Source organism: Eublepharis macularius, chromosome 10 (genome assembly GCF_028583425.1).
Source record: "Eublepharis macularius isolate TG4126 chromosome 10, MPM_Emac_v1.0, whole genome shotgun sequence".
Taxonomy (NCBI): Eukaryota; Metazoa; Chordata; class Lepidosauria; order Squamata; family Eublepharidae; genus Eublepharis; species Eublepharis macularius.
Genome location: NC_072799.1, coordinates 16,000,340 through 16,072,428, shown reverse-complemented (window position 1 = coordinate 16,072,428; position 72,089 = coordinate 16,000,340). Strand labels below are relative to the sequence as shown.

Here is a 72,089-nt window from a genome sequence, read left to right as displayed (position 1 = left end):
TTTTTCTGTGTGGGGGACTGCTGGTGTAATGTGTCATAATGCTTTGCCTACTTGTACTTTGGAAGGGAGAAAATAATTTTTTTAAAACTTTATTTTGTGTTGTTCTTGTTTTATTCTTTGTTGTGCAGTTGGTTCCCATCATAGGGAACAATGGGGCTGGCTGGCCAGCCATCTCTGTAGGTGGTGGGGGAATTTGAGGGAGGGTGTCTGTGGTTCAGGTGCTCTTTCACAGGGACCAGCTGGCACTCAGAAGTGTGCCCACCATTGTGGCACCCCTGGGCTGTGCAGAATTGCCCAGGGAAAGAGAGTTTAGAAGTTCCCAGCATAGGGAACAAAGGGAGAGGGCTGGCCTTTGCCAGCCTGTTCCTGGGGTTATGGGTGTGGGGCAGGTGGGGGTGGATTTGGGTCTGTGAGGGGCTAATGTGGGGATTTGGGTCTGTGTGTGGCAGCTGGGGGGGAATTGGGTTTGTGTGGGGCTGTAAGGGGTGGACTTTAGGGGCTGAGAGGACCTACTTGGGGATGCCATGAAATGGCCCCCCCAAGTGGGAGCAGTCTGAGCCTTGGTGGGGGGTGGGAGGAAGGGTTGGAGAAGGGCCCCAGAGGGCTGGGGGGCATTTTGCATGCAAAATGCCACCCCTGGCAACACAAGCCTCCCCCAGCTGTCAGTGGTAGAGATGAGAGCAGAGCACCTACTTGGGGAGGCCATGAAATGCCCCCCCCAAGTGGGAGCAGGCTGAGCCTTGGTGGGGGGTGGGAGGAGGGGTGGGAGAAGGGCCCCAGAGGGTTGGGGGGCATTTTGCATGCAAAATGCCACCCCTGGCAACACAAGCCTCCCCCAGCTGTCAGTGGTAGAGATTAGAGCACCTACTTGGGGAGGCCATGAAATGCCCCCCCCCCAAGTGGGAGCAGGCTGAGCCTTGGTGGGGGGTGGGAGGAGGGGTGGGAGAAGGGCCCCTGAGGGCTGGGGGGCATTTTGCATGCAAAATGCCACCCCTGGCAAAGGAAGCCTGCCTCTTCATTTTTTCCCCATAGGAAATAATGAAGAAAGATCAGCAGCAGCATGCTAACAATATGCTGCTCCTTCGCTTTCTTATGGGAGGATGGGGGGACCTGCTTTGGGGGGCCATAACATGGCCCCCCAAAGTCCAATCTGTCTGAAACTTGGGCGGTTGTTAGAGAAGGGTTAGAGGAAGGTCCCCACCAATTTTGGGCTTATTCGGTGGGAAAATGCCTCCTCCAGGCGTCCTGGAAGACGGAGGCATTTTCCCATAGAAAAAAGCCGAAAGAATGCCGAAATAATGCCGAAAGAATCCCGAAAGTCGAAAGCCGAAAGAGATTCTTGTTTCGGCTTTCGGCTTTAACGATAGAGAATCTTCTTTCGGCTTTCTACTTTCGGCTATAGCCGAAAATTTTTGGCTTGCACACCCCTAATCCCCACAAAGACACCTTGCACGTTGGCGACCTTATAACATACAATAAATAACTGTATGAATTATTTATTGTATGTTATAAGGTCGCCAAGGTGTCTTTGTGGGGATTGCTGCTGTTTTGTAGTTTGTATTTATGATGAGAGTACGTTGTAGTAAGATTGCACGATTGAAGCACTACGCACTTTGATATAATAGATGAGTTTATTTAGCATTTCTTGCAATTGTTTGTGTGTCCCATGCTCTCTATATGGGGCTGCCCTTGAAAAGTGTTCAGGAACTTCAATTGGTGCAGAATGCTGCAGCCAGGATGTTCTGGAGCAGATGGTAGGGCCACATCCCTCCAGGCTTGGTTCACTTACAATGGCTGCCAAACTCTTTCCAGGCACAAATCAAGATGGTGGTGTTGACTAGAGATGGGCACAAACAGAAAGAAACCCAAACATCATGTTCATTGTTCATTGCCATCCACGAACAGGGACTCGTGAACAACCACGAACATGGCCCTGTTCATGAACATGTTCGTGGTTGGCTGTTCATGGGGGCCAGCAGGCTCTCCTCCAGCCATCAAGTCAAGAACGCTACTGCACCACTCCCAGAAATCTTACCTGAGCAGGCCGCAGGAAAGGTACCAATAATAAATAATAGCTTGGCCCAGAGTCTGGTAGCAGCACTGGAACTTAAAGGGGTAGATCCCTATCCCACCACAGAAAGAAAATTCAAGCTCCAATGCACTCTCTCTATCAAAATGTCAACAGCAACTGTCTCTCCACTGCCTGCAAAGTCAGAGCTAGAAGCCCCCTCCCCCCTGGTCTTTGCTCCCTTGTAACAAATTTGGAGCTCCACACTTGAAAGGAAGACCTGCCTATCAAGCTAAATTGGACTTAGATGGGTGTTTCCAGGGCAACAACAGGAGGTCAGACAATCCCAGGCTAAATTGCCAAGGGAATTGATTGCAGGTGCCAAACTGTCTGGCTTGATGAACAGCAATGAACGAGGTTTGCAACGACCACCTGTTCGTTTAGAATGGAGCCTTATGAACAGCTTGTTCGATGAACAGTAGATTGGGCTGTTTGTTGCTTGTTTTTTGTTTGTATTGTTGTTCGTGTCCATCTCTAGTGTTGACATTTAAAGCCCTATATGATTCAAGACCAACACAGGACCACATATTACCTTATGAACCCACCTGATCACTGCAGTCATCTTCCAAGGTCCTGCTTTGAGTGCCCCCGCCTTCTGAGATTAGGCAACTTAGGCGAGGGCCTTCTTGCTCTGTGGAGTGAGTCACTTGTTATGATCTTTACTTTCTTTAGGGTGGATTTTGTTTTAATTTTTCCCTTCACAACCTCTGGGTAGTTAGCTGCCACCAGGAATATTAAATTCCAATATATTTTATTTAAGTTTTCCCTTTGGTAACGTGTTTAAGCGTCAGGCTCCTTCGTGGTTCTATGTGTCCCCGAGGATAAGAATGGGATAAAACTCTGACAGCTACTCTGGGAGATAACAAAATAAAATAAATGTTTATTTTTCAAGAAGCATATTGGTTTCATAAAAGTAGTTCTTAGTTCTTAAAGTTACTTCATTCACTCTCATTCACACATCTCTTGTAAGGCTTCACACACAGTTAGCCTCTTTCTCTAGGCTCTATATTTCTCTCAGAAAACGCTTAAACTCCTCAGGCAGCACACAGCTAGCCTCTCTGACTCTTATTCACAGATTATATTTCTCTCATAAAACACTTCAACATATTTAGGCAGCACACAGCTAGCCTGCTTTCTTCTCACTCTCCAAAACCTTCTCTCCCTCTCTCAGTCTCCAACTGCCTTCACTCCGCCCACTCTCTGTCATCAACCAATCATATCACTCACTCATCTCTCTCTTTCACCCCCACTCTTCACCTATCTCACCAAACATTTAAAGACACACGCACCCTTTTCTTGAAATCATTACAGTCACTGGCCATGTTCACACTGCTTACCGGCCAAGGAACATTGTGCCAAGCTGCCGGAACAACAGCATCTTCCTGGCACGATTTCGCATGGGAACTGCAGTGAGAACTGCGAGAAATCGCACCAGGAAGATGCTGTCGTTCCAGAAGCTTGGTGAGATGTTTCGTGGCCAGTAAGCAGTGTGAAAACGGCCACTATTGTGTCCTCCCACCTCATTCTCTAATAGTGCTTCAAAGAAGAAGAGCAACCATTTGGATTCATCAGAGCCTTACGATTCGGGGGGTGGGATTTGTCTTCTTAAAAAGATGCACTTGGCAGAAAAGCCATCATTAAATCACTAAATATTATCCTGCTCTTTCTGGAATGTTGTCTGGGCAGAGGTAGGAGCCAATGAGAGAGAAGCATCAGACAAAGGGAGAAGTTCTGGAATGTGTAAAAGGGCAGGACAGTCGAAGCCACTGGAGGGAGAGCTAACGGCAGGAAGAAACTGAGGCCGACAGGAGAGAAACTGACTAAGGTGCCAAAGTTTCCAGAAGGGAAATGCTGGGAGAGGTTAGTCAAGAAATGTTACTGGGCTGAAAACCTATTAAATAAGGCAATGAAATTTGATCTTTTGGTTCAAGAAATGGGCCATATCTTTAGTGATCCTTAAAATATATTCAATAAGCCAATGTTCTTCTCCTGTATCCAGTCTTAGCTGTTTTTAAACTGACTTGCAAATGGTTTTATATGTACTGATGGCAAATTGTAATAATAAACTTGAACTTGATATTCAATAAGCTAGAAATAAGTCTACCTCCCAACCTGCTTTTAATTAACTTTGTTTTTATGTTTCTTGGCGGCCCTAAACTGTGTTTTAGAATTTGTTTTATTCATTTTTATAGTGGTTATTTTATTTATATTGTAAGCTACCTTGAGTTCCTACAAGGCAGAAAGGCAGCGAAGAAATGTTTTAAATAAAAAATTAAAGAACTAAACCCCCAATATAGTATAGGACAACTTGCAATACCTGTTTCCCTGCCCTGCCACACATCTGGGTGACCTGACCTGTCACAACTCAGAACACTTAAGATAATTGTTCCTGTTGCCACAGAGTCCCGCAATAAAATATACTGAGTATGGCCTCCCTCCTCTAGAGTCACTTACGTTTGAGTGAATGAGGCAATTAGGTGTCCCAAGAAAATTTCTGCCCATCGTGAACAGCTAATCTAAGGAAGCTCACTTTCACCTTCAAGGGCTCTCAATAATCAATATCTCCTTCTTCCATCCCATGTTCATGTTAACTGTGACATATTTAGACTGTAACCTAATTAGAGAATTATGAACCAGTGTAGTGGTTAGAGTACTGAGCTAGGATCTGGGTGACTCAGGTTCGAATTCCTACTCTGCCATGGCAGGTTGCTGGGATACCTTGGGCCAATCACATACTCTGAGCCTAACATGCCTTACAGGATTGTTGTAAGAATAAAATGGAGGACAGTACAAGTGCTTTGGGTCCCTACTGGGGAAAAAAGGGGGGTATAAAATTATAAATATATATATAAAAAAACTTTCCTCCCTCTTTTAAGCTTTAACCTCTCCTAAAGTCTGTGCGGTGCAGAATAACTCCCTCCCCAGTCTGAAGCCAGTATGAGTCATGGAGGTGAGAGAAATTCACACAGACTCTATCGCAAAGAGTCTCCAAAATTGTTGCCATTGTGGACGCTTTCTGAACAGGCAGTCTGTGTCACAACAAAATGGCTGCCATGGAGGAACAACACTGATCATAAAATGGATCCCACGCAGGCTGGCTCTACAAGGTGCAGCAGACTGAACCTGTGACTAACAGTGCAATCCTATGGAGAGTTACTCCAGTCTAAGCTCATTGACTTCAATGGGCTTAGACTGGAGTAACTCTCCATTGGATTGCACTGTAAAAGGACCTTGGGAAGGTCCTGCCTGAAGCTGGCCTGGAACCTGGTTGAAGCAGGTGGAGGTTTATAATGCTGGAGCAGGACTGTTAACGACACGAGTTGGCTGGCACATGTGATGACAGAGGCATTAATGTGACATTGCTGCACTTCCTGCTTGTTGGGCTGTCTGTGCTGGAAAAGTTGGAAGAATGAGAGTGGTCCCTGACTGTGGGGCGCTTACATTACCGTATATAAATATTTTTCTCTTTCATTTCCGTAAGAGTTATTTATTAAATAGTATTTACCAGTTTGCAGGATCTGAGCAAGATGTTTTGGAGGTCTTTCATTCATAGGATCGCCATAGGTCGGAGATGACTTGATGTCACGTAACTCACACACATTTGTAATTTAATTACTTATTTGCTAGTTATTATTCTTTAATATAGATAGATAGATAGATAGATAGATAGATAGATAGATAGATAGATAGATAGATAGATAGATAGATAGATAGATAGATAGATAGATAGATAGATAGATAGATAGATAGATAGATAGATAGATAGATAGATAGATAGATAGATAGATAGATAGATATGCAAAAATGGTTGAATATAATGGTTATATACATCAATATTTATCTATCTATCCATCTACCAATCTATATTATTTATTTATTTATTATATTTATATTCTGCTCTCACTGCAGAGCAGGTTCGGAGTGGATTACATCACAGTATAAAAACAGGTATCATCATAAAACCGGATTCAATTTATAAAATTCAGCAGCACTCCCATTGTCTTTCCCTCACTAAAACCCATGGGGCGGGTGGCAAACTGACAGATGTTATACAAACTGGGGGGCAATGTCCCCCCTGGAAGGAGGCCAGTCAAAGAAGAGGGGTCCTTCCACCTCAACCACCATATGCCTGATGGAATAGTAAGTTGGTTTGCCAAACGAAGGGCCCTCCAGAGAACATATGGTGAGAGGCAATCCCGTAGGTATGCCTTTCTCACTGCCTTTGTCACTGAAACCCAAGGCAGATTACATAGTGTAAGTCAAGACAATATAATCAACAGCTAGGACATTTACTGAGCAAAATACAATATGATTGACAGCTAGGACTGTCAATGAATGGATACAATAGGTATGTTTGCAGAAAATTTGAAAACAAGAATAAATCCAAACTCAGAGATGAAATCTTTCGGAAACAAAGCGTAACTAATGAATATGGCATCTTTAACAACATGGAAACTACTCGTTAGGAGCATATCTATATCTAACAGCAGACTGTACCCAGTAGCATAGTCTGTAGTCCCTGTCCCTTACCAAGGAATCCTCCTGAGCCGTTTCTTATGTTGTTATATAGCAATGTTACATTATATACCACAAAGGCATACCATTTCATCTAATTAATTCTCAAATCCTGCATTCAGGTATTCTAATTAATTTGTTTTCCAGTCGTGGGCTTTTGGGGGGGTACTTGAAATATATTGAAAATTCTTATAATTACAGGAGAAAAATTTGGCCCAGTTCTGCCTTGGGGGTTAACTCACACAGGGGCAGAGCAAGCAGGTGTTGACCCCTGGCATTGAATTTGTTTGAAAGGCGTGCTGAGGCCGTTCCCAAGGGCCAGGAAATTTCATACTTGAAAATCAAGGCTGGTGCAGGATATGAGAGCGTTCCAATCCTTACCCTGACTTCACTATAGTTGGAGAACCCACAACTACTCATTAAATGTTGCGTTCATCTGAATGCATATTACTTGTTGAGAAGGAGAAGGAGATGAGATGCTAATTGGAACAAGAAAAAGGCATGGCTCCGAAAAAAGGTAAGTTGCTTCCACTTCTGTTTTTGTCTGTTGACACCATCTCTATCCTTAGTTAGTTCTTAAAGGGAGGGGGAGTTGCTTTGATTTTTGCTCCTGCTTTGTCAAGCGTGTATGGGACAGGACAGAGAGTTAAGCCTAGGATGACGATGACGACTGTCAGGGCTTGCAGCGGCCACTGCTGGGCGGGACACTGGGCGGTCTGCTCCTGACATCAAAGGGGGGCCAGGGATTCTGCAGGACCCTGCTCAGTGGAAGGAGGGGCGGTATACATCACCCAGACTCCCTCTCAATCCACTCGCTGGCCTGCTCAACCTGTGCCACTCACCCTCTTTGGCCTCTGCCATCTCCTCCTCCTTCATACACTCGCCTCCTTGCCTCTGCTCTGCTCTCACTCCACGCCATCACTCCTTACTCACACTCACCACCTCAGAGCTCTTCCAAGCCACCTTATATAGGGTTTCCTTTCCCCACCCCGTCCTCCTTCTAGGATTGTTCCCTCTCCTGTCTTGGTCCAGCTGTGGCTTCCCTCAGGTGTTTCCCTCCTACCACTAATCCCTTCTTGGCTTCCTTGCCTTGCTGGCAGGGTGGGGTTGAATGCAAGCCATCCCCAGCTGAGGCCTCCTTGGCCTTGCTCATGAGGAGCTGCCCCAGTAGGCCTTTGAACTGCTGAGCTTGCCTGGCCTTGCTCACAAGTAACTGCCCCAGCTGGCTTCTGTGTTGCTGAGCATGCCTGGCCTTGCTCGTGAGGAGCTGCCCCAGCCGGCTTCTGCGCTGCTGAGCTTGCCTGGCCTTGCTCGCGAGGAACTGCCCTGGCCAGCTTCTGGGCTGCCTGCTCATTGATGCTGGGCGGGGCTGCCCATCTCCTCCCCCAGAATGCCTGTGGCAGCTCCACCTGGAGGGGCTTGGCTCCTAGCAACTCCTGAGCCAGGCTACTGTCCTCTAGCCGGGGTGTGGCTCTGGGCTGTAGTGGCTGCTTCTCCTCCTTGGCTGGTAAGGGCTCTGTTTGGGCTGCTGCTGGGTCCCTATTCCCCCTGCCTTGACCCTTTCCCTCTGTCCTGCTTAGCCCCCTCTCTTCCCCCTGGAGGGTGGGACTGGCTGGTGTCACCCTGCTCCCTCCAGCCCTCTGAGGCTTTGGCCTTTTGCCTCTTCCCCCTGGAGTGGGCAGGTTCTGGACCTGGTTGCTGGCTGGGGTGGTAGGGCCACTGCCTCCCGGATGCCTCCCACTGCTCCCTTCTGGCAAGTCTGGGGGCTGGGACTCAGACCCCGGACACCCCCCCGCTTAGCTTTGAATTGTAGGGGTCAGGGTCAGTCTCGAACATGCGGTACATGAAGTCCGTGTCCACATGCTGTGCCCCCTTGCGGTACTTGATTGTGAACCGGAAGGGGAGGAGGGAGACGTACCACTGTAGCACACGGGGGTTGTGCGCCTTCATGCAGTGGAGCCACTGCAGGGGCGCATGGTCCATTAGCAGGACAAAGGGATTATTGGCCAGGTAGTACTGCAGGGCCCCCACAGCCCACTTGACCGCTAGGGCCTCCCACTCCATGGTTGCGTAGCGCTTCTCTGTGGGCTGCAACTTCTGACTCAGAAGAGAATGGGGACGTCCGCTCCGTCCCGTTCCTGAGTCAGGACAGCCCCAAGGCCGGTGTCAGAAGCATCTGTGGCCAACGTGAAGGGTCGGTCAAAGTCCAGGTTCCACAGGGCCGTGGTGTTAGAGAGGGCTGCCCGCAGGTCCTTGTAAGCTTCTTCTAGCGCTGGGGTCCACCGGACTTGGTTGGGCAGCCCCTTCCTTAAGCAGTCCGTCAGGGGGGCCGCTCGGGAGATGAAGTGGGGGATGAACCGCCCATAATACCCCAGCAGTCCCAGGAAACGTCGGACCTGCTTCTTGGTCCATGGCTGTGGGGCATTGGCTATCGAGGCCACCTTGTCTGGTGGTGGGCGACCCGGCCTCCCCCGACCACAAAACCCAGGTACTGGAGTTCCTGGAACCCCAGGTGGCTCTTCTTTGGGTTAGCCCGTAGTCTGGCTCGCTGGAGGGCCTTTAAGACAGCTTCCAAGTGTTGGAGGTGGGTGGGCCAGTCCGGGCTGAAGATGATGATGTCACTATGTACATCATTGCATACACCCAGCACTCTCCCAGCACTTGGTTCACCAGCCGTTGAAATGTGGCAGCCGCCCCATGGAGACCAAGCGGCATCTTCTTGAACTGGAAGAGGCTTCATGGGGTGGCAAAGGCTGTGTTCTCCCGATCTTCTGGCCGTACGGGCACTTGCCAGTAGCTCGTTGTCAAGTCTAGGGCTGACAAGTAGCAGGCGGACCCTAGGTGGTCTACCAGCACATCTGCTCGGGGCATGGGATATGCATTGAACTGGGCCACCTTATTCAGCTCGTGATAGTTGATGCAAAATCGGGTGGTCCCATCTGGCTTGGGCACCAAGACTATTGGGCTCCTCCAAGCGCTTCTCGAGGGTTCGATTACCCCAAGCCTGAGCATTTCGTCGGTCTCCTTCTCCACTGCCTCCCACCACTTCCTGGGGATGGGGCGCCAGGTAGCCCGGGCTGTCTGCCCCGGGTCCGTCGGGATGGCATGTTGGATCAGGCTCGTGCTGCCCAGCCTGCGGGAGAAGACCCCGGGAACCTGGGCCCAGAGGTCTTGTAGCTGGGCCCTCTGAGCTGGGTCGAGCTGGGGGTCCATCTTGGGCTCCTTGAACTCCGGGGCGTCGGTGGTCCATGGCAGCACACTGTCAGGAAGCTCTAACTGGTCCTTGGCCACCCTGCACTCCTCTCCCGGGCGCTCGTGCCACTGCTTTAGAAGGTTCACATGCAGGGTCTTCCGCCGACGCCGGCCAACCCCACACTGGACTTCGTAGGTGGTGGGGCCCAGCACCCTTCGAATCTGGTAGAGACCCTTCCACGGGTCCCCTTTCTCTCTTGGGAACACTGAGTGGTGCACAAGGACCTTCTCTCCAGTCTGGAAAGTCCTCATCCGCGCACCCCGGTCATAGGCGGCCTTTTGCTTTGACTGGGTGCAAGTCAGTCTGCGATTTGCCTCTGCTTGAGACTGTTGCACCCGGTCACAGAGCTGGCTCACGTACTCCTGTATGGGGGGCGCGGGGCTGCTGGCCCGGGGCCCCCAGCGTTCTGTCAGCTGGGAGAGCATCCCCCGTGGCTTGCGCCCATATAGCAGCTCGAATGGGCTGAAGCCAATGGAGGCCTGCGTGGTCTCCCGGAGGGCGAACATGAGCAGGTTGATGTACAGGTCCCACTGGTGAGGCTTGTCCCGCATCATCTTCTTCAGGGCCTCCTTGACGGTCTGGTTCAGCCGTTCTGCCAAACCATCTGTTTGAGGGTGGTAAGCCGAGGTGAACCCCTGCCGGATCCCCAAATTCTGGCAGAGTTGGCGCATGGCTGTGGCACGGAATGGGCCCCCCCCCGATCCATCAAAATTTCACCCGGCAGCCCCACCATCGCGAAAAACTTGGACAGGGCCTGGACCATCCCTGGGGTCTGCATGGTCTTCAGTGGGATGACCTCGGGGAACCGCGTGGCATAGTCCACAATCACCAGGGCAAAGCGGTGGCCCGGGGGTGTGCGTGGCAGCGGTCCGATGAAGTCCATTGCGATGCGTTGGAAGGACGTCTCCATGACGGGCAGTGGGGAGAGGGGGGCCTTCGGCGGGCGGCGGGCTGCCACCCGCTGACAGGTGGGACACGAGCGGCAGTGGGCCTTCACGTCTGCATTCACGGAGGGCCAGAAGAACTGCTCAAGGACCTTCCTCAGGGTCTTGTGGTGCCCAGGTACCCGGCCCAAGCGTGCTCATGGGCCGTGTGGAGGACTTCCGCCCAATAGGCTGCTGGCACAAGTAGTTGGCAGACCTCTCCCTGGCCATTCGGGGCACGGGCCAGGCGGACCCACACATCCCCTTGCTTCTCGATGCGAGGAAGCCGATGAGACCTCCGCTCATCCTGCACTAGCTCCTCCTCACAGGCTGCTGTCTCTTGCAAGCGCTGCAAGGACTCATCTGTCCCTTGGGCATCGCGGAATGGGCGGTCTGCCGGGGGTCCAGCTGGGTCTTCCGCCCGTGGTTCTGCCCCTGGTCTGACAGAGGGACCCTCATCTGGGTCAGCGGCCTCCTCGACTTGCAGAACTGGGGCGACTTGTGGGTTTGCCAACCCCTCCGCTGCCTCCCTGAGTAGCCTGTAGAACTCCGGGGCATCTCTTCTCAGCAGCATTGGGTGGGGCAAGTGGGCTACCTTGACGACCTCTATGCGGCAGCACACCCCCAGGTATTCCACCGTGACCCATACCACAGGATACGGCAGGGTGTGGCCCATCACATCTGTCACTGGGATCCAGCGGTGCACTGGGGTGGCGTCTGGGACGAGTTGGGTGTGGATTGCCGAGACTGCGCTCCCTGAGTCCAACAGGGCCTGTAGGTTCTGCCGGCCTATCTTCACAGTGGTACATAAACTCTGCATCCCCCTGCCAGCTGAGTCAGCTGGCGGGTTGATTTCCCAAGCCAACGCACATACCACTGGCGAGGAGGCTGTGGGGGCACAGGCTTGCATCTGCTGCTCCACTGCCTGCGCTAGCTCCGCCTGAGCTGCTTGGAAGGCCACCTCCAGTTTCCTCCACATTCTGTCCAGGTGTTCCTCCAGCCACAGTCTGAGCCATGCTGAGGCTGCGGCATTGGGATACATCCCTTCTACTGCTGCCTGCATCGGAACAACCTTCCCCATACGGGGCACCAACTTGTCAGGGCTCGCAGCGGCTGCCACTGGGCGGGGCACTGGGCGGTCTGCTCCTGACATCAAAGGGGGGCCAGGGATTCTGCAGGACCCTGCTCTGTGGAAGGAGGGGCAGTATACATCACCCAGACTCCCTCTCAATCCACTCACTGGCCTGCTCAACCTGTGCCACTCACCCTCTTTGGCCTCTGCCATCTCCTCCTCCTTCATCCGCTCTGCTCTGCTCTGCTCTGCTCTGCTCTGCTCTGCTCTGCTCTGCTCTGCTCTGCTCTGCTCTGCTCTGCTCTGCTCTGCTCTGCTCTGCTCTGCTCTGCTCTGCTCGCCATCACTCCTTACTCACACCCACCACCTCAGAGCTCTTCCTAGCCACATTATATAGGGTTTCCTTTCCCCGCCCCACCCTCCTTCTAGGCTTGTTCCCTCTCCTGACTTGGTCCAGCTGTGCCTTCCCTCAGGTGTTTCCCTCCTACCACTAATCCCTTCTTGGCTTCCTTGCCTTGCTGGCAGGGTGGGGTTGAATGCGAGCCATCCCCAGCTGAGTTCTCCTTGGCCTTGCTCATGAGGAGCTGCCCCAGTAGGCCTTTGAACTGCTGAGCTTGCCTGGCCTTGCTCACGAGGAACTGCCCCAGCCAGCTTCTGTGTTGCTGAGCATGCCTGGCCTTGCTCGCAAGGAGCTGCCCTGGCCAGCTTCTGGGCTGCCTGCTCATTGATGGTGGGCGGGGCTTCCCATCTCCTCCTCCAGAATGCCTGTGGCAGCTTCACCTGGAGGGGCTTGGCTCCTAGCATCTCCTGAGCCAGGCTGCTGTCCTCTAGCCGGGGTGTGGCTCTGGGCTGTAGTGGCTGCTTCTCCTCCTTGGCTGGTAAGGACTCTGTTTGGGCTGCTGCTGGGTCCCTATTCCCCCTGCCTTGGACCTTTTCCTCTGTCTTGCTTAGCCCCCTCTCTTCCCCCTGGAGGGTGGGACTGGCTGGTGTCACCCTGCTCCCTCCAGCCCTCTGAGGCTTTGGCCTTTCGCCTTTTCCCCTTGGAGTGGGCAGGTTCTGGACCTGGTTGCTGGCTGGGGTGGTAGGGCCACTGCCTCCCAGTTGCCTCCCACTGCTCCCTCCTGGCAAGTCTGGGGGCTGGGACTCAGACCCAGGACAATGACGACATCATCATCATCAATTCAACTTTTAGCCCTCCCTCCCTGTGAACGGGCTCAGGGTAGGTTACATCAGACATTAATACAATTTAAAATCAGAGTAAAAAATATAGTCATATCCAGGGGTTTTTTTTCTGGGAAAAGAGGTGGCGGAACTCTCAAGAGGGAAATAGGGAAGAAATACACGGGATTCTTTGAAATAATATTATTTTCACACGCTATTGCTGAGTATTTGCAAGAGGTGCCGGAACTCCGTTCCATTGCATTCCTGCAAAAAAAAAAGCCCTAGTAATAATACATATAAAATTTACCATTTGCAGTTTGTAATCCCCAAGATGGTGGTCTTTGTCCTTAAACATCCTCCCCTGCTGATAGTACATGGGGAGGGGTGGAGGAAGGGAAGGGAAAGGAAAGGAAGGTGGGAGCAACATTCGAGTCCGATTGAGTCGTATGTGGGGCCACGATGACAGCTGTAATTCCACCTTGGTCTCCTTCCCCATTTTCCCATTTCTGAACTGCATTCTACCGGGCACAGCATCCAGCTCTGCTGCTTAAGTTGCCCAGCACAATTTTAGCGAATCTGAAAGACTTCTCCTGGACTGTGCCTCTCAGCAGGCCGAGCCACCTTGACTCTCTTCAGATGCTTTAACTGAGCAGTTCTGACCTTTTTTAAAACTTGGGCACCATGTACTGCCATGGGGATCTACGGGGTTCCATTCCTTTTACTGTCCTACTCAACATCTATAGTCCTAAACACTTTAATGTGAAGTTATGTGTCTGCCCCAGGTCTTGTCTCTCTAGGCTCCTGTCATTCCAAGTTTTAAATTGATTTTCCATGTGTGTGGGGATCCCATTAAGACTGGGACCCACCAATCCAGGAAAGTTTTCCCAGCAGGCAGATACTGACTCCGCAGTGCTTTTTCAGGTCAGGTTTTTCTTATGCGGATTTTAAGTTGTTTCATGACTTAATATTGTGATTTAGTTGTTCCACTCAGTAGGTGGAAGTGGTGTGAAGGCAAAGGGGATGGAAAGTGATGACAGCAGGGCTTTTTTCCCGGAAAAAGAGGTGGTGGAACTCAGTAGGTTGCCCTCGGAGAAAATGGTCACATGGCTGGTGGCCCCTCCCCCTGATCTCCAGACAGAGGGATGTTGAGATTGCCCGCCATGCCGCCGAGTGATGCAGAGGGCAATCTAAATACCCCTCTCTCTGGAGATCAGGGGGCGGGGCCACCAGCCATGTGACCATTTTCAAGAGATTTTGGAACTCCGTTCCACCATGTTCCATCTGAAAAAAATCCCTGGATGACAGAGAGGAGGAAGCTGAGATAAGTGCAGTGGGTGGAGTATCCACTCCGCAGTTATTCCCACAGTGGTCTCCGCTTATAAATGGACAATACCTGTCAGAGGAGTAGGCAGTGCTCCAGTGCCCCAGTTGTGGAACTGGGGCAACGTATCAATGTAAAACAATGTCACTATAGTTAATATACAACATGAATTGAAAATACTACCCATGTTATTATAATAATAATAATGATGATGATGATGATGATGATGATGATGATGATGATGATGATGATATATACCGCTGTTCAGGACAACTTAACACCCACTCAGAGTGTTTTACAAAGTGTGTTCTTATTATCCTCACAACAATCACCTTGTGAGGTGGGTGCAGCTGAGAGAGCTCTGAGAAGCTGTGACTGACCCAAGGTCACCCAGCTGGCTTCAAGTGGAGGAGTGGGGACTCAAGCCCGGTTCTCCAGATTAGAGTCCCGCACTCTTAACCACTACACCAAACTGACCTATTATGTCTATACAATGAAATACTTCCTAAACATATAGGCAAGAGACTTAAAGTTAAGCCCTTTTAAATAGGGATGATTGAATATTTTCAATAAATCTATCTGCTAATTGTCCTGATCTAGATGATCCAGGTTAGCCCAATCTTGTAAGATTTTGGAAACTGAGCAGGGTTAACCTGGTTAATCCATGGATGGAAGACCATCAAGGAACTAGGGTTGCCAGGCAGAGGCAGGCAATGGCAAACCACCTCTGAGGGCCAAGCTAGAAGTAACAAATTACACTTGAATGGCAAGTGAACAGACTCAATGGTATTCCTCCCTGTTCACTTGCACTCCACTCAATCATGTAGAGCCAAGCTACAAGTGACTCCTGACACAGGTTGGACACTTGTCAGCTTCCCTCAAGTTTTGATTGGAAATGTAGGCATCCTGGTCTTGCAGCTACAATGGAGAGCCAAGCTGTAAAACCAGGATGCCTACATTTCCCATCAAAACTTGAGGGAAGCGGACAAGAGTCCAACCTGTGTACGGTGTCACTGGAGTCTGTTCATTTGCCATTCAAGTGTAATTTCTCACTCTAGCTTGGCCCTGAATGTCTCTTACCTTGAAAATCCTAAGAGGTACTGGAAGTCACCTGTGACTTGACAGGAAAAAAAATCTGATCATTAAATTTACTGTGTCAACAGTGATTGTTTACTACTGAGCCAAACACCTCTCCAGGCTCAGAGACAAGAGGAAGTCTAGAGGTTTCCCTAAAGTCATCTGGCAGCTTTAAAAACTTCTCAGTGGCTAAAGCCAAGTACGAGAGCTCCCCACTGCCTTTTCAGGACTACTGAGGAAGACAGGAGAATGTTATCTTTCTTAATCTAAATTTGATGACCCGTGTATTCCCGGACCGGCGGGGACCCCTGTCTGATGGCTCTTAGTTCAGTACGAGCACGCTCACCCTCCAGGGGGTCCTCATACTGCACATGCAGGGCCCCTATAAATGCCTGTAAGTCCCACAATTCCGGGGGCCCCATATCGTAAAGTGTTACATACCATTTCGCTGCGATCCCCTCCAAGCAGGACGCGAGGTGTGCCACTTTATACTGCTCTGACTGGAACAGGTGTCCCAACTCATTAAAAAATTGCAGGGCTTAGACAACAAAGAATCCGAGTTTCCTGGGCTCTCCGTTGAAGGTAGCTTCCAGTTTAATCCAGCCCATTGACATATCTGCCCCTGACCTCCCGCCGGGGCTGGCGCTTGGCGTGGCAAGGGTTGTTGCCCAAACATCTCAGGTGTGGCTCTCCACTGCCTCTGTGGGACTGGAAGTCCTCTGCCCCCAGGCCAGGGCACTGCTCCTGCCAGCTGGGGGGCCGGATGGCCTCTTGGAGGTTGAGCGGGTGGCGCCTGCCTAGGTGGTGGTCCTTGGGGCCCCTGCATCACTGGGACTAGTGGGCCCGCACCCCCCAGCTGCGCTGGAGGAGGGTGAATGACCACTGCTGGGGGCACCGGCGTGGCGGGTGCTGTCGGAGCAGGGGCCATGGGGACTTGCACCGGAGCGGGCACGGGGAGAAGAGGGGGAGCTGGGATGGCCACAGGGTGAGGGATTGGAGATGGTGCAATCGGAGCTGGAGCGGTGACTGGCAAGGGCACTGATGGTGCTACAGTTGTGGTGGCCACCGGTGTTGCCAACACTGGCTGAGTCGTAGCCAGCGGCCCAGGAGACACTTGTCCAGGTTGCGCCGGAGACCCTGCCGTTCCATGTACCATCAATCTCATTAGGTAGGCCATCTGCTCCAAATTTCCCCTCATGGCCTCCACACGCGCCTCCAAGTTTGCATAGCGTGCTGTGTCGTCTCTCCTGGCCGCCTCCGCAGCTTGCCTTTCTGCCTCACGGCGCAAACCCTCTTCCCACACTTGTTGCCTCCTCACGGCCTTTTCCACCCCTCCTTCCTCAAATCTGACGCCTTTAGTATCCGGGGTCGATGCCGGGAGTACATCCAGGGGTGGCTGCTCCCTGACCACATGGTAGCTGAACGTCAATGAGGCGGAATCATGATCTGGAATCTCCATCAGGGTTAAAGGCTGGGCCATTTCTGAGGCACTCGCAGTCCAGCCTTTGGTAAACCCCATTACATGCACTTGCTCCGCAAGCATACTCCACCGGTCCCCGGAGGGCTGGCCAGTCTCTCCACCCCAGGCTCCAACACCTCCAACATCTGTGTTGTCCCAGCTTAGTTGCTCTACCCGGGGTGGGGGCCAGTCTTGGGCTGCAAACTCCTCCAGCATAACGTAATACACCTCAATGCAGCTGGCCTCTTCATTCCACCTAAACTGGGGAATTACACTGGTCCTCACAGTGGTTGTCTTGGGGTCAGCACTGCCTCCCAGCTCGAGCCCCCCTGGTTCGCTTTGTGGCCCCGGACTCCCGACGTGTGTGGGAACATGGCACCCGGATGACATTCCCGTCTCTCCCTGGGCCGAGGTCCCCACTGCCGAGGAGTAGGTAGCGAAATCACTGGCTGGATGCCTTGTCCGATACTGCTCCGTGGACGGGCTCCAAGGGTGCTCCATGAGACTCCTCCAAGTGAGACCCCTTCTCCAGACAAACTAGGAATAGTCTCTCCACCCTCCGTTCCAGGCTCAGGAGGTTCAATCGGATTATCTCTGGGATCCATCCTTCCCAGGTGGGGTTAGGGAGACCAGATAGGATTCTCAACAAAATGTCAGTTTATGGAATTCAAGTTACTCTGAATTCATCTCCCAACCCCTTGCTGCAAGAAATCCACGGTCTTGAGTCAAAAGGTTCTTTATTGAAAGATTACATTCATAGCACAAGTGTCCATAATTAATCCAAAGGCACCAAAACTTCTGGCTGACAGGGAAGCTTTGTTGAGACTGACTTGATAGATACCAAAAGCAGTATATCACACAGTCCCTCAGAATCCCCCCCCCCCATTGTCCAGCCACAGTTGAAGCCTGGGAACGTGAGGGAGAACTTCTTCCAAGGACAGGGCTTAGACTAGGAGATAAGGTGCCTTCCTGTTTCCCTGGGAACGCAGCTGGATGTCTGCAACCTGTGGACAGAAAGGCACTGGAACCTTACAGCATGAGAAAGCATCTGAATACAACATGGAGTCACAATGGATACAGGCTCTGACACAGGTATTTGTCTACAAGCAGGGAAGATTTCACATATGTAGATGCTTTTCATTAGTTTGTAGATGAAGGTGGATTGCTGATATACAAATCAGCTCAGAGCTATCTGGATTATTATTAGAGGGTGTGATCATAGTTACCTGTTTGCTTTCCAACAGAAAATAAACCTGCTCAATCAACTAAGAAGCTGTCAAAAGGTCAGTGAAGTAAAATATACTCCACCATATGGTTTTATCATAGAATTTCTGGTGATTCCTAGAGCTATGTCAGCCTCCGCCCCCTCCGTCTTTTTTTACTGGATGTAATATGATGGAGCATGCAGTGCTGTGAGGATTTAAAATTGTTCTCCCATGCCGCTCTGAGCAGTGGCAAGCAACAGAGGCAGGGATGGGGGGTACTCCAGTGGGGAAAATGAGACTCCTGACGGTTCAACTGTTCCTAAGTAACACAAAACACATTGACTTGTATCCCGTGAATAAGTTGTGTGTGAGCTATGTAGCCTCTGCTGCAGAGTGTGTTTCCTGCTAAAGTGTCCTTTTGTGCAACATCAGTGGTTTCCAATGTGCCTTTGCCCAAAGGAACGTTTTAGTGGCGAAGCAAGTGTGTTCTGTGGCAGAAACTCATTCATAGATGAAAGCTGCAGACGAGAGAAGGCAGGGGTGGGTCCTCAGCAGGGTATAATGCCATAGAGTCCACCCTCCAAGGGGAACTGATCTCTGTGGGCTGGAGGTCAGTTGTAATTCCAGGAGATCTCCAGCTACCACCTGGATACTGGCAAACCCTAATCAATAGAGGAGTTTCTCTCACTTGGTGAGGCTTGGAAAGCAAGAGAGACATCTTTAGATAGATTTAGAGATGGGTAAGGACCTCTTTTCCCCTCCCACTCCTTCACTTTGGCTGTAGACAATGAGCCTTCAGCCTAACTGCCATGACAAGTATGGGGGCTTTCCTTGCATGCATGCACGTGCGGGTTTCTTTCTTTTCATTTTGGGGCATTATGCCCCTCTCTTGGAGAGTAAAAAGGGAGCAAAGTATTTGTCTACAAACGTGGAAGATTTCACAAGTATGTGGAATGTTTTCCTCTAGTTTATAGATGATGGATAGCTTAGCTCAGAGATATCTAAATTATTATAAGAGGGCGTGATCATAATTATCTGTTTGCCTTCCACAGAAAAGAAGCCTTCTGAATCAGCTGAGGATGCAGAGCCAGAAGGTCTGTGAAGCAGCTTACACTCCACCATATGGTTTAACCACAGAGTTTCCAGTGATTCCTAGAAGCATGCTGTGTTGGTCCCCATTTTTTACTGCACGTTACATGACACCACATGCAGTGCTGTGGGATTTTTAAAATTTTTCTCGCATGATAAAGGAGTTTGTATCTCACTTGGTGAGGTTTGGAAAGCAAGAGAGACATCTTTAGACAGATTTAGAGATGGGTAGGGACTAGAGATGGGCATGAACAGCAATACAAACAAAAAAAGCCACAAACACCCCAATCTGCTGATCACGAACAAGCTCTTCATGAGGCCCCATTCTAAACGGACAGGTGGTCATTGCAAGCCTCGTTCATTGCTGTTCGTCAAGCCAGACAGTCTGGTACCTGCAATCAATTGCCTTGGCAACTTAGGCAGGAATTGTCTGAACTCTGTCTGAACTCCTGCTGTTGCCCTGGAAACCCCAATCTAAGCCTAATTTAGCTTGATAGGCAGGTCTTCCTTTAAGTGTGGAGCTCCAAATTTGTTACAAGGAAGCAAAGAGCAGGGGGGAGGGGATCTCCCAAGTCTGACTTTGCAGACAGTGGAGAGACAATGGTTGTTGTGGGTTTTCCGGGCTGTATTGCCGTGGTCTTGGCATTGTAGTTCCTGACGTTTCGCCAGCAGCTGTGGCTGGCATCTTCAGAGGTGTAGCACCAAAAGATAGAGATCTCTCAGTGTCACAGTGTGGAAAAGATGTGGCAGGTCATTTATATCTACTCAGGAGGGGTGGGACTGAGCTGAGTCATCCTGTAAGAGTTTCCCAGGGTGTGGAATGCTTCCCTGTACAGTTGAAATTGAAATTCACAAGCATAAGGAAAACTTCAACAGGAAAGAAGAAACCTTAAGAATGAACAGAGCATGGTTTCCAGTTCTGAAAAACACCAGGCTAACAAAACACTCCACACCCGACAATAGCCCTGCAGAGAAGATTAGCACATCAAGCACCAATCCATATGCAAAAGAACCTCCTCAGAATACAGTGAAGACTCCCGCCATTAGCATTCCACACCCTGGGAAACTCTTACAGGATGACTCAGCTCAGTCCCACCCCTCCTGAGTAGATATAAATGACCTGCCACATCTTTTCCACACTGTGACACTGAGAGATCTCTATCTTTTGGTGCTACACCTCTGAAGATGCCAGCCACAGCTGCTGGCGAAACGTCAGGAACTACAATGCCAAGACCACGGCAATACAGCCCGGAAAACCCACAACAACCATCGTTCTTCGGCCGTGAAAGCCTTCGACAATACAGTGGAGAGACAGTTGCTGTTGGCATTTTGATAGACAGAGTACATTGGAGCTTGAATTTGCTTTGTGTGTGGTGGGATAGGGATCTACCCCTTCAAGTTCCAGGGCTGATGCCAGGCTCTGGGGCCAAGCTATTATTTATTATTGGTACTTTTCCTGGTGCCTGCTCAGATCAGGTTTCTGGGAGTGGTGCAGTAGGGAACTTGACCAAACTTGGATGATGGCTGGAGGAGAGCCTGCTGTCCCCCACGAATAGCCAACCATGAACATGTTCGTGAACAGGGCCATGTTCATGGTTGTTTGTGAGTCCGTGTTCGTGGATGGAAACGAACATCATGTTCCTCCCCCCCCCCTGTTCATGCCCATCTTAATTATGGACCTCAGTTTTCCACCCGTTTCAGGATATAAACAAACAGCCTTCAGTCAACAGCCCTGAGGAACAAGGATTTGTCCTGTCCTCGACATTGTTAAGAGCCTGGTATTTTTTTCTTCCTTGGATGTTTCTCTCTTGGAAGTTTCCCTAGGTATACTGAAATCTGCCTCCTAGTTTATAGCTTGCTGATATCCATACCAGCACAGAAATATTTCACTTATTATTAGAGTGTTTGATTATAGTTATATTTTTACCTCACAGAAGAAGAGGAGCAGCCTTTGGAAGAAGACCAAGGTCTGTAAAGTGTGCACACACCACAAATGGCTCATGCTACACAGGAGGAATGGAAAAAATGGGACACTTAATGGAAGAACGGGAAGCGGGAGGAAACTATTTGATTGGTGGATGGATTGGAGTAAGGGGGGAAAGAGCCCTTAGAGCTCTTTGAAGTGTGGAGATTATGAAAACTAAATATAGGAAACAATGACTCTGTGGGGGTCCTCCTGACTTTAAGCAGCTGAGTGCTGGAGGTGGCTGTGGACTCCTCAGGAGAAGCTGCTGTAGTGTTGTAGTTAAGTGGTTGGGTTGCGAGTCAGCACTACTGGTTCGGATCCCACTACTGCCATGAGCTTAGGAGGTGGTCTTGGGTAAGCCACTCCTCTCAGCCCCAGCTCCCCTGTGGGGATAACAAAAACACTGACTTTGTTCGCCACTTGGAGTGGGCACTAATCTGTCCAGAAGGGCAGTATATAAGCACATTGTTATTATTATTATGTCTGCCCTTCAGGGCAGCATTGAGGTTTAGGTCACAGTTTGAAGTTTCCTATGTCCAAACTGGCAGATTAATCAGGGACCCACAGGCCCATATGCATTGATTGATCCACAAGGCTTGATTGAAACCCAGTTCTGTGAGGAACAATGTACACAGGAGCAGTGATCTAGCTTGGTGGCAGGAGCATAGGCTACAAGTATGGTGCTTCTTAACCACTGTGCTATTTCCTCATAGGCCCACTGAGTCTGTTGCTCCTGCTAGGGATTGGGACAACCTGAAGGGCTGGTGGTCCAGAGTGCTCACCCTATAGGAGAGAAAGGTGTCCTGACAGGGTGTTGAATGGAGGCTTCTGGAGCAAGCCTCTAATCAAGGCCTCAAAGTCCAGGGGCTCCAGTTCTGGAGCTAATCTGATATTGATGGACATCTCTTGAGCCTCCTGGTCTTCCACTGGGGTGATCCCTGGCTCCTCCTGGTCATCCTACCGGGAGTTTGTTCCTGAGATGGAGTCCAGCCCAGGAGGAGTTCTGACAATGGGAAGGGGTCCAGCTCAGCTCCCATCAGATCCTCAGTTTATGTCCAACCGATTCTGTTGTTCTTGTTGAAAATAGGGATGCTCGTGTTCTGTTCACTGCTAGCTAAGAGGGAGCTGAAATTCACAGCAGCTGTAGCTGAAAAGGACAGGTGAAAATGTGTTTTGTTATTAGTAGGGGTGTGCAAAGGCACACTGGTTTGTGTTTTCCGAATCAGGTAAACCCGAATCAAGAAGCCGATTCGGGTTTAGCAGAAACCCGAATCGCCCAGCCGATTCGAGTTTACTGATTCGGGTTGATTCGGGTTGATTCGGGTTAGCTTTTTCAATGGGAAAAAGCCTCCCCAGGTTTCTCTGAAGCCTGGGGGAGGCATTTTCCCACCGAATCAAGCCAAAATTGTGGGAGCCTTCCTCTAACTTCCCTCTAACAACCTCCCAAGTTTCAGAACGATTGGACTTTGGGGGGCCATGTTATGGCCCCCCAAACCAGGTCACCCTATCCTCTCCTAAAAAAAGCCATAGCTTTAGGTTGCTGCTGCTCATCTTCATTCATTTTTCCCTATGGGGAAAAAATGAAGAGGCAGGCTTCCTTTGCCAGGGGTGGCATTTCGCATGCAAAATGCCCCCCAACCCTCAGGGGCCCTTCTCCCACCTTTCCTCCCACCCCCCACCAAGGCTCAGCCTGCTCCCACTTGGGGGGGGCATTTCATGGCCTCCCCAAGTAGGTGCTCTCAGCCCCCAAAGTCCACCCCTTACAGCCCCACACAAACCCAATTCCCCCCCAGCTGCCACACACAGACCCAAATCCCCACATTAGCCCCTCACAGACCTAAACCCATCCCCAGCATCCCCACACCCATAACCCCAGGAACAGGCTGGCAAAGGCCAGCCCTCTCCCTTTGTTCCCTATGCTGGGAACTTCTAAACTCTCTTTCCCTGGGCAATTCTGAACCACAGACACCCTCCCTCAAATTCCCCCACCATCTACAGAGATGGCTGGCCGGCCAGCCCCATTGTTCCCTATGATGGGAACCAAATGCACAACAAAGAATAAAACACGAACAACACAAAATAAAGTTTTTAAAAAATTACACAACAGGGCATGATAGCAGTGTACTACACAAAATAATACAACCCACCTCACCGTTTTTGACAGCAATTGTGTTTGGGTGATTCTCTGATGTGAAGTGAGTTGTGTTATTTTTGTGAGGTGGAATGCTGGAATGCCCTTTGGTGTGCCCCCCTGCTGTGTAACCTAAAGCTGTTCAAGAAATAAAGTGTTTTTGACAGGAATTGTGTTTTTGTGATTCTCTGATGTTAAGTGAGTTGTGTTATTTTTGTGAGGTGGAATGCTGGAATGCCCTTTGGTGTGCCCCCCTGCTGTGTAACCTAAAGCTGTTCAAGAAATAAAGAGTTTTTGACAGGAATTGTGCGTTTGTGATTCTCTGATGTTAAGTGAGTTGTGTTATTTTTATGTGTGGGGGACTGCTGGTGTAATGTGTCATAATACTTTGCATACTTGTACTTTGAAAGGGAGAAAATAATTTTTTAAAAACTTTATTTTGTGTTGTTCTTGTTTTATTCTTTGTTGTGCAGTTGGTTCCCATCATAGGGAACAATGGGGCTGGCTGGCCAGCCATCTCTGCAGGTGGTGGGGGAATTTGAGAGAGGGTGTCTCTGGTTCAGGTGCTCTTTCACAGGGACCAGCTGGCACTCAGAAGTGTACCCACCATTGTGGCACCCCTGGGCTGTGCAGAATTGCCCAGGGAAAGAGAGTTTAGAAGTTTCCAGCATAGGGAACAAAGGGAGAGGGCTGGCCTTTGCCAGCCTGTTCCTGGGGTTATGGGTGTGGGGCTGCTGGGGGTGGGTTTGGGTCTGTGAGGGGCTAATGTGGGGATTTGGGTCTGTGTGTGGCAGCTGGGGGGGAATTGGGTTTGTGTGGGGGTGTAAGGGGTGGACTTTGGGGGCTGAGAGCACCGACTTGGGGAGGCCATTAAATGCCCCCCCAAGTGGGAGCAGGCTGAGCCTTGGTGGGGGGTGGGAGGAAAGGTGGGAGAAGGGTCCCTGAGTGTTGGGGGGCATTTTCCATGCGAAATGCCACCCCTGGCAAAGGAAGCCTGCCTCTTCATTTTTTCCCCATAGGAAAAAATGAATGAAGATGAGCAGCAGCATCCTAAAGCTATGGCTTTTTTAAGTTAAGATTAGGGGGACATGGTTTGGGGGGGCCATAACATGCCCCCCCAAAGTCTAATCATTCTGAAACTTGGGGGGTTGTTAGAGGTGAGTTAGAGGAAGGCCCCCACCAATTTTGGGTTGATTCGGTGAGAAAAAGCTATCCTGAATCAACCCGAATCAACCTGAATCGATTCGGGTTATGGCAATTCGGAAAACCCGAATCAATTCGGGTTTCTCCGAATCGACCCGAATTGGGGTGATTCGGGTTTTTTCGGGTTTTCCAAAACCTGAACTGCACACCCCTAGTTATTAAATAAGCTATTAGGTTCAGGAAGTTCGCTATTGCTTATCTAGATTAGTTGGAATACGGCTGCGTGATATTTGTTAACTAAAACATAATTTCCTTCTCTCTTGTTCTTCCAGAACCAAGCGAACTCCCTGCAACTCGTGGCAACAAAATCTTAGCATCCACGGGGCTCAAAGATTTTATTGTGTTTTTAACCGTGTTGCTGGTGGGCTGTGTTGCTGTGATGCCTGTTATAAGTAAGTTGAACTCAACTAGCACAGAAAAGGATTTCAGAATTACCTTGGCTAGCTTTACTTCAATGTCAAGAATTCTTTCAAAACGACTGAAACAATCCAGTCTCTACAGAGCCTTTTGATTTCCTATTGATTTCAGTAAGTGAGTGGAATAAAAATGACTATATGTTTGCTCATGAATAATTACTCTCTTGTGCACTTAGGTTTGAGTTATATCATTTAGACCACCCCAATCCTCTTTCATTTACTGGCCAACACAGTTGTGTAAACTGTATCTTGCTCCTTTCTTCTCCAAGATCACTTGCTGGTAGAGATTACCCTTCTCCTTCTCACACTTCCCAAAGCATCTCTCTATAAAGAGCATAAAGGTGAGGGACTGAAAGGACAGGTTTGGAGCTTGGGAGTGCTGCTCAGTCTTCCTTTGCAACTTGTGGCTCAAATTGTGGTGGGATCTGAAGAAATTTAAAGTATGGTTTGTAGAAACGTGGTGATGGAGAGTGGCCTCAAATCATAGCTGACATATGGCAACCCCTGGTAGAGTTTTCATGGCAAAAGACTACCAGAAGTGGTTTGCCATTGCCTGGCTCTGCAACCCTAGTCTTTGTTGTAGGTCTCCAATCCAATTATTAACCAAGGCCAACCCTGCTTAGCTTCTGAGATCTGATGAGATCAGGCTTACCTGGCCTATCCAGGTGAGGGTTATAGAAACATAGGTATAGTGAAATAATGAAGTATCTTCAGATGACTGAGGAAAACCCCTTATTGTGTTTTTAAGGCAGGAGAGGAGGGGCAATGTGATTTGCCATTGCCTTTCTCTGCATAATAACACAGGTTTTTCTTGGAGGTCTCCTATCCAAGAACTAACAGCCCTGCTTATCTTCCAGATGTCAGTCCTTGGCAAGTAAATTCCCTAGTTTTCTACAGCAATCACACAGGTGAATTGGTTAAAGTAATGCTTATTAAAAATTCTGTTCATAAAATCTAGACATTTGGTCTATTGGTCTGAAATTTAGCATGAAGAATCTGTGTCAGAGTGTCAGTTTTCTTGTACGTTCTCTAGCCAGGGTTACGCCAACAAAATGTCAGACTGTGGAATCCCAGTTATCTAGAGTTTGTGTCCCCCCTTCTGCAAGAAGCACAAAGTTTCTTGATTCCAAAAGGTTTATTGAAAGACTATGCTCGGGATACAGGTGTCCATATTCCAAAGGCCCAAAGACCCTTGGCTGAATGAAAGCTTTGTTGAGAATGACACATAAAACGAAAGTAGCAACACTTCAGACACCCATTCCCAGCCTCCCCCCTCAGTCCTGTCTGCGAAGGCATGAGAAGACACGGACATCAAGGTTGTTGGCCGGAATGGTCTGATAAGGACTCTTTGCTCCAATGGATATGTGCAGCCTGGGCAACACCTGGGGAGGAAAACTAAACAACTACAGATTATAGCACAAGTTAATATGGCGTAACCCTGGCTAGAGAACTGACAAGAAAACTGACACTCTGACAATCTGCCTATTCGAGGTGAAACATTTGTGTACTCTAACTGCTTGTAGGAATATTTTGAAAACCTTTATTCAGGCTTTTTGCTTACCTGATTTGTGGCTAATTTATGCGTGCAGCAGTTGTTTTTACTGGATTTTAAAAAACTGATTGTTTATTTTTGTAAAGTACCTTTTCCAACCGATAGAGATGGCAATGAAAGGATACGAATATTTGAATAAATAAATGTAAAAAAGTAAACATCTTTTGGGAATGATGAAAAATAATGTAATAGCCTAGGCAGTCATTCCAAGTGAACAGATATTATCATTGTTCAAATATATTAAAAGTATTTTAATTAATTAATTTTATTTATTTGGAGTTGCATTTCCTGACAGTTTTGTATGCAAGTCAGATATGGTTTTTGGTTGTTGTGGATTTTCCGGGCTGTATAGCCGTGGTCTTGGCATTATAGTTCCTGGCGTTTCACCAGCAGCTGTGGCTGGCATCTTCAGAGGTGTAGCACCAAAAGACAGATATCTCTCAGTGTCACAGTGTGGAAAAGATGTTGGCAGGTCATTTATATTTATGCAGGAGGGGTGGGATTGGGCTGAGTCATCCAGTAAGAATTTCCCAGGGTGTTGAATGCTATTGGAGAGAGGCTTCACTGTATCCTGACGAGGTGCTTTTGCATATGGATTGGTGCTTGATGTGCTAATCTTTTCTGCAGGGCTATTGTCAGGTATAGAGTGTTTTGTTAGCCTGGTGTTCTTCAGGACTGGAAACCATTCTTAAAGTCTCTTCTTTCCTGTTGAAATTGTGCTTATGCTTATGAATTTCAATGGCTTCCCTGTGCAGTCTGACGAAATATTTGGAAGTGTTGTCAAGTATTTTAGTGTCCTGGAATAGGATTCGGTGTCCTGTTTGATACTGTGTCCTGTTTGCCTCTCTCAGTTGGACTTGTGATATATGATGTAGTCGGCCTCGGTCTCTGCCATATTTAATAACTGTTGGATAGCTACCTGTGACATAAAAATCACAAGGCCCCTGGATTAATGCAGCCTAATCTGTAGCAGGGGGAATTCCAGCCAGAGTTGCTGAGTCTTACCCAGGATATCAAGCATGATTAGGACATTCATGCAAATGCAGACTGACCACGGTGATTGTATTTACTTCCTTCCCAGATGCGTGCATGAGCTAGAATAAGACAGGATCTCATTGAGTCACCCCTCTTAGCCCATTCTAATATCCTCCTTCCATGATGAAATCCCCACCTCAAGATCGAGGAGCAATCAATTAGCACTGATAAGTTTATAATTTGTTCCCAAGAAGATGCCATCCCTATCTCAATTCATCAACTCAGCTCCGGGGAGATTCATTAGCAAACTGCCCCTTGTGAGGCAGCAGGAGAGACTTTGCATTTCCCTTCACACACCCCGGCAGCAAGTTCTCAAAGTAATCAAACCCTTATAATTCCCAGGAACTGACCTTCAAAGTCTTTGATCCAACAGCTGAGGGGGCTCCCCAGCCTCAAGACCTGTTTTGTCCTATAAGAACCAGGACTCTTGCCCCATTCAAATTGTGCTCGCTTACTGGATCCAAGTGCTGCTCCCTTGGGCCCACTTTCCTAAATTGGATTTTTTAAAATTTAAATCAGATTTTTAAATTTTAAATTGAATTTTTTAAATAAAATGTTTTTTGAGGAAAATCTATCTAAAGATAGTTTTCTATTTAAGATACATTATAGTCCGAAGGTTATCATCATGAAACAAGGAATGTTTTAAATTATGTAGCATGAGGCTATATATTCATGCAATGTTTAAATTTTTTGGTAAACTAATTCCATTGCCATGCTCTTCCAGAGGTTTCTGTAAGATTATTGGGCAGTTTTTCTATCTAGAAGATATTATCACAGATGCTTGGTTTTACAGTTCACAAAACTGTGAATTTGTGTCTGCAGAGATCACATTTCTCTTCTTCACAGCAAAAGGATATAAAATAAACATATGCAGTTAAGAAAAGACCTTAATCCCTTTGCAAATCTTTGTACACAGAAATAACCCATTACCTCTTAAGTGCTAAGTTTCAAAAAATTCAACGAATAGAAGATTGTTGGGAGTAGACTAGATCTGTGCAAGAAGCTAAGTGTGAGGAGTCTTTATGTAGAAAACCATGATTTGATTTAAATCAAATCCACCCTGGTGGAAAGGGAGCAATAACCTAAGAAGTGTTACCAGGCTGAAACAAAAGAATCATCATTTAGCACATTGAATGTGCTAAAAATGACCTTTGGGAAAGATGTCCTTAGTCTAAAGTGTACAAATGAAGTGTAGAAGGAAAAGAGTGATCTCCAGACTTTTCCTCTATTGGTTCCAGCAATTTCTATCCCTTTGTTTTTCTCCTCATCAGCACATTTTTTTTTAAAGGAAGGGGGTGTTCTAAACCAAATATATATGATTTTATTCTCTGGAGGTTCTAGGGCAAGGAAATCTTGATTCTTGGCAGGTACTCCCTTTTGGTTACAAGTAGGATTCTTTTTCTGCTAGCAATATTCTCAACCCAAGCTCAGAACATGGGTGAACTCAACGAACTCCATAGGTGATATATTTAGGACAAAAGGAGATACTTCTTCGTTGAATGAATAGAATGCACTGCCGGTGGGTGTAGTGATAGCCACTAGCATAGATGTTATACAAGTTCTAGGGCAAGGAAGTCTTGATTCTTGGCAGGTACCCCCTGTTGGTTACAAGTAGGGGTGTGCAATTCTGTATTCTAATTAGGTTAAAGTTACCGAATCACGGCTGTTTCAGTTTTTTTCATTATTACCGAAACGTTTTCTGAATGCTGAAAAATTTCAGTAATAACGAAACAGAGATTGCCGAAATGATTCGGGCCTTGTTTTAAATAAGAAAACCTTCTCTCGGCTTCCCGGGAGTCTGGGGGAGCATTTTCTGTTCGAATCACACCAACCTTGGTGGAGACCTTCTACTAACTCTCCTCTAACTACCTCTCAAGTTTCAGAAAGTTTGGAGGTCGGGGGGCCTTGTTATGCCCCCCCAAACAAGATGCTCCCTGTCAGGTTCTGACTATGTTTTATGTATCTTCAAACCAAAGAGACTCCATTTTAATCTTGTCAGTATTTTAAGTGTTGCAGATGGCAAGCAGTTCACTGGAACATCACAGAGAGAAGAAGAATGTTATGTCTACAACTTTTCCAGCCTTGGGAAGCTTTCACTTTCTCACCCTCGGGCCGTTTGTTTTGAGAACTGTGAGGAAGGATGGGGCCTACAGGGGATTGCTATTCTGTACCTTTGCTTTTGCCTGTCATTCGTAACAATACTTCTGTATCAGCCAAGATCCTAGTATCTTGGATTGTGGACTATAATGGTTGTTTATATTCAGTAAATCTTTTGAAACCAATGGACTCATGTCTCATTGCAAGAGCTAGTCTGGATTACAACTTTTAGCAAGCCACAGTCTGACATTTTGTTACGAATTCGGCCTTGGCCCCGAGCAGCCTCCTCCTCTGCAGAATATATGGATATTACACAATTTCCAACTGAACTGCCCCAGGAATTACCAGAGGAGGATGTCGATACCTCGGCCCCAAGACATGTACAAAGATTGGAAGACAGAATCAGCAGCATGGAGGAGAGTTTAGCACACGCAGTACACTTGCTGTCAGTGTTGGTTGTAGGAGGCCCAGGAGAGGAGCCCCCGCAAGAAGTTGCGGAATGCCCTACAGTTTCGATCGGTCAAGGGGTAGCAGCCCTCCAGAGGATTCTACCTGGATTACGTCCAGCACCAGGTTGGGTCCCCCCTCAGGAGGGGCAACTGCCACTCTTGCCAGCGGATGATCAGCAAGAACCAGTGCCACCACCTGACCAACCTCAAGACGAGGTACCGGAGGGGCCCCTGGGAGACGATGGACAAGGTGTGCCACCAGGGCCCCCGGGAGACGATGGAGGGGAAGGACCACTGGAACAACCTCCTCTCCAGCCGCAGGAGCCACCAATCCTCCCAGGAGAACAACCTGTACAGCCACAAGAGCTTCCTCCGGGACTCCCACCACCGCGAGAGCAGCTGCCTCTTCAACCTCTTCCACGGGGTCCAGCACCGCAAGGTCCTCCACCTCTGAGACCGCAGGGCCCCCCTCTACTTCCACAGGGTCCTCCGGCTCCAAGACCGCATGGCCTGCCATTGAGGCCACAGGGTCTTCCTCCTCCGAGACCGCGGGGGCCCCCACAACCAAGACCCCAACAACCCCCAATGCAACCCATTCTGTGATGACCCGATGTACGGCTGGAACACAGACCAGCACCTTTACAGTACTACCCGCTACCATCACCGGTTGCCAGACCTCAAGAGCTACCGATGGGATGGGTGAAGATGGAAGCTACGTTCGACGGGGATCCCGCAAAACTGGGATTTTTTTTAGTACAAACGCTTCAATTTTTTAATCGTTGGGGACATTTGTTCGAAGACGAGACCAGTCAAATCGAACACCTGGGATCCCGGTTGCAGGGAAAAGCGGCAGAATGGTATGTAACATTATATGAATTGGGGGGCCCAGAATTAGATTCCCTACAAGGATTGGTAGCAGCCCTCTGAGCTCAATATGAAGACCCATTGGAAGAGGGTAGAGCCCGAATGGAATTACAAACCATTAGGCAAGGTAATATGTTGGCCAGAGACTATGTTACTAAATTCCGACAGCTGGCCGCCAAATGCCCAAGATGTGAGGAATCTACAAAAATAATTTTGTTTAAACAAGGCATGAATCCCAAATTGCTGGATCAGGCCGTTATGCAGGATAATCCCCCCACACTTTTGGGCTGGATTCAATTGGCATGTGAAGTAGAAAACCGAATGCAGGAAGTACGGCTCGTGGAGCAACAGCAAGCGACAGGGCACCGACGGACTTCAATAATTGTGAGAGGGGGAAGGGGAGCAGAATACGCAGCCAGGGGAGCGAGAGAAGCTAGATGGCAACAAGGACTGTGCCTACATTGTGGCCAAAGCGGTCACTACGCAGCACAATGTCCACTCAGGCCTGTGCAACGAACTCCGTTCCAACCACAGCGTCCAGCCTCTACCACCCTTCCCCCGCTGCACCACCCAATGCCAGTTCCACGAACTGCAAGAGGGTGAGGTTCTTCCCGAAGAAATCCTCCTGAGAAAGGATTAGAACTTGAAGAAATTATGGAGCTTGATTCAACCGCTCTAATCGGAGAAGAAGGACCTGAGAGTCCCAGTTCGGGAAACGAAATGGATCTGTCGTAAATGGACCCAAACGGCAGATCAAAAAGCAGTCCGTCCCCATAGTGGAAAGACCTCGAGGGTCCATATTATTCATGCCTGTCACATTAGTCAATCCTGAAAGAAAGACTCATATTCGTGTGCAGGCTCTCATTGATTCTGGATGCTCCAGAGACATTATTGCACCCGCTCTAGTGAATGGACTAGTACTCCCAATGAAAGAACTAGAGATTCCGGTTATTTTTGAACAAATGGATGGTACTAACATGAACCCAGTTACCACTGAAACAATACCTGTGATCACTGGAATGGGACAACATTGGGAGATGAGATCATTTGTGATTAGCTCTACAGCTAAATACCCCTTGATTTTGGGGAGCAGGTGGTTGTGGGACCACAACCCAGACATCGATTGGCCAGCTGGAAGCATTATTTTTAAACACGATAGCTGCAAAAATCATCGTTGGAACCAAAATTGGGGTAACAATCCTACCCTCATGGAACAAGCACTTCTAACCCAGGAAGAAATCAATCAAATACCTAAAGAATATCGAGCTTATCTGCAAGCCTTCACGGAAGAAGAGGCTAACACTTTACCTCCCCATAGGAGGACAGATTGTGCAGTAGAAATCATTCCCGGAGCCACCTTGCCCAAAGGCAGATTATATCCAATGAGTCCTATAGAAAGGGAGGAGCTCCGCAAATTTATTGACACTAATCTAGAAAGAGGATTTATCCGGCCAGCAAATAGCCCTCATGCTGCTCCAGTACTATTTGTTTTAAAAAAAGGATGGAGGATTAAGACTATGCACAGATGGTTTTTGCGGGTTTTCCGGGCTGTATTGCCGTGGTCTTGGCATTGTAGTTCCTGATGTTTCGCCAGCAGCTGTGGCTGGCATCTTCAGAGGTGTAGCACCAAAAGACAGAGATCTCTCAGTGTCACTCTCGGTGACACTGAGAGATCTCTGTCTTTTGGTGCTACACCTCTGAAGATGCCAGCCACAGCTGCTGGCGAAACATCAGGAACTACAATGCCAAGACCACGGCAATACAGCCCGGAAAACCCGCAAAAACCATCGTTCTCCGGCCGTGAAAGCCTTCGGCAATACACTATGCACAGACTTCAGAGGACTTAATGCAGTCTCCTCCACAAATGCCTATCCCATACCTCTCATCAGAGACCTACTCAACGTCGTGGCACAAGGTAAGATCTTCACGAAATTGGACTTAAAAGATGCTTACTTCCACGTTCGTATAAGAGAGGGGGATGAATGGAAAACCGCATTCAATATATTCAAAATATTCAATGGGCATGAATATTTAGTCATGCCTTTTGGCCTGGCTGGAGCACCTTCGGTTTTCATGTCCATGATCAATGAAGTATTACACGAATTTTTATATAAAGGAGTAGTCGTTTACTTGGATGATGTATTAATTTATTCTGAAACAGAGGAAGAACATGTACTTCTAGTTCAACAAGTATTAACTACTCTAATGTGCAACGGTTGCCCATCAAATTGTCTAAATGTGAATTTCACAAAACTGAACTCAGTTATTTAGGATACTGCATTTCAAAAGATGGGCTAAAAATGGATCCAGGCAAAGTTAAAGCAGTTCAAGAATGGCAAACCCCCACAAATCGTAAAGAACTGCAATCATTTCTGGGGTTTGCTAATTTCTACAGAGAATTTATACAAGACTTTGCCTAAATATCTCTTCCCCTTACAGAACTACTAAAAACAAAAAACAAAGGGGAACAAGCCAAAAAGCCAACCGCTAAACTAATATGGACACCGCAATGCCAATTAGCTTTTGATCTCTTAAAGCAGCAATTCATATCTGAACCAGTTCTGCAACACCCCGATGAAAATCGCCCATTCATAGTACAGGTAGACGCCAGCGATGCGGCAATTGGGGGCTTTCTTCTCCAATGGGGAGAGGATAATAGTCTTAAACCTTGTGCTTATCTATCTCGAAAATTTTCTGAATCAGAAAGAAATGGGAATGTCTGGGAAAAGGAAGCTTTTGCAGTTAAAGCAGCACTCTCTTCTTGGAGGCATTGGCTAGAAGGGGCCCGCCATCCTTTCGAAGTTTGGACAGATCACAAAAACTTAGAAGCTTTGCGTAGCCCTAGGAGGCTAAATGCCAAACAGTTACGATGGGCAGAATACTTTTCAAAATTCAATTTCACCCTCAAATTCTTGCCCGGCAAAACAAATTTCCTCGCGGACGCCCTATCGCACATGCCCCAACTCAGGAGCCGGAGGGAGGAGACAGTGGATACTGTATTTTCGCCTACGCAACTAGGAGGTGTGGTTATGATGCGCAGTCGCGCAACGCAACCTCCTCAATCAGATCAGGGATGGAGACAAAAACTGAAAAGCGAAGTGGAAAAGGAGAGGGAGAATGTACCCAAAGAGAAACTAAATCAATCTGTACAAGGAGAGTGGCTTTGGGGTGATCGATTCTACGTACCAGCTAGTTTAAGAAAAGAAGTATTGCAACGCTGTCATGATGCCCCAACTGCAGGCCATTATGGATATTTAAAAACTCTCCATTTAGTACAAAGACAATTTTGGTGGCCAGGCTTGCGCAAAGATGTCTCCCAATATGTGGCCTCCTGCCCCATTTGCCTCAGTGCCAAGACATGGAAGGGCAAGCCCCCCGGACTTTTACAACCCCTTGAAACCCCACGCAGACCATGGGAAATCATTTCTATGAACTTCATCACAGATCTGCCCCCCTCCAGAAACCACACCTGTATATTGGTCGTAGTGGATCTATTTTCAAAGCAAGCCCACTTCATTCCTTGTACCACTATACCGTCAGCAAAAAGATTAGCAGACATTTTTCTAAAACATATTGTAAAACTACATTCTTTTCCATCGAAGGTGATATCCGACCGCGGTGGACACTTTGTTGCCACCTTCTGGTGGGAGCTTCTCCAACTTATGGGCGTTGAACAAGGCTTAAGCTCCGTCCACCATCCGCAAACCGATGGGCAATCGGAAAAAACTAATCAACTATTAGAACAATTCCTCCGATGCTACATCAATTTTCAACAAGGTAATTGGATTGATTTATTGCCCTTAGCAGAGTTTTCCTACAACAACAGTATGCATGTTTCTACTGGAGAAACACCCTTCAAAGTGGTTTATGGCTATGATTTTAAACCCTTTCCTTTTGAAGCTCTTCCCCCTCCAACAGCTCCTAAAGATGTGTCAGAATGGTGGGGGGACGCGGCGCAACAATGGACTCTTATTCAAAAACATTTTGACAAAGCCAAGCAGGATTATAAAAAGTACGCTGATCGCCATCGTGTGGCCGAATGGGAATTGCATCCAGGAGATCTTGTATATTTATCCACAAAGAATTTAAGAGTGGCACAAACTAGCCGTAAATTAGCGTTAAAATTTCTAGGACCTTTCCCTGTTCGCAAAGTAATCAACAAAATTACTGTAGCTCTTGATTTGCCAAAGAATTTACGCCACGTACATCCCACTTTCCACATCAGTCTGCTGAAATCCAGCAAATCAATGGCACACCCGTGCTCCTCCCATACCTACCTTGATTGATGATCAAATCCATTATGAAGTACAAGAGATTTTGGACTCTAAAGTTAAACATAATAAGCTGTTTTACCTCATCAGGTGGAAGGACTTTGACTCTGGGCAAGATGAGTGGGTGGAGTCTGTTCATGTTCATGCTTCTAAATTGTTAAAAGCATTTCATACTTTGTGTCCTCTCAAACCTGGGGGAGGAACGTTTTAGAGAGGGCAGAATGTCAGGTTCTGACTATGTTTTATGTATCTTCAAACCAAAGAGACTCCATTTTAATCTTGTCAGTATTTTAAGTGCTTCTGTTGCAGATGGCAAGCAGTTCACTGGAACATCACAGAGAGGAGAAGAATGTTATGTCTACAACTTTTCCAGCCTTGGGAAGCTTTCACTTTCTCACCCTCGGGCCGTTTGTTTTGAGAACTGTGGGGGAGGATGGGGACTACAGGGGATTGCTATTCTGTACCTTTGCTTTTGCCTGTCATTCGTAACAATACTTCTGTATCAGCCAAGATCCTAGTATCTTGGATTGTGGACTATAATGGTTGTTTATATTCAGTAAATCTTTTGAAACCAATGGACTCAGGTCTCATTGCAAGAGCTAGTCTGGATTACAACTTTTAGCAAGCCACAGTCTGACACCCCCATCCTCCTACACTCTCCATGGTTCTCTATGGGGAAAAACAAGTCATCGTTCTAGGTGGCTTGGGGTGGCATTTTGCAAGCAAAATGCACCCAACTTTCAGGGGAACTGCTCCCACCTGCTCCCACCCTCCACCAAGTTTCAGGCAGATTGCACTTTGGGGGGCCATTTAATGGCCTCCCAAAGAAGGTGCCCCTATCCACCTCCACTCTACTATTCCCTATGGGGGAAATAAAAGAGGTTTGTGTGGCTAGGAGTGGCATTTTGCATGCAAAATGCCCCCAACCTTCAGGGGACCTGCTACCACATGTCCTCCCACCCTCCACCAAGGCCCAAGCTGATCCCACTTTGGGGGGCCATTTTATGCCCCCAAAGGTGGTTCTCCTGCCACACCACTTTTTCTTTCTACTATGGGGAAGACTCCCACACCACAGAAACACATGGGATTGGGGCTGCTAATGGCCACAGCCACAGTCCACCTGCACCCAAACTGCCAAATACCACACACACCCTCCCCAAAACCTAACCTCCCCTGTCCTGTGGCCAGCCACTTTCTATTGATTCCTGTTATGGGAAAATCTCCCACAGCAGGAACCCACGGAATGTGGCATCTATGGCCACAGGCACAGTCCTCCTTTTAAATCCACCCCCCCACAGCCCCACACTGACCCAAAGACACCCTCCCCAACATTCCCACACCGGCCACTACCCCAGGAACAGGCTGACCAGCCGTCCCCCATTGTTCCCTGTGATGGGAACTTTTAAACTCTCTTTCCAAGGGCAATTATGCACAGCTCAGGGGTGCTACAATGGTGGGCACACTCCTAACTGTGAGCTCGTCCCTGTGAAAGAGCACCTGAACCACAGACACCCTCTCCCAAATTCCCCCACCACCTACAGAGATGGCTGGCCAGCCAGCCCCATTGTTCCCTATGATGGGAACCAACTGCACAACAAAGAATAAAACATGAATAACACAAAATAAAGTTTTTTAAAAATTATTTTCTCACTTTCAAAGTACAAGTAGGCAAAGCATTGTGACACATTACACCAGCAGTCCCCCACACAGAAAAATAACACAACTCACTTCACATTAAAGAATCACCCCAAACACAATTCCTGTCAAAAACACTTTATTTCTTGAACAGCTTTAAGAGCAGCATCTTTGGGAGGCCATAAAATGGCCCCCCAAACTGGGATCAGCTTGGACCTTGGTGGAGGGTGGGAGGACATGTGGGAGCAGGTCCCCTAAAGGTTGGGGGCATTTTGCATGCAAAATGCCACCCCTAGCCACACAAGCCTCTCTTATTTCCCCCATAGGGAATAGTAGAGTGGAGGTGGATAGGGGCACCTTCTTTGGGAGGCCATTAAATGGCCCCCCAAAGTGCAATCTGCCTGAAACTTGGTGGAGGGTGGGAGCAGGTCCCCTGAAAGTTGGGTGCATTTTGCTTGCAAAATGCCACCCCAAGCCACCTAGAACGATGACTTGTTTTTCCCCATAGAGAACCATGGAGAGTGTAGGAGGATGGGAGCAACTTGTTTGGGGGGTGGCATAACATGGCTCCCCAACGTCCAATCTTTCTGAAACTTGGGGGGTAGTCCCTTAATACCGAAATGGTTTCCTGATTCAGTTAAAACCGAATCAGGTTTACCGAAACAGGCAGGCCTTGCACACCCCTAGTTACAAGTAGGGTTCTTTTTCTGCTAGCAATATTCTCAGCCCAAGCTCAAATCTTGGGGGAACTCAATGAACTCCATAGATGATATATTTAGGACAAAAGGAGGTACTTTTCATTCAATGAATAGAGTGCACTGCTGGTGGATGTAGTGATAGCCACTAGCATAGGGATGATACAAGGGGATTAGACATTTATGGAGGAGACATCCATTAATAGTTACTATCCAATGTTGACTAAAAGGGACCTCCATGTTCAGAGGCAGTATTCTCTGAGTGCAGGCTGTTCTTGCTCAGCACATGTGAATGCCGCTTTCACGGGAGCTCCCTTTGTGGGATTGCATCTGCAAGTGCCTCCGGAGGAAAAGAGCACCAATTCCACTCTGTTTTTGCTGTGAGAACAAGTACTGTGTAGGTGCCTTTGACTTGCCAATTTACATTTCTGTAAGGTGTGAGAAAGTGTCAAGATCTGCATTTCAATGAATGGATGTGGGGGAATCTGGGATACTTTTAGCAGTTGAGGAGGAACTGATATTGAACGTGTGAATGTATTCATGTGGAGCAAACTGAAGTATGACTGTATGAGAGAGAGCTTGGAAAGTTGTGGGGGGGGGAACGTGAAATGAGGTTCCCTTGGATGTTCCTAGGTACTTAATACTGTGTATTTCCACCCTGAGCCACCCCAGTTAATTACCACCTCCTGGTCACCCAGGTTGGCCTCAATGGCTGCTCAGAAGTGGTTAATTTCTGCAGGGCCTCATATACCAGGATTGGAACACATGCTGTTGCGGATGTGACACATGCCTGTTTCCCAGCAGTTAGGTAAAGACACTCAGCCCCAGCTCAAAAAAGTGTTGTCAAATCATGATACTGAAAACAACTTCCAGGGCTGAGACTGCATCTCTGGGGCAGCGGGTGGGGCGACGGTCCCCCCTAGCAAAAGCAAACGGTGTCAGAATGGTGTTTCTTTTCTTCCTTTCTTTTTCTCAGATTATTTTGAAAAGGCGTCATTAGATGAACTACTTAATGCCGTGTCATTGATTCAGACCAGTATGGGACACTTCAACGAGACCTACAAAAACATGTCAGGTATGTAGTTTCCAAGGGAAGGCTTAGGACTTCCAGTCTCTGTGAGAACTGCCCTGAGAAACTTATTTCTAGTCTGAGGGCCAAACTACAAGGGACGCCTGACCCAGGGTGGACACTTGTCAGCTTCCCTCAAGTTTTGATGGAAAATGTAGGCAGCTTGGCGGAATGTTGGACAAGTGACAGTTGAAAAGTCCATTGGACAGCAGTTGGAGAGCCAAGCTGCAAGACCAGGATGCCTACATTTCCCATCAAAACTTGAGGGAAGCTGACAAGTGTCCAACCTGTGTCAGACGTCACTTGTAGCTTGGCCCTGAGATGCTCATTGGGGGGAAGTAGCTGAGGTTGAAGTGAGAATGTGGAAGATGGGTTGATCACTCACCAGCACTTCACCAGTTCTTTGTTCACATTTTGTTCCAAAATTGCTACAAAATGGCAAGTCCTGAACATACGAAGCAGCCTCGGCAATTGGCCCATCTGTCCTAATGTTGTGTATTTCTGCTAGCAGCATCTGTGCAGTCTCTTAGGCTAAACTCTTTCTCAGCTCTGCTGTGTTTAATTGAATCTTGAACTTTCACTGAGTTCAAGTTCTACTGAATCTTGAACTTGTACTTTCACTGAGCTATGGCCTGCCTCGGCATTTGATTGCCAAATTTTGAAACATTTAAAAGTCTATGGGAAGAAGGAACTCTGCTCTGGTTAGGCCTCAGCTAGAGTGTTGTGTTCAGTTTTGGGCATCACATTTTCAGAAAGATATAGACAAGCAGGAATGCGTCTGGAGGAGGGCAACCAAGATGGTGAGGGGTCTGGAGACCAAGTCCTATGAGGAAAGGTTGAAGGCGCTCAGTATGTTTAGCTTGGAGAGGAGACAACTGAGAGGTGATATGATAACCATCTTCAAGTACTTGAAGGGCTGCCATATAGAGGAGGGCATGGAGTTGTTTTCTGCTGCCCCAGAAGGTCGAACCAGAACTAATGAGTTGAAATTAAATTGAAAGAGTTTTCGGCTAAACATTAGAAAGAACTTCCAGACAGTTAGAGTGATCCCTCAGTGGAATAGGCTTCCTCGGTAGGTGGTGGGCCCACTTTTGGGTCAAGAAGCAATTTTCCCCTGGCCAGTTTGACTAGGGATCCTGATGGTGCTTTGCCATCTTCTGGGCATGGAGTAAGGGTCATTGAGTGTAGGAGTGAGACAGGTATTTGTGAATTTCCTGCATTGTGCAGGGGGTTGGAATAGATGATTCTAGAGGTCCCTTCCAACCCTGTGATTCTATGATTCTATGAAGCTCTTACTGGTGTATCGAGGTCAGTATTGTCTACTCTGACTGGCAAGGGGGCTGGCTACTACACTCTTCCAAGATACAAAGAACCTTTGGGAACTATCAAATATATCTAAAAAGCCCAGAACATAGATGTGGAGGCCTGCGTAGCTGGGAGATGCCAAAGACTGCCAGTTGGCTTGCAAGGTGAGGGGGGAGGCAAGCCCTTGCTCTGGTTCTTCCCTGCCCAATTCCTATGAGAGCTGTTGGCCTCATATTGGACCAGGGACCTCTAGGATGGGAGTTAGGCTTGCCAGTCCCCCAGTGGGGGTGGAGGATCCCCTGCCACCTCTCACCTGGTCAATGAGGGGAGGAAAGATGAGGGAACATGGTGGCAGGGACGAAGTGCGCTCCCACGTGCACCCACGTGGAGACACCCATGCACATCATTTCTAGCTTGATGCAGAAGTAATAGATCGTGCTGGGGCTGATTGAGTGAAAATTGCCTCCCAATTTAGTAGTGGGGCCGATTTTCACTCAATTGGCCTCTGCATGACCTATTACTTAGACATTGAACCAGTAGAAAACAGCAAGGGTCCAAATAGCACCTATAAGACTAACAAAATTTGTGGTAGGTTATGAGCTTCTGTGAGCCACCGCTCACTTCTTCAGATATATAACCAAAGCAAGGCCAACCCCTGGAACACACAGATACAAGAAATGAAGAGGAGACCACTCCCCAGGAGCGCAAAATACACTTAAACCTCTTTTTTTTCTTAAACTCATGTATTCGTTTCTCACTTCTTCAGATATAGCTAGAATGTGAGTCCATCTGTCTTTATATCATGGAAGTGGAGTGATTTCTGATGCCGAATGACAATAATTGGTGAATGACAATAGCAGGTGTCATTGGATAGGATGGGGTATGAAAGGGGTAATGGGTGAGGAGAAATCAACATTGGTGATGAGACAGGAAGCCTAGGTCTTGATTCAATCCAGGTGAATGCATTGTCTTGACCTTCATTATCTGTTTCAATTAGCAGTCTCTCTTTCTAATCTCGCTTTGAAATTCCTCTGCAGCTCACATTCTAGCTGTATCTAAAGAAGTGAGCTGTGACTCACGAAAGTGCATACCCTACCACAATTGTGGTTTAGTCTTAGAGGTGGTACTGGACTCTTGCACTTTTCTACTGCTCCAGACGGAACTATCACAACTACCCATCTTGATCTATCCAAATTGCACCAAGAATGATGTAATTCATGGTGCGATAAGGGGCTCTCGGGAAGCCCCCACATGGCTCCCCCCTGCCCACCCATTTCCCAGTTTGGCCCCCCAGGAACCTGTCAACCATAATGGGAGATGATCTAGTGAACAGGAACAAGCCCCAGAGGAAGCAAGAGGCTGCTCTTTTCACATCACAAGACAGGAAGGTTGATATGTGAGGAGGAAGTGAACTAGAAACCCCTGCCTTCTGCCCCTGAGCCTTGGAGGGCTTCCAGATGCCGACACTGCAGGTTTCTTCACCCTTGTCTGAGGCCCCTAACATAGTACTCCCATCACGATGTCTTAGAATTCACTTCCGGTTTGGGATTCATGGAGGTCTGATGCAGCTCCAACTGTGGAGCTGACCGGACTGCCGTTTTAACCGGCCGGCAGGGGCAAAATAGCCCGCGGCCGACTGCTCTCAGGCGGAGAGCAGGCAAAGAACGCTCAAGACCTCAGGGCGCGTTGATCTCGGGCGAGGGGGGGCTCTACGTGACGGGCCCCCTCACGACCCTTGAGGTCCCACCCTGTGACAGGTCGGCAAAGATCTCTGCAGCAGTTTCGGGGCCAATGCGGTTGGCATAAGACCTACGTACCCAAGCTTCAATAGGGGAAAGAGGAGTGGAGGTGAAACGAAGATTGAAACAGTGATTACAACCCACGGAAAGTGAATGGGAAGGTAAAGATCACTATCTTCTGATACGGGACAGATTGTTAAAAGTAAAGAAGATTAAAAGTAGATTTTAAAACTGCAACAGGCTAATTATAACGAGGAGAAGACTCGGCAAGAGTCGAAACAGAAAAAAGATTAAGCGTAAAGAAGTTATTAAAGAATTTGGACTATTGTTTTGAATACTTGCGGTTATGGAGCTGTGAGAAAATCCTGCCATCGCGAGAGCTACTGCGGGAAGTCGGGAGACAGGAAGTACGTAATAACAATAGAGTTGCTGGAGAGAAGTGGCCCCTGCCGGAGGGCAGGAAGAAGGGAATCGCCATCTTTGAAAGGGGAAAAGCCGCGGCTTCAGCGGAAGAGGAAGTAAGCCATTTCGGATTACAAAAACCATAGAAGAACCATAGAGAAAAGACGCCCGACATTTTGGATTTTCTAAAAGTTTTTTCTTTGCAAAAAGACTGGGACATTTAAATTAAAAATTAAAAAGACGCTTAATTTCATGCCACGGAGTTAAGGAAGAGGGCAGACTCGTGGGAGCGAGCCAAGGCAAGCCCCACGATGTCGAAAAAAGAGTGGCAATCGGCAATAGAGAATCTAGACAAAAAACTCTTAGAAGTGATTAAAGAACTTAAGGACATGAAACCGGAGCTGATCAAAGAGGTTAAACAGACAGTGAAAAGTGAGCTGTCAGAAGTAAAGACAGGTATGGAAACAATGCAAAATGAACTGCAAGGAACACAGCAGAGAGTTAAAGTAGTAGAAGGCGCGGTGGAGAATCTAGCTGACACGCAACAAACAGAGATGAGGCTGATGAGGGGGAGAATGGCGGTTGCGGAAAGTAAACACATGGAGAAGCAGCTAAGATTTCGCGGTTTGCCGGAAGTGGAAGGAAAAACAGCGCAAGAACAGATGACTGAGGTGTTAGCTGAATACCTGGGGAAGGAGGAGGAGGAAGTTGTGGCTATCCTGGACGTGGTATATCGTGTAAATTCAAGAATTGCGACCCAGAGGAAACTACCAAGAGATGAGATTGTGCAATTTACGACCCGAAATATGAAAGAGAAGATTGTGACTAAACAGTTTCAAGATCCATTGGAGATTGACGGCAAGACAATTATCATTATGAAGGAAATACCCAGATCGGTGTTATTGGACCGGAAAAAATATAAGGCGCTAATTCAGATTTTGAAGGACATGAAAATCAGGTACAGATGGGAATTACCAGAAGGAGTGTCCTTTGAATTTGGAGGGGCTAAAAGACGCATCAGATCGGAATGAGAGATGGAGCGATTTATAAGAGACAATGAAAAGGACTTACCAGCAACAAGATTATGATTATGGACTGTAAAGTTTTATCTTGGAATGTAAATGGACTTAATTCACCGAATAAGAGAAAAAGCATCTTTCACTGGCTATTAAAACAAAAATGTGATATTGTTTGTTTGCAAAAGACCCATATTCAAAAACAAGATGTAAAGTATTTAAAATCAAAAAAATTGGGCAATGATTTTGCAGCGGCCTCTAATAAGAAAAAAGAGGAGTAGTGCTTTATATTAAAGAGGAGCTGCAGCCAAAGTTTGTAATGAAAGATGTGGAAGCCAGATTTATAGCAGTGGAATGCGTATGGAATTTAAAGAGAGTGCTGGTAGTTGGAATTTATGCACCTAACGGAGCAAAAGAAAGCTTCTTTGAGGACTTAAGGAAGCAACTAGATGAACTTTCATATGATCAGATAATACTTGCTGGAGACTTCAACGGAGTGACAAATCTGGATTTAGACAAAAAATCATCAACTGCACAAAAGAAAAGAGGATTGCTACCAAAGTTGTTTTTTGAACTGATACAACAGGAAACCTTAGAAGATGTATGGAGAAGACAAAATCCGAAAAGCAGACAATTTACGTTCTATTCCGCAAGACACTTTACACTATCGAGAATTGATATGATCTGGGCCTTAAAAGACTTAGCGTTATGGACTAAGGAAGTGGAAATAATGCCGATGGTAGGCTCGGATCATAATCCAATTATGTGGAAATTGGGGAGAAGGAGTAAAAGGAAAGGATGGAGAATAAATGAGGACTTACTTCAAGAGGGAGAGAATATGGAGATGCTGAGAAGAGAGACAAAGTTCTTCATACAATACAACATGAATAAAGAAGTACCAACCAACAAGGCTTGGGATACCTACAAGGCGGTAATTAGGGGCATACTAATGGACTTAAATGGAAGAGCCAGAAAAAAGAAAGAGGAGAAGCGACAGGAGATTATGGAGAAAATAAAAGCCAAAGAAATACAGTTAAAGAAGAGACCAGGGAAAAAGAAAATTTACCAGGACATTAAAATATTACAAGAACAGCTGACAGCAATGAATAATAAAGAATTGGAGTGGAATCTTAAAAGACTGAATCAAAAAGGGTTTGAAGGTGCAAACAAACCTGGGAAATATTTGGCATGGCAATTGAAAAAGCGAAAGGAAAAGAAAACAATAAACAAAATATGTGAAGATAACAAAACGTATTTGGAACAGACATCCATTAGTAGAGCCTTCTATAAATTTTATGCTAAATTGTATAATAAGAAAGAGGTGAATAAAGAATCAATAGCAACATATTTGGAGAAAATGAAGCTCCCAGTAATCTCGGAAGCGTGGAGAGATAGATTGAACAATGAAGTAACGGATGAGGAAATAAAAATGGCAATACAATCAACAAATTTGGGAAAGGCACCAGGGCCAGATGGACTTACAGCTAAATTTTATAAGACAATGGCCAACGAACTGGTACCATTCCTAAAAGAAGTGATCAATGGAGTATTAAAGGATCAATGGATTCCAGACACCTGGAAGGAAGCTAACATTTCACTGATCCCCCAAAGAGGGCCAAGATCTGACCAATGTGAAAAATTACAGGCCTATATCCTTACTTAACAATGACTATAAAATCTTTGCGAAGATACTGGCAGAGAGAGTGAAGGGGTGGCTTTCGGAAATTATTGAGGAGGAACAAGCAGGTTTTTTACCTGGTAGACAAATCAGAGACAATTTAAGGACAGTGATCAATGCTATTGAGTATTATGATAAGCGTTGTGACAAAGAGGTTGGTTTCTTTTTTGTTGATGCAGAAAAAGCGTTTGACAATTTGAACTGGGACTTTATGTTTGCCACTATGGAAAAGCTACAAATGGGAGAAAAATTCATAAGAGCAGTTAAAGAAATCTACAGAGACCAGAATGCAGCAATTGTGGTGAATGATGAGACTACCAAGAAATTGACTATAAGTAAAGGAACAAGACAAGGTTGCCCGTTGTCTCCGCTGTTATTCATCTTGGTACTGGAGATACTGATGATACAAATACGACAAGATGAAGAAATCCGCGGAATAAAAATAAAGGACTTTTCTTATAAAATTAGAGCATTTGCGGACGACATAATGTTAATTGTGGAAGACCCAATGGAGAATATGCCAAAAGTGATAGAGAAGATCAAGGAGTTCGGAGATTTGGCAGGGTTTTATATTAACAAAAAGAAGTCAAAGATATTATGCAAAAATATGACTAAGCAAAAACAACAACTGTTAATGGAAATAACGGACTGTGAAGTAACAACCAAGGTGAAATATTTGGGAATTGAACTGACTGCAAAGAATATAGATCTATTCAAAAACAACTATGAAAAATTATGGACTCAGATTGAGCAAGATTTGATCAAATGGAATAGATTGAATTTGTCATGGTTGGGAAGGATTGCAGCAGTTAAGATGAACGTGTTACCAAGAGTAATGTTTTTGTTACAGACAATACCAATTATCCGAGACTCTAAGCAGTTTGAAAAATGGCAGAGGAAAATATCAGACTTTGTTTGGGCAGGCAAGAAGCCTCGAGTGAAAATGAAAGTTTTACAAGATGCAAAGGAAAGAGGCGGAATGCAACTGCCCAATCTAAGACTTTACTATGACGCAATGTGCCTAGTGTGGCTGAAAGAATGGATGACGTTGAAGAATAAGAAATTATTGGCCCTAGAGGGATATAAAAAAATATTCGGATGGCATGCATACCTATGGTACGACAAAGTAAAAGTGAACTCTATGTTCCTACATCATTACATACGGAAAAGCCTATATGCAACCTGGAAGAAGTATAGAGACTTCTTACAAGAAGGAACCCCCATGTGGGTAGTTCCGTATGAAGTAATAGATCCGAGAGCTGTCGATACTGAGCAACAGTGTTTAACATATAAGGAGATAACCCGAATAGAATCTTCCAAACTTAAAATAAAGACACAGGACGAGTTATCACCCAACTATGATTGGTTCCAGTATAGGCAGATCAGAGATCTTTACAATTCGGATTGTGCAAAGGGAGGCATAAGAACAGAGAATTCGGAACTAGAGCAGACACTTTTAAAAGAAGATAAGAAAGAAATTTCCAAGGTATACCAAGTACTGTTGAAATGGTATACTGAAGATGAAATAGTTAAAGTACAAATGGTGAAGTGGGCCATAAACTTTAACAAAGAAATAACAATGGAGGCATGGGAACACTTGTGGAAAAACACAATGAAGATTACAACGTGTACTAATATTAAAGAGAACATTTACAAAATGATCTATCGTTGGTACATGACACCAAAGAAGATTGCGCTAGGGAATCTGAACACTTCTAATAAATGCTGGAAATGTAAAAAACATGAGGGCTCTCTGTATCATATGTGGTGGACGTGTGAGGTAGCTAGGCAGTACTGGGGAGAAATAATAAAAGTAATAAGTGAGATTCTACAATTTCAAATTAATAAGAACCCAGAACTCCTGCTACTGAACTTGGGAATGGAGAACATTCCAGCCCAATATAGAACATTGTTATTTTACATGACAGCAGCGGCCAGACTTTTGTATGCGCAAAAATGGAAAGTACAAGAAGTGCCAACTATTGAGGACTGGACTTACAAATTGCTGTATATGGCCGAAATGGACAAAATGACAAGAAAACTGAGAAATCTGGACCCAGGACAGTTCAACACAGACTGGGAGAAGCTGAAGCAATATGTGCTGAAGAAATGGGAGGTGGGAAGAGAACTGTGGCAGTTCGAGAACTACTGAAATATGACTAAATGTAGAGGGGGGTGACTTTACCGGAGGGTAGAGAGCGAAATGAAAATGTCTAAGCAGCTATTTTGTTAGATTGTTATATATAGAAAAATATATAGAAAATGGATAGAAAATAATTAACTATAAGGACCGACTAATTAATATTGTTTCTGGTATAAACGTGTAATATGTTAAACTGAATAAGTCTACCTGAAGAAATATATGGATCAAATTGATTGATAACTTTTGAGGATAGTTATATAAAGTAATATACGGAATATAAGTTAAATTGGTTGACATGTAAATGCATGGGTTATATGGTTTATATGGTATATGGTTGATAGAAATATTTGAAACCAGGAAACTATGAAATTATGTAAAAAAGGGACAAATTGTTTGTCTAATATGGAAGAAGGGACTCAAAGATAAGGTATAGAGTATTAAAAATAGTTAAAGAATTATTGCTTAGATCAAAGGGAAAGTATATGTTTGTTAGATAGATGAATTTAAAATGAGTAAGGGAAAAGGGACAAAGGGTTGGAAAACTGTTGGAAGTCTAAAAAAGGGGGGGAAAGGGAGGGGGTTAGAAATTGGGAAATGGGAATTGACTGTAATGTGAAATTATATGATTCTAATTCCAATAAAAATTTTATTAAAAAAAAAACAATGTGTTAGAATTCATGCATTTATTTGTAGTTTCAGTTTTGGCTGCTTAGGTACCTTTCAGGAATGTTCAATATTTATTTTCTAGGTAAGTACGTTGTTATGGGTAGCATTTGTGCAGGAATGGGGAATCGTGGGGTGCATTGCTGTAATAATCTGAATGTAGAGACATATTGCTATTTGTGTAGAGTGGGCCACAGAGAGTCTCTCTGCATGAGACATCTGACATATGAAGAACACATGTCAGGAGATGCAATGTTAGCCGGGAAGGGTAGTTTAAAAAGACAGAGCTGGCAGCAAGGCAAAGGCTTTGCTGTACATTGGAGCTGTGTGAAGGGGCTGTGAAACGCCAGAAGGGAATCTTCAGCCCATTACAACCTCTCTAGGTCCAAGCCTGATTTTGGAAGGCAGCTCCAGCCCATTTCCATTCCTCGCTGCCCTCTGGTTGCAATCCCACACAGTTTTAGACTGAAACGGTGAGATTGACAGAGCCTTGGAGGAGGCAAAGATGAAGATCTCTGCTCTGTCTTTTTAAACTGTACTTCCTGGCTCACATTGCATCTCCCTACATTTGACAAGCACACACCGAAGCATCTCATGTAGAGAGACTCTGAGCCACAGGTGTGAAGGAGAGTATTTGATGTGCTAGGACCAAATTTTGCTATGTGGCATTAAAGAAGAAGGTACTAAGCAGGCTCTCTTTCTCTACCTAAGGGCTGCAGTCAGTGAGAATGGCTCCTTTGCATGGGCAAAGTAGAGGGTAATAGAATATTAAAAAGTCATGGAGCTTTGAGATCCCCCATGATGTATTGTTGCATGTCTTTTAGAGCGAGAAGTACTGATTGGCGCATTCCAACTAGCGGATGATCTGGCCCAAAGGAAACAAGACAATGTAGACCTTACCAGGGCAATCAGTAAGTTATTTATAGATCTTAATGTAGAAGAATCTGCATTCTGCTTGCAAGTCCACATTTCAAATAATTTTCAACCATTTTAAGTATGTGTTTCTTGAAGCCTACTTTTTCGTTTTCATTAAACGATCATATTGTATCCTTTTATTTGGGGAACTGAAAAATTTTCCATGTAATGAAATGACCCTTCAGAATCTTTACTTTCTTCTGAGTTCTTAAATTTCCCTAATGGAGAATCGTTGGAAGTATTTTTGACACTATAAACAAAAACCTCCTCCTCCTCGAACTATACAGGAAACTGCCTTATGCTGAGTCACACTCAAAGGAGAATCTCACGATTAAGATGCGAACCAATTAGGAAAATCAATCATGAAAGCTACCTAAGATGTCCAAATCAAGTACCAAAAATCATTTCATAAGTACATAATAAATACATCAATCAATAATTAATTATTGCGACTAGTCCATATATTGTCACAGTCACGGGGTCCAAAGCAGCATGTTGAGAAATACGCAAATTAGAGATCCTTTGTTTATTCTATTTGTTTGTTTATTCTATTTGTTTGTTTATTCTATTCAGAGGATCATAACAAATCCACTTTTCCAATCCAAAGCTGCTGTTGTATATTTTAAGCATACAACAAAAACCGGAGGACGCCACAGCAATGAACAATAATTATATAATAATTTATAATAAAGTGCAAAAGTGCAATAGTGTATAAACAAGGTACAAAAATTCTGTGGATACAATAAATACAATAAATACAATACAGCGGTCTGTCGCCGAGGTAAATTATTTACAACCATACAATGATGGGCTCAACTGGAGGTGGAGAGTGCAGTGAAGGAAGGGTTGGAGAGAACCAGTCCATATGTTCATAAATGGAATAAAAAGGACCACGCTAGCCGACGGGCTAAAGCTTCCATTTACAATTCCCGTTTCGGATCTTCTTCTTCCAGGGCTAGTCTTATCCGTAACCAACTCTCCTCACACCCCCGCCAGTGTAGAGCAGTGTCGATTCATTTTTTGCTCTACACTGGCGGGGGTGTGAGGAGAGTTGGTTACGGATAAGACTAGCCCTGGAAGAAGAAGATCCGAAACGGGAATTGTAAATGGAAGCTTTAGCCCGTCGGCTAGCGTGGTCCTTTTTATTCCATTTATGAACATATGGACTGGTTCTCTCCAACCCTTCCTTCACTGCACTCTCCACCTCCAGTTGAGCCCATCATTGTATGGTTGTAAATAATTTACCTCGGCGACAGACCGCTGTATTGTATTTATTGTATTTATTGTATCCACAGAATTTTTGTACCTTGTTTATACACTATTGCACTTTTGCACTTTATTATAAATTATTATATAATTATTGTTCATTGCTGTGGCGTCCTCCGGTTTTTGTTGTATGCTTCCTTGCCCCCGGGGGCTCCCCTTTTGGCTCTTGTTGTATATTTTAATGCTAAACAATTCTTTCTTTATAGAGCAAAAAAATTAAATAGGACGACCCCTAAGCTAGTCATATTAAATTTTTTTGCTCTATAAAGAAAGAGGTTGATTTAGTGAATAACTTTGTGTACGTGTATTTCTTGATATATGGCACAAAAAATATTAATTAGACACAGGGTTGGCTTTAAATGCTTTATTAAACAAATTTTTGTTCTCGATTTGGATATCTATGGTTAGTTTTCACAATTGATTTTCCTAATTGGTTATGCGGACTCATGGTATTGGTCTATCAAGCTCACAACATTGTTGTACTAACCAAGGCCAACCCTGCTTGGCGAAATCGGGCTAGCCTAGACCATTCAGCTCAGGGCATTAAAGAGTATACCCCAGAGAGGATAAATCTTGCTGTCACAGAGAAACAAAGTGAGAAATTTCAAGTTCCTGCACTTAAAAAAATATATCTATATGTAGTTTAATTAAAACCTCTGCCATTTTATCCTGTATGCTAACTTATTTTCAGATTTCTATTTTACATAATACTGCGCTGGTTACCTGCCTACTGATAAATGTTACCTGGACATCTCATAGAAGTTTATTTCTCCTAGCATAACCTGAACATGTCTGAATCTGCAGGTTCCCAGCCTGTAGGTCTTATTGGTTTGTGCAAAGCCTCAAATCCTGGCCGTTTGTTTTCCTCGGGATGCAAATGGCTGCTTTTGGTGTGGGAGGGTGGAGTGGAGTGTAGGAAAGCTATGTGATCCTTTTACAATACTTGCATTGAGCCCAACCCCTAGTAATTTATTAATTTATATATCAATGTAATGAAATTAAAAATGAAATCCTGTCCTCAAGTCATAACTGATTTATGGTAATTCCTGGTGGGGTTTTGTTGGCAACAGACTGACAGAGGTGGTTTGCTGTTGCCTGCCTCTACAACCCTGGCCTTCCTTGGAAGTCTCCCATCCAATTACTAACCAAGGCTGACCCTTCTTAGCTTCTGAGAGCTGATGTGATCAGGCTCACCTGGGCTATCCAGGTCAAGGCATGTAATGAAATACTTGTATACAATTCATTTTTCTTTGTAAATACATTGGGGGTAAAACTGCAGATTTTCAAGCTGACTTGTTTTTCATTCTCTTTCTACCCCCCCCCCATCCCCCCACCAATGTTCCTGGCTTGGTTGAAAGATAAAGTCATAACACTTGTGAGCGAAGGCTGGAAGCCCTTTGGTGGGCACCTCTATTACTTCTCTACTAAGGGAACCCACCACAGCAAGGCCACGGGGGAGTGTCGTAATCGAAATGCCCAACTGGTTATTATTACTAGTTCCCAGGAGGAGGTGAGCATAATAATGGAACATTTAAAAGTCAAGAATAACAGGGACTGGGACTGGCACAAGGTAATTTGTCCATAAATAATCTGGAATTGCAGAGGGCAGCATAGTGGCCTGGCATGCAGATTATATCAAACTATTCAGGATAGTGAAAACCAAAGCAGACTGTCAATAGTTCCAGGAGGCTCTCTCTAAATGGGGTGGGTGGGCGGCAACAACATGGCAAATTAAGTTCAGTGTAAGTAAGTGTAAGGGGATGCATACTGGAACAACAGCAACAAAAAGTATGCTGATGTGCGTTGAACTGGCTGAAACTGAGAGGGGAAAGAGATCCCGGGGTTACAGGGGACAGTTTGATGAAAATATCAAGTCAGTGTGTGGCAGTGATGTAAAAAAGCAAAATTCCTGCTGAAGATTATTATGGAAGGGACTAAAAATCTTGTAATGCCCCTGTACAGAGTTATGGCATGGCCTCATTTGGAATATTATGTACAATTCTGATGTCATATCTCACAAAGGATATTGCAGAGCTTGAAGAAATGTAGAAGAGGGCAAAGCATTAAGTCATTGGAGAACCTTTCCTATGAGATTTTTCAGTTTAAAAAAGATAACTATGAAGAAATATGATAAGAGATTTATAAAATTATACAAGGGGTGGAGAAAGTAGATAAAGAGGTTTTCCCCCCTTCCTTTATAATCAGGGTTGCTTTTTGTGACAATTGTCACCTGCAGGGCTTTTTTTCTGGAAAAGAGGTGGTGAGTTGTCCTTGTAGAAAATGGTACAGAGCTTGAAGAAATGTAGAAGAGGGCAGCCCAAATGATTAAGTCATTGGAGCACTGGTGTGGAAGGCAATCTAAACTCCCCTCTGTCTGGAGATCAAGGGGCAGGGCCATCAGCCATGTGACCATTTTCAAGAGGTCCTGGAACTCCATTCTACCGCATTCCAGCTGAAAAAAAGCCCTGCTCAACTGTACTGAGAACCAGTACTTTTTTTTCAGGTTGTGAGGGGAAGTTTCAACAAGTTCCACCTTAGCCAATCACAGGAGTCTCAGCCAATCACTTTCAAATGCCAAGCAGTGCCTGACAACCTTAGTTCCAGTTAATCTGCAGTTGTTTCATTTAGTAACTGATTATAATGAATCTGCAGTTCTGTTACACCTGCCAGTTTTACATAGTGAGTTTGTAGAATATGTTTAGTTATGAAACCTGCCTTGTAATTGTAACAGTGATTGAAATATTGACATGATACTAGCCATTTTATTTTCAGTTTCCTAACATGTAGTTTGCCTTTTTCATTGGTGCAGCATTTTGGAGACATTCTCATTAAACTGTATCAGCTGCAACCTTTTCCTTCTTTCCTGAGAGTTTACCTAGTCAAAAACCAACATAAAGTTAAAAAAAAGAAAAAGGGACACTGTCTGGATGACTTTGGGAGAAGAATCTCGCCCCTCATTCCTGGTAAAAACTTTCAGTTTGCGGTTTTTATAGGATTTTATAGAGGACATTGCCAGATTTAAAGAGACAGGTTTCTGGATTGGACTTCTCGAGCTTAATGACCAATGGCAATGGATAAATGGTGTGAAACTGGCAGGGGATAAATCGTGAGTATTTGAATGAAATTTCACTATGTTCAGAAATGTAGAATCACTTCTCAGAAATATATCTTTGTTGTGCTTTCCAGAGATTCTTTACTGAGTGCTTTTCATATTTGCATGCTCTGAAACTAAAATCCTCCCCGGGATTTGATATCCAGAAAATCTGTGCTTTCGTTTTAAAGTTTCTAACAAGCAGGGCTTTTTTTCAAGGGGAACGCGGGGGAACGGAGTTCTGGAACCTCTTGAAAATGGTCACATGGCTGGTGGCCCCGCCCCCTGTCAGGTCCAGTGTATGTGTAAACTGTACTGACTCCATTTTCTAATGCTTCTAGTGCTTGAGTGTTTTCCCCACAGGTGCACCGGTTCCCAGGCCGACTTCTCACCATGCGAGATTGTTATGTCTAACACCGTTCCACCAAGGATTGGCCTTGAGAGAGAGAGCAACTTTCCCGAGACTGAAAGATGTTGTTTTGAGAACTATGGGGGGAGGCTGGCGCAGCTGGGAACTGTTACTTTGTACCTCATGCTTTGCTCTTCATTGGTAACAATGATCTTGTACCATCCTGAGTCTCCTATTCAGGACAGTGGACTATAATGAACCATTTCTACAGTAAAGTTTCCTTATTCAAACAATGGACTCTTGTTTGCTTCTAAGGGGAAACCTGTGAGAAGGACATTATCTAGCCACAGTCTGACACCCCCTGATCTCCAGACAGAGGGGAGTTTAGATCGCTCTCCGTGCCACTTCAGTGGCACAGAGAGCAATCTAAACTCCCCTCTGTCTGGATATCAGGGGGCAGGGCCACCAGCCATGTGTCTGGAACTCTGTTCTACCACGTTCCAGCTGAAAAAAAGCCCTGCTGCTAAGTTACAAACCTCCTCCAGGGGAACTATAAACCTGCTCCAGGGCAAGGAAAGTATATGTCTGTGTATCAGAAAGGGGGGGACAGCAAAATGAGGGCTTTGGCCTTCATGTCTCATTTGAGGTATTCCAAGAGATATCTGGCTTGCCCAGCTGGAAACAGAAGGATGTATTTTATTTTATTCATGTGACTTACAGTCCGCCTTTCTCACTGAGACTCAAGGCAGATCACATGGTGTGAGGTTAGTACAATCAGTATCAAGGACATGCCCATGAACAATGCCATAGGGTAAATAAACACAAGTTTACAAAGACATAGCATTAGCAAGAATCCAATACAGAGCTGAAGAAATGCTGAAACAGAACACAGGCAATTCTAAGGCGAGCATTAGAGGACATGGTGTGAATGGCAGCATTCTTAGCTGGATGCAGAAAAAACTTCTGAAGTGCACATTTTTATAAATAGAAGGCAAAATGGTGCAATCCTCCTTGAGTCTCAATAAGAAAGCTGGAGTATAAATAGCGTAAATAAAATAATAATAAAGTAAAACTGATTCAAATTCCAGCAGACGTTAATTCAGCCTTTCTAAGTGACGCACACATTCTTCACCATGCCTGATGAGAATCATTTATACCATTAAACCTGGAGGAACTCCCCTTGTGAATACATTTTCTACTTCTTGTCAAAACTAGTCCCAGAATATGAACAATCCATCATGAATGGAAATGGAGAGAGTAAAGAGCAGTCTTGCAAATAAGTGATTAGTGATATTACAGTGTACAGTAATTGTCTGGCTTGATTACTGCTGTCTTTTCATTTCAGCTACTGGGCTAATGGGAATCCAACCAAAACAACTCCCAAAGAATTTCAATGTGCAGAAGTACGAGGATGTAACAGCAAACTAAAATGCTGGTATTCTATCCCTTGCTATAGAGGAAAGTACTATATCTGTAAGATGGAACCTGAGCTAAAAATCTTTTAAGGTGCCTGAAACTGATTTCACATTCTCCATGCAAGAAGGAAAAATGAAATGCTATTTTAACGTAAAAGCCAATGGCAATTCCAATCAACCTGCCTTCTTATGGAAACAGGATGAGAAACACTCAACTCGTCACTTCAGCACTCCTGGCTAGAAAAAAGAATGTACTTTGTGTGTTTCAAACACCAAGTCACACAAAGTGAAAGAGTAGCCATGTTCTGTTGTAATAAAGGAATATAGAACATCTGCTAATAACAATGTAGTGAATTTATGGTTTCTGGCTTATATTTTATAGCGAGAGATTGGTACAATCCTACCCAGAAAGATTAAGTAAAACTCCAACAGAATCAGGACTTAGTTCTGGTAATGTTGGAAATGGCAATACAGGAGCTTTGAGCCTTTCCACTATGTATCACAACCCAAAGTTCTTCAAATACAACTCCTGAAAATAATAGCACCAATATAGGTAACTGCTGCACCACAGCTCCTGCACTTGAAAATCAATACAAATAATTAATTCCTTCTCCAATCTCATCTTGTTCTACCAATTATTTCTATCCTTTGTTCAAAGCCTCTACTGTCTCCCTGGCCTGTTTGTCTTAGGCCCTTTCTGCACATCCTTAAAGGGTAGGGTTCCCATCCCCCCACTTGGGGTGGGGAATCCCCCAATCCTCCTCCTCCACACTCACATACCTAGCCGGTAGGGGGGGCACGCTCCCTGGGGTGCCCCGTCCCCTGGTGGTGCGGCACGCCCCTGGGTGCAGGGTGCACTCCTGCGCTGTGAGAGTGGGCGGCAGCGGCAGAGAGAAAGCAGGCGGCGGTTGCAAGAGCATGCCACTCTCACCGCCACCGCTGCAGCTGCCACGGGCTGCTCTCTCGCCGTGGCTGCTGCCATTCCTTTACAGCCAGCACTGGCAGGGACAAGGGGCGCGGTGGTGGTGGTGGCAACAGAGTGAGCTGCGGTGGCCACGGCCTGCTCTCTCTCTCGCTGCTGCTGCCACACCCCTCATCCCTGCCAGTGCTGGCTTCACAGAGGCGGCTGTGGGGACAGAGAGAGAGAGCAGGCCATGGCCGCCGCAGTTCGCTCTATTGCCGTGGCCGCTGCTGCCGCTGTGCTTCCTGAACTGGCACTGGCAGGGACAAGGGGTGTTGCGGCAGCAGCAGCGGCAGCAGCAGCAAGAGAGAGCTGCTCGCTCTCTTCTCCTTCCTCGGCATGCGAGACTCTTGAATTACACTCAAATTACACTCAAATACACTTGAATTACAAAATACATTTGAATTACCCATGTGCATTTTGTCTCATATGGTGAGACCCTGTGAGGCTCTCTACACAAGACATCTTACACAGGGACGCTCAAGTGAAAGATCTTACATTTGTTCTCCCATTGTAGATACACATGCACTGCTAGGGAGACAGAGCATACTTGAGTATAAGATCACACAGAAAGTAAGTCACTTGAGTGTCCCTGTGTCTTGCGTAGGGAGACTCTCAGTTACACATGTAAATAGTTTCTATCCTCCTTTCTGAACCCCCTCATTCCCCTATCCCTGGAAGCAAATGAAAGTGACTGCTTTTTTCCTTTTTCTTTCATGGGTGCTGGTCTTACTACATTCAGTAAACACTGGAGTAAACTCTGTCAGGTAGAGAGTTGGGATTGAGACTACACTACTCTGCAATTCACCTCTGTTTCATTGTTAATTAAGAACCTAACCTTCATTTTCGTTCTGGGCAGTCCCACATTGGGACTGCGCATGACCAGGCCTGCCAACCAGAGAAGTTTCTATAGCTTCCATAAAACTCCACTAGGGAGCCGCTTCTCCCAGTCATGTGACATGTCTCAGCCCATTTCCCCACCTAAACAGTCATGTGACTATGTGGGAGGAGCAAGTCTTCCTCTCACTTCTCTCTTACCCACCATGATGGGAAGAACCTCGCTTGTCAGCTCTGTTAATTTTCAACATTGAATATGTTATTTGAAGAGAAAATTAATAAATTTTGGAATATCTTCACTCCTTCTTATGCCTTGTGTGTTTTGAGGAGGTTTTGAACTGGCTAGTTTGACTTCGTATGTCATAACTGCCACCCCTCAGATTACTCCAAAATGTATTGCTTCATGAGGTACACTGGATATGGTACTAAGATGGCCTACGCTGAGGAATAATTCCAACAGGCTCTGTTCCTCTGGTGGTTGTGTCAACTGCTATGGTGAAGTGTCTCCTCAGCTCTGAGAAATGAATAATCCAGCAAGCTACAACCTCAGGCAGCAAAATCATCAGCCACTAACAGGTGTACAATAAGCTCTGACCGCCCCCCCCCCACAAGGCAGTTAAGTCATCTGTCACTGACAGGCATTTGGGAAGCTCCGACCTCAGGCATCTGCCTCAAGGAGACATTCAAGGAGCTATGACTCCCCCAGGCAGTTAAGTCATCTGCCGCTAAAAGGTGTCCACCGAGCTATATTCTGTCAGTTTTATTATTTATTTATTTATTTATTTATTTAAATTGATAAACTGCCCATCCTCAGGGGCTCTGGGTGGTGAACAACAGTTAAAATCAATAAAAACAAGAAACAAGTGGAATTGCTTGCCATGAAGGAGCGCCTATCTGGGGCTGCATCAGTAAGGTCAGAGCCAAGGGTGAAAAGTACTGTGCTTAAAAACCTCTTTCAGATCTGAGACCTTCCTCAGAGCCAAGATCCTTCAAATCCGAGACCTTCCTTGGATCTGAGACTTCCTTTGGATCTGAGACCTTTCTCAGAGCTGAGATTCTTTGGATCTGAGACCTTCTTCGGATCCAAGACAGTCCTTGGAATCAAGATCTCCTTAGGATCCAAGACCACCCTTGGATCTGTGACCTTTTCAGAACCGAGGCTTCCTCAAAACCAGAAAAACTGGCACTCTCGCCCTGATGCAAAGCTCAATGGAGCCAAAGATCAGCTACAGGCACTGAGGTTGATGGTGTTGGCTTCAGTCAACCCGAGAGAGAGCTGCAGACTAGAACTGCACTTGGTTGCAGGACCCTCCTAGATGCCCGTCATTGGATCTGAGATCTATTTCCTTTTCTAGACATATTTGAATGCTTCTCTGAGCAAGTATTCACTATGTCTAGGATACAAGTCTCAACCAGCTGTGGCCTTTTCTGGGCACGAAAAACCAGGCTGCTGTAGCACATGCTCTGGTTTCATCTAGATTAGATTACTGTTATGCTCTCTACATGGGGCTGCCCTTGAAAAGTGTTCGGGAACTTCAATTAGTGCAGAATGCTGCAGCCAGGATGTTCTGGAGTGGATGGTAGGGCCACATCCCTCCAGGTTTGGTTCACTTACAATGGCTGCCAAACTCTTTCCAGGCACAAATCAAGATGGTGGTGTTGACTAGAGATAGGCACAAACAGAAAAAAAACCCAAACATCATGTTCATTGTTCATTGCCATCCACAAACAGGGACTCATGAACAATCATGAACATGGCCCTGTTCATGAACATGTTTGTGGTTGGCTGTTCATGGGGGCCAGCAGGCTCTCCTCCAGCCATCATCCAAGTCAAGATCCCTACTGCACCACTCCCAGAAACCTGACCTGAGCAGGCACCAGGAAAGGTACCAATAATAAATAATAGCTTGGCCCAGAGTCTGGCAGCAGCCCTGGAACTTGAAGGGGTAGATCCCTATCCCACCACACAGAAAGAAAATTCAAGCTCCAATGAATCAAAATGCCAACAGCAACTGTCTCTCCACTGCCTGCAAAGTCAGAGCTAGAAGCCCCCTCCCCCGTGGTCTTTGCTCCCTTGTAACAAATTTGGAGCTCCACACTTGAAAGGAAGACCTGCCTATCAAGCTAAATTGGACTTAGATTGGTGTTTCCAGGGCAACAACAGGAGTTCAGACAATCCCAGGCTAAGTTGCCAAGGGAATTGATTGCAGGTGCCAAACTGTTTGGCTTGATGAACAGCAACAAACGAGGTTTGCAACGACCACCTGTTCATTTAGAATGGAGCACCGGCCTGTGTGATGACGTCACACATGATGTCATCACGGGAGCGTGCACGCCGCCGCCGGCCCGATTGCTGTGGCGGCCGGCCTCCGAGCTCTCCCATTCGGTTGCCTGCGCCACCGCAGATGCCTGCCCGCGGTGGCTGCGCCTGGCCGGGGGCTTGTGCTGGCGGCGGCAGCGGCGTGGGGTGGGAGGGATAGGAGGCTGGTGCTTTGTGGCGCGCGCTCCTGCCCGCCGCGCCTCCTCCGGCGCTCCCTCCAGCACCCCGCGCCTGCGGCCACCGCCTACCTGGCCTTAATAGGCTCGCCGGCCCTGGCTGCAAGTCTCAATCTGCCCATGGTAAAGACTTTTTCTTCTTTTTGATTGGCTTTCCCTAAGTGAGCCCTCCTTCCTGGCCAATGTTTTAATTGTTGTTCTTACCTTTTGTAATTATTGGCTGTTTTCACACTGTCTATAAATCCCACGAGACTCACAGAAGGCTGCCGTCTTCCTCCCGCGATTTTTAACACCATCCAATTACAAAACGCCGTAAATCACTGTTTGTGGCATTTTGGAAACAGATGGCATCAAAAATCACCAGCAGCTTTCCGTGAGTCTCACATGATTTATATACAGTGTGAAAATGGCCATTGTCAGTTCTGTTGTTAAATTATTTTAATGATGTGTTTATGTGTTGGTTTTGATAACTTTAATATGAAGTTTTCATTTCTAGCTGCCTTGGTGGCCCCGTTAGGGCAGAAAGACGGGGCAAACATTTTGTTAATAAACAAAATAAATAGGTACAATCAACATACAGCGCACAGGTATTGCAATATTTCATTAAAGAAGAACTGCCCTAAGTCTTCATCCAGCACCCTGTATGGTTCCTCAGAAGTTCTAGATTGAAATGACTCAACCGTGACCCAGAAGACACATCAGAGATCTGTGGAGTGAGTCACTGGCCATGTCCACACTGCTTACCGGCCACGGAACATCGTGCCAAGCTCCTGGAACAACAGCGTCTTCCTAGTGTGATTTTGCGAGAAATCGCACCAGGAAGATGCTGTTGTTCTAGGAGGTTGGTGAGATGTTCCGTGGCTGGTAAGCAGTGTGAAAACAGCCACTATTGTGTCCTCCCACCTCATTCTCTAGTAGTGCTTCAAAGAAGAAGAGCAACCATTTGGATTCATCACAGCCTTACGATGGGGGGGGGGGGCAGGATTAGTCTTCTTAAAAAGATGCACTAATTTTCAAAACTGTTCATATAGAGTTTTATGCCACTTTGGGTCCCAGCCTTGGCAGAAAAGCCATCATTAAATCACTAAATATTATCCTGCTCTTTCTGGAATGTTGTCTGGGCAGAGGTAGGAGCCAATGAGAGAGAAGCATCAGACAAAGGGAGAAGTTCTGGAATGTGTAAAAGGGCAGGACAGTCGAAGCCACTGGAGGGAGAGCTAACGGCAGGAAGAAACTGAGGCCGACAGGAGAGAAACTGACTAAGGTGCCAAAGTTTCCAGAGGGGAAATGCTGGGAGAGGTTAGTCAAGAAATGTTACTGGGCAGAAAACCTATTAAATAAGGCAGTGAAACTCAATCTTTTGGTTCAAGAAATGGGCCATATCTTTAGTGATCCTTAAAATATATTCAGTAAGCTAGAAATAAGTCTACCTCCCAACCTGCTTTTAATTAACTTTGTTTTTATGTTTCTTGGCGGCCCTAAACTGTGTTTTAGAATTTGTTTATTCATTTTTATAGTGGTTATTTTATTTATATTGTAAGCTACCTTGAGTTCCTACAAGGCAGAAAGGCAGCAAAGAAATGTTTTAAATAAAAAATTAAAGAACGAAACCCCCAATATAGTATGGGACAACTTGCAATACCTGTCTCCCTGCCCTGCCACACGTCTGGGTGACCTGACTTGTCCCAACTCAGAACACTTAAGGTAATTGTTCCTGTTGCCACAGAGTCCCGCAATAAAATATACTGAGTATGGCCCTGCCAAGTCATTCCCTCCCTCCTCTAGAGTCACTTACGTTTGAGTGAATGAGGCAATTAGGTGTCCCAAGGAAATTTCTGCCCATCGTGAACAGCTAATCTAAGGAAGCTCACTTTCACCTTCAAGCGCTCTCAATAATCAATATCCCCTTCTTCCATCCCATGTTCATGTTAACTGTGACATATTTAGACTATAACATAATCAGAGAATTATGAACCAGTGTAGTAGTTAGAGTACTGAGCTAGGATCTGGGTGACTCAGGTTCGAATTCCTACTCTGCCATGGCAGGTTGCTGGGATACCTTGGGCCAATCACATACTCTGAGCCTAACATGCCTTACAGGATTGTTGTAAAAATAAAATGGAGGACAGTACAAGTGCTTTGGGTCCCTACTGGGGGGAAAAGTGGGGTGTAAAATTATAAATATATAAAAAAATAAACTTTCCTCCCTCTTTTAAGCTTTAACCACTCCTAAAACTTGCAGTGCAGAATAGCTCCCTCCCCAATCTGAAGCTAGTATGAGTCATGGAGGTGAGAGAAATTCACACTCAGACTCTATCCCAAGGAGTCTCCAAAATTGTTGCCGTTGTGGATGCTTTCTGAACAGGCAGTCTGTGTCACAACAAAATGGCTGCCATGGAGGAACAACACTGATCATAAAATGGATCCCATGCAGGCTGGCTCTACAAGGTACAGCAGACTGAAGCTGTGACTAAAAGGACCTTGGGAAGGTCCTGCCTGAAGCTGGCCTGGAACCTGGTTGAAGCAGGTGGAGGAGATAATGCTGGAGCAGGACTGTTAAGGACACGAGTTGGCTGGTACATGTGATGACAGAGGCATTAATGTGACATTGCTGCACTTTCTGCTTGTTGGGTTGAAAAGTTGGAAGAATGAGAGTGGTCCCCGACTGTGGGGCGCTTACATTACCGTATATAAATATTTTTCTCTTTCATTTCCGTAAGAGTTATTTATTAAATAGTATTTACCAGTTTGCAGGATCTGAGCAAGACGTTTTGGAGGTCTTTCATTTATAGGATCACCATAGGTCAGAGATGATTTGATGTCACATAACTCACACACATTTGTAATTTAATTACTTATTTGCTAGTTATTATTCTTTAATGTATAATATATATGCAAAAATGGTTGAATATAATGGTTATATACATCAATATTTACCTATCTAGCCATCTACCAATCTATATTATTTATTTATTTATTTATTTATTTATTTATTTATTTATTTATTTATATTCCACTTTCACTGCAGAGCAGGTTCAGAGTAGATTACATCACAGTATAAAAACAGGTATCATCATAAAACCGGATTCAATTTATAAAATTGAGCAGCACTCCCATTGCCTTTCCCTCACTAAAACCCATGGGGCGGGTGGCAAACTGACAGATGTTATACAAACTGTTGGGCAGTGTCCCCCCGTAAGGAGGCCGGTCGGCCCTAGATCCCTTCCAGTCTGGTTTCTGCCTGGGACGTGGGGTCGAGACATTGCTGGTCGCCCTCACAGACGATCTCCGCAGACATCTGGATCAGGGCGGATCAGCACTGCTGATTTTACTGGATCTGTCAGCAGCATTTGACATGGTCGATCATGAGCTTTTGACCCACTGCCTTGCCGATGTGGGGATCCAGGGGACAGCACTGCAGTGGCTGGCCTCCTTTCTCCATGATCGGGGACAGAGGGTGGCGCTTGGGAAGACAGTGTCATCTCGTAGGCCACTGGTTTGTGGTGTGCCACAGGGAGCGATACTCTCTCCATTACTATTTAATATCTATATGCGCCCCCTCGCCCGGCTGGTGCGGAATTTTGGGCTTGGGTGTCACCAATACGCGGATGACACCCAACTTTATCTGTTGTTGGACAGGTGGCCTGGATCGACCCCTTATGCCCTGGAGCGTGCTTTTGAGACTGTGGCTGGTTGGTTGAGACAAAGTCGGCTGAAATTGAATCCCACAAAGACGGAGGTCCTGTATGTGAATCGTGGGGAGATGGCTTTGGGACCCCGGCTTCCTACACTTGATGGGGCAGCACTTGCACTGGCTCTGAGAGTTAGGAGCCTGGGGGTGATTCTGGATTCCTCCCTGAAGATGGAGGACCAGATCACTGCAGTTGCCAGGTCTTCCTTTTATTATCTTCGGCAGGCCAGGCAGCTTGCCCCTTATTTGTCTCCCCGTGACTTGACTACAGTGGTCCAAGCAATGGTCACCTCTAGGTTGGATTACTGTAACGTGCTCTACGCTGGGCTTCCCATGGGCCTGATCCGGCGGTTACAGCTGATACAGAATGCAGCAACGCGGGTCATTGCTGGAGCACTGGTGTGGGAGCATATTACACTGGTGCTACGCCAGCTGCATTGGTTGCCAGTGGAATACCGAATCAGGTTCAAGGTTTTGGTGTTAACCTACAAAGCCCTATGCGGACTGGGACTGACGTATCTGCGGGACCGTCTCTCACCATATGAGCCCCAGAGGACTCTCTGATCTGATGGAAAGCATCTTTTAAGTGTCCCTGGCCATAGGGAGGCCCGCCTGGCGTTGACCAGGGCCAGGTCCTTTTTGGTCCTGGCCCAGCCTGGTGGAATGCTCTGTTTTGTGAGACAAGGGCCTGGGAAGATTTGCTTGCATTTCACTGGGCCTGTAAGACAGAGCTATTCCGCCAGGCATATGGCTGACGCTGGGCGGTGCCCCCCCGTGGGGGGGGTTAAACCATTGCCCCTATGTTTTTAAATGTTTTCAAATGTACTATTTAATGTTTTAAATGTTTTTAATGGTGTGTGTTATTTGCATTTTGTTATCCGCCCTGAGCCTGCAAAAGCGGGGAGGGGGGAATTTAAATTAAATTAAATTAAATTAAATTAAATTAAATTAAATTAAATTAAATTAAATTAAATTAAATTAAATTAAATTAAATTAAATTAAATTAAAGAAGGGGGGTCCTTACACCTCAATACCTGATGGAATAGTAAGTTGATTTGCCAAACAGAGGGCCCTCTAGAGAACATATGGTGAGAGGCAGTCCCGTAGGTATGCCTTTCTCACTGCCTTTGTCACTGAGACCCAGTGACACAATGCAAGTCAATATAATATAATCAACAGCTAGGACATTTACTGAGCAAAATACAATATGATCAACAGCTAGGACTGTCAATGAACAGATACAATAGGTATGTTTGCAGAAAATTTGAAAACAAGATTCAGAGATGAAATCTTTTGGAAACAAAGCGTAATTAATCAACATGGCAAATTTAATAACATGGAAACTACTCGTTAGGAGCATATCTATATCTAACAGCAGACTGTACCCAGTAGCATAGTCTGTAGTCCCTGTCCTTTACCAAGGAATTCTCCTGAGCCATTTCTTATGTTGTTATATAGCTATGTTACATTATATGCCACAAAGGCATACCATTTCATCTAATTAATTCTCAAATCCTGCATTCAGGTATTCTAATAAGTTTGTTTTCCAGTCGTGGGCTTTTTTTGGGGGGGTAGTTGAAATATATTGAAAATTCTTATAATTACAGGAGAAAAATATGGCCCAGTTCTGCCTTGGGGGTTAACTCACACAATGAACAGGGGCAGAGCAAGCAGGTGTTGACCCCTGGCATTGAATTTGTTTGAAAGGCGTGCTGAGGCTGTTCCTAAGGGCCAGGAAATTTCATACTTGAAAATCAAGGCTGTAGCAGGATATGAGAGCATTCCAATCCTTACCCTGACTTCACTATAGTTGGAGAACCCACAACTACTCATTAAATGTTGTGTTCATCCGAATGCATATTACTTGTTGAGGTATGATTCTACAGGGAGAAGGAGAAGATGAGATGCTAATTGGAACAAGAAAAAGGCATGGCTCCGAAAAAAGGTAAGCTGCTTCCACTTCTGTTTTTGTCTGTTGACACCATCTCTATCCTTAGTTACTTCTTAAAGGGAGGGGGGTTGCTTTGATTTTTGCTCCTGCTTTGTCAAGCGTGTATGGGACAGCCCTGGTCATAATACATATAAAATTTACAGTTTGCAGTTTGTAATCCCCAAAGTGGTGGTCTGAGAGTAGTTTACGAAGTGTCTTATTATCCTCACAACAATAACCCTGTGAGGTGGGTGCAGCCGAAAGAGCTCTGAGAAGCTGCAACTGACCCAAGGTCACCCATCTGGCTTCAAGTGGAGGAGTGGGTAATAAAACCCAGGTCTCCAGATTAGAGTCCCGCGCTCTTAACCACTACACCAAACTATGTCTATACAATGAAATACTCCCTGAACATATAAACAAGAGACTTAGTTAAGCCCTTTTAAATAGGGATGAGTCAATATTTTCAATATTTTCAATAAATCTGTCTGCTAATTGTCCTGACCTAGATGGTCCAGGCTAGCCCAATCTTGTAAGATCTTGGAAACTGAGCAGGGTTAATCTCGTTAATACATGGATGGAAGACCATCAAGGAACTAGGGTTGCCAGGCAGAGGCAGGCAATGGCAAACCACCTCTGAGGGCCAAGCTAGAAGTGACGAATTACACTTGAATGGCAACCGAACAGACTCAATGGTATTCTTCCCTGTTCACTTGCACTCCACTCGATCATGTAGAGCCAAGCTACAAGTGACACCTGACACAAGTTGGACACTTGTCCGCTTCCCTCAAGTTTTGATTGGAAATGTAGGCATCCTGGTCTTGCAGCTACAATGGAGAGCCAAGCTGTAAAACCAGGATGCCTACATTTCCCATCAAAACTTGAGGGAAGCGGACAAGAGTCCAACCTGTGTACGGTGTCACTGGAGTCTGTTCATTTGCCATTCAAGTGTTATTTCTCACTCTAGCTTGGCCCTGAATGTCTCTTACCTTGAAAATCCTAAGAGGTACTGGAAGTCACCTGTGACTTGACAGGAAAAAAAATCTGATCATTAAATTTACTGTGTCAACAGTGATTGTTTACTACTGAGCCAAACACCTCTCCAGGCTCAGAGAAAAGAGGAAGTCTAGAGGTTTCCCTAAAGTCATCCGGCAGCTTTAAAAACTTCTCAGTGGCTAAAGCCAAGTACGAGAGCTCCTCACTGCCTTCTCAGGACTACTGAAGAAGACAAGAGAATGCTATCTTTCTCAATCTAAACTTGATGACTCTTGAGAAGTAAGAGTTAGCTTGGAGACGCAGCCCAGAGATGCCTGCTTTCCTCACAGCTTTAAAGATGGGGAAGGACCTATTCTCCCCTATCCCATCTTCACTTCCTCTGTAGACAAACAGCCTTCACTCTAACAGCCATCAGGAAGTTGGGGGGCTTGTGCTTGCATGCATGCATGTGCGTGTTTCTTTCAGTTTAACAACAAGAACAACAACAACAACAACATTCAATGTATATACTGCCTTTCAGGACAACTTAGTACCCGCTCAGAGCGGTTTACAAAGTATGTTATTATTATTCCCACAACAATCACCCTGTGAGGTGGGTGGAGCTCTTGGAGAGTAAAAAGAGAGCTGGGTATTTGTCTACAAGCACGGAAGATTTCACATATGTAGATGCTTTTCATTAGTTTATAGATGATGGTGGATTGCTGATATACAAATCAGCTCAGAGCTATTTGGATTATTATTAGAGGGTGTGATCATAGTTTCCTGTTTGCTTTCCAACAGAATATAAATCTGCTCAATCAATTGACAAGCTGTCAAAAGGTCAGTGAAGTAAAATATACTCCACCATATGGTTTTATCATAGAGTTCCCGGTGACTCCTAGAGCTATGTCAGCCCCCGCCATCTCTGGGTTTTTTTCCCCGGATGTAATATGATGGAGCATGCAGTGCTGTGAGGATTTAAAATTGTTCTCCCATGCCGCTCTGAGCAGTGGCAAGCAACAGAGGCAGGGGTGGGGGGTACTCTAGTGGGGAAAATGAGACTCCTGCTGGTTCAACTGTTCCTAAGTAACACAAAACACATAGACTTGTATCCCGTGAATAAGGATCCAAGTCCTTATTCCAAAGCGGGTGTTCCTCATTCCCCGAGCGGCTCCAGGGCCTCCAAAGCTTCTTCCTCTACCTAGCAGGATGGTACGTCTGGCCCCGGTGGACTGATGTTGTTTAACTAGTCTGACCATCTGGGTTCAGTTCTCTACCTCACAGGTCAGTTGGACCCAGCCCAGGAGGGTAGGGGAGTCATCTTGCATTAAAGCTCTATCCAATAACTCGGGATTCATTCCATTCCGAAATAATTCAATCTTTGTGCTTTCATGATGGTCCAGGCATTTGGCCGCAAGCTGTCGAAACTTAGCCGCGTACTCCCAGACCGTCTGGGACCCCTGTCTGATGGCTCTTAGTTCAGTACGAGCACACTCGCCCTCCAGAGGGTCCTCATACTGCGCACTCAGGGCCTCTATAAATGCCTGTAAATCCCACAATTCCGGGGGGCCCATATTATAAAGTGTTACATACCATTCCGCCATGATCCCCTCCAAGCAGGACACGAGGTGGGCCACTTTATACTGCTCTGACTGGAACAGGTGTCCCCACTCATAAAAATTTGCAGGGCTTGGACAATGAAGAATCCGAGTTTCCTGGGCTCTTCGTTGAAGGTAGCTTCCAGTTTAATCCAGCCCATTGGCATTTCTGCCCCTGACCTCCTGCCAGGGATGGCGCTTGGCGCGGAAAGGGTTATTGCCTGAAATCTGAGGCGCAGCTCTCCACTGCCTCTGTGGGACTGGAAGTCCTCTGCCCCCTGCCCGGAGCACTGCTCCCGCTAGCTGGGGAGCTGGATGGCCTCTTGGAGGTTGAGCCGGTGGCGCCTGCCTGGGTGGTGGTCCTTGGGGCCCCTGCATCAATGGAACTAGCGGACTCGCACCCCCAGCTGCACTGGAGGTGGGTGGATGACCGCTGCTGGGGACGCCAGCGTGGCAGGTGCTGTTGGAGCTGGGGACGTGGGGACGTGCACCGGAGCAGGTATAGGGAGAAGGGCTGGAGGGGGAGCTGGGATGGCCACAGGCTGAGGGATTAGAGATGGCGCAATCGGTGCTGGAGTGGTGACTGGCAAGGGCACTGTTGGTGCTACAGTTGTGGTAGCCACGAGTGTTACCAACAATGGCTGAGCCATAGCCAGTGGCCCGGGAGACACTTGTCCAGGTTGTGACAGAGACCCTGCTGTTCCTTGTACCATCAATCTCATTGGGTAGGCCGTCTGCTCCAAATCTCCCCTCATGGCCTCCACACATGCCTTCAAGTTTGCATAGCGGGTCTTCTCTCCTGGCCGCCTCTGCAGCTTGCCACTCCGCCTCATGGCGCAAACCCTCTTCCCATGCTTGTTGCCTCCTCATGGCCTTTTCTATCCCTCCTTCCTCAAATCCGACGCCTTCCTTATCCGGGGTCAATGCCAGGAGTATATCCAGGGGTTGCTGCTCCCCGACCTCATGGTAGGTGAACATCAATGAGGCAGAATCATGATCCGGAATCTTCGTCAGGGTTAAAGGCTGGGCCATTTCCGAGGCACTCGCAGTCCAGCCTTTGGTAAACCCTGTTACGGTCAGTAACTCATACTGCATTACATGCACTTGCTCCGCAAGCATACTCTACCGGTCTCCAGAAGGCTGGCCAGTCTCTCCACCCCAGGCTCCAACACCTCCAACATCGGTATTGTCCCAGTTTAGTTGATCTACCCGGGATGGGGGCCAGTCTTGGGCTGCAAACTCCTCCGGCGTCACGTAATACTCCTCAACATAGCCAGCCTCTTCATTCCCCGTTAACTGTGGAATTACGCTGGTCCTAACAGCGGTTGTCATTGAGGTCCGCACTGCCTCCCGGCCTGAGCCCCTCTGGCTCGCTTCGTGGCCCCAGACTCCCAACGTGTGTGGGAACATGGTACCCAGATGACATTCCCGTCTCTCCCTGGGCCGAGGTCCCCACTGCCAAGGAGAAGGTAGCGAAATCACTGGCTGGATGCCTTGTCCGATACTGCTCCGTGGACGGGCTACAAGGGTTCTCCACGAGACTCCTCCAAGTGGGACCCCTTCTCCAGACAAACTAGGAATAATCTCTCCACCCTCCGTTATAGGCTCAGGAGGTTCAATCGGATTATCTCTGGGATACATCCTTCCCAGGTGGGGGTTAGGGAGACCAGATGGGATTCTCAACAAAATGTCAGTTTACGGAATTCAAGTTACTCTGAATTCATCTCCCAACCCCTTGCTGCAAGAAATCCACGGTCTTGAGTCAAAAGGTTCTTTACTGAAAGATTACATTCATAGCACAAGTGTCCATAATTAATCCAAAGGCATCAAAGCTTCTGGCTGACAGGGAAGCTTTGTTGAGACTGACTTGATAGATTCCAAAAGCAGTATATCACACAGTCCCTCAGAATCCACCCCCCCCCCATTGTCCAGCCACAGTTGAATCCTGGGAACGTGAGAGAGAACTTCTTCCATGGACGGGGCTTAGACTAGGAGATAAGGTGCTTTCCCGTTTTCCTGGGAACGCAGCTGGATGTCTGCAACTTGCGGACAGAAAGGCACTGGAAACTTACAGCATGAGAAAGAATCTGAATACACCATGGAGTCACAATGGATACAGGCTCTGACACAGGTATTTGTCTCCAAGCAGGGAAGATTTCACATCTGTAGATGCTTTTCATTAGTTTATAGATGATGGTGGATTGCTGATATACAAATCAGCTCAGAGCTATCTGGATTATTATTAGAGGGTGTAATCATAGTTTCCTATTTGCTTTCCAACAGAATATAAATCTGCTCGATCAATTGACAAGCTGTCAAAAGGTCAGTGAAATAAAATATACTCCACCATGTGGTTTTATCATAGAGTTCCCGGTGACTCCTAGAGCTATGTCAGCCCCCGTCCTCTCTGGGTTTTTTCCCCCGGATGTAATATGATGGAGCATGCAGTGCTGTGAGGATTTAAAATTGTTCTCCCATGCCGCTCTGAGCAGTGGCAAGCAACAGAGGCAGGGGTGGGGGATACTCCAGTGGGGAAAATGAGACTCCTGCTGGTTCAACTGTTCCTAAGTAACACAAAACACATAGACTTGGACCCTGTGAGAAAGTTGTGTGTGAGCTATGTAGCCTCTGCTGCAGAGTGTGTTTCCTGCTAAAGTGTCCTTTTGTGCGACATCAGTGGTTTTCAATGTGCCTTTGCACAAAGGAAAGTTTTAGTGGCGAAGCAAGTGTGTTCTGTGGCAGAAATTCATTCATAGATGAAATCTGCAGACGAGAGAAGGCAGGGGTGGGAGAGGGGTGGGTCCTCAGCAGGGTATAATAAAGCATATATAACAACAATCATGTAACAAAACAGGCCTGTTTTACTCAAGCAGACCCAGGTCTCAGTCTTTCTGACTTCTGTAGGGTGGTCAGTCCTACAGAACCGTGGCACTCACCACGGTTGAATCCTAGGAATGTGAGGGAGAACTTCTTCCAAGGACAGGGCTTAGACCAGGAGATAAGGTGCTTTCCCGTTTTCCTGGGAACGCAGCTGGATGTCTGCAACTTGCGGACAGAAAGGCACGGGAAACTTACAGCATGAGAAGGAATCTGAATACACCATGGAGTCACAATGGATACAGGCTCTGACACAGGTATTGTCTCCAAGCAGGGAAGATTTCACATCTGTAGATGCTTTTCATTAGTTTATAGATGATGGTGGATTGCTGATATACAAATCAGCTCAGAGCTATCTGGATTATTATTAGAGGGTGTAATCATAGTTTCCTGTTTGCTTTCCAACAGAATATAAATCTGCTCGATCAATTGACAAGCTGTCAAAAGGTCAGTGAAGTAAAATATACTCTACCATATGGTTTTATCATAGAGTTCCCGGTGACTCCTAGACCTATGTCAGCCCCCGCCCTGTCTGGGTTTTGCCCCCCGGATGTAATATGATGGAGCATGCAGTGCTGTGAGGATTTAAAATTGTTCTCCCATGCCGCTCTGAGCAGTGGCAAGCAACAGAGGCAGGGGTGGGGGGTACTCCAGTGGGGAAAATGAGACTCCTGCTGGTTCAACTGTTCCTAAGTAACACAAAACACATAGACTTGGACCCTGTGAGAAAGTTGTGTGTGAGCTATGTAGCCTCTGCCGCAGAGTGTGTTTCCTGCTGAAGTGTCCTTTTGTGCGACATCAGTGGTTTCCAATGTGCCTTTGCCCAAAGGAACGTTTTAGTGGCGAAGCAAGTGTGTTCTGTGGCAGAAACTCATTCATAGATGAAAGCTGCAGACGAGAGAAGGCAGGGGTGGGGGAGGGGTGGGACCTCAGCAGGGTATAATGCCATAGAGTCCACTCTCCAAAGCAACCGTTTTCTCCAGGGGAACTGATCTCTGTGGGCTGGAGGTCAGTTGTAATTCCAGGAGATCTCCAGCTACCACCTGGATACTGGCAAACCCTAATCAATAGAGGTGTTTGTCTCACTTGGTGAGGTTTGGAAAGCAAGATAGATTTAGAGATGGGTAAGGACCTCTTTTCCCCTCCCACTCCTTCACTTTGGCTGTACACAAAGAGCCTTCAGCCTAAGGCCATGACAAGCATGGGGGCTTTGCTTGCATTCATGTGTAACCTGTGTTGTTCAAGGGCAATATCAAATAAATACATTTATGTAATTTGAGAACTGGGAGAGTTCATGTCTATAGACGTGTTTTATTCAAGCAGACCCAGGTCTCAGTCTTTCTGACTTCTGTAGGGTGGTCAGTCCCTTGAATTTCAGGAACTTGTACCTGTGCTCTACGTTGAGATTTCTTCTATTCTTCACAGGAGTCCCATAACATTAATAGAGAGTTCATAGAAAGGAGTGTTTCTGGGGAGAGAGGGCTTCTCCCTGCAGCTTCAGGCCCTCCAGTCTCTCAGGGAAAATTGCGCCTTTTTTTCCTTATAAGGAACACCCCAACTGCCTATCTCCCTCTAGTGGGGAAGGGTTACATGTTTCCGAGGCACTCGCACTCCAGCCTTTGGTAAACCCCGTTACGGCCAGTAACTCATACTGCATTACATGCACTTGCTCCACAAGCATAATCCACCGGCCCCCAGAGGGCTAGCCAGTCTCTCCACCCTAGGCTCCAACATCTCCAACATCGGTGTGGTCCCAGCTTAGTTGCTCTACCCGGGGTGGGGGCCAGTCTTGGGCTGCAAACTCCTCCGGCTTAACATAATACTCCTCAATGTAGCTGGCCTCTTCTTTCCACCTAAACTGGGGAATTACGCTGGTCCTCACAACGGTTGTCGTGGGGGTCAGCACTGCCTCCCAGCCTGAGCCCCCGTAGCTCGCTTCATAGCCTCGGACTCCTGACATGTGAGGGAACATGGCACCCAGACAACATTCCCATCTCTCCCTGGGCCGAGGTCCCCACTGCCGAGGAGTAGGTAGCGAAATCACTGCCTGGATGCCTCGTCCGATACTGCTCCGTGGACGGGCTACAAGGGTTCTCCACGAGACTCCTCCAAGTGGGACCCCTTCTCCAGACAAACTAGGAATAGTCTCTCCACCCTCCGTTCCAGGCTCAGGAGGTTCAATCGGATTATCTCTGGGATCCATCCTTCCCAGGTGGGGG

General features: G+C 46.4%; 1 protein-coding gene across 1 annotated transcript; it reads left to right on the top strand.

Moving 5' to 3' along the window:
• The first annotated feature begins 17,919 nt into the window (after positions 1–17,919).
• Positions 17,920–54,614, top strand: LOC129336962 (C-type lectin domain family 4 member M-like). Its single transcript, XM_054990394.1, has 9 exons — positions 17,920–17,941; positions 19,107–19,148; positions 21,078–21,110; positions 24,716–24,835; positions 38,434–38,532; positions 48,297–48,383; positions 51,012–51,163; positions 52,647–52,759; positions 54,439–54,614. The coding sequence occupies exons 1-9, from the start codon at positions 17,920–17,922 to the stop codon at positions 54,596–54,598; spliced, it is 828 nt and encodes a 275-aa protein (XP_054846369.1). The 3' UTR covers positions 54,599–54,614.
• Positions 54,615–72,089: the final 17,475 nt, after the last annotated feature.

Bases quoted from the DNA above. Each gene is read 5' to 3' on its own strand.
- LOC129336962 (XM_054990394.1), top strand. From the start codon at position 17,920: ATGGATACAGGCTCTGACACAG. The intron at 24,836-38,433 runs GTAAGTTGAACT...TCTTTTTCTCAG, and splicing joins TGCTGTGATGCCTGTTATAA to ATTATTTTGAAAAGGCGTCA. The intron at 51,164-52,646 runs GTGAGCATAATA...CGGTTTTTATAG, and splicing joins TTACTAGTTCCCAGGAGGAG to GATTTTATAGAGGACATTGC.